This window comes from Cotesia glomerata, linkage group LG6 (genome assembly GCF_020080835.1).
Source record: "Cotesia glomerata isolate CgM1 linkage group LG6, MPM_Cglom_v2.3, whole genome shotgun sequence".
Classification (NCBI taxonomy): domain Eukaryota; kingdom Metazoa; phylum Arthropoda; class Insecta; order Hymenoptera; family Braconidae; genus Cotesia; species Cotesia glomerata.
Genome location: NC_058163.1, coordinates 25,915,075 through 25,987,163, shown reverse-complemented (window position 1 = coordinate 25,987,163; position 72,089 = coordinate 25,915,075). Strand labels below are relative to the sequence as shown.

Here is a 72,089-nt window from a genome sequence, read left to right as displayed (position 1 = left end):
ACAACCTCACTCGCTTCACGCTATGAGGCGTGCAATTATTAGTTTTGTATTGCAATCCATTATCAATATTTTCAAGGCAAAATTTATTCGGGCTTGTCGATCTGTTCACATGGATAAATTTATTTATAAAAATTATCATGAGCTAATTTCGCTGAAAATTAATAGGGAATGATTGTGATAAAAAAAAAATCTTCTACATAAAATTATTTCTTTACTGGCAATTAAGGATGTCATAGGTCTGCGCTAATGTTCTACCAGCCGTTGATTTTACAATCAATTATCACCTGTATACTTTTCAATAACAGTAATTATCCAGAAAATTTACTGATAATTAAGGTTGCCGAGTCATTGACCAAAGTAATATATTAAAAACATTAAATGTATCCAAGAAACTGAGTAACTCAGTTAAAAAACGATTCCCGTGTTATGTACTAATCGAAGTTTACAAGACTAGTGCTCGACTCCACTAGCACAAGCCATCAGCCAGGACTAAACAGTTAACCTAACCCGTGATATGTGCAGAAATGAACCCCATACCAAAGACTATGCTTATAATTATTATTCTCGTGAAAAAACTTTCTCAAGTAGTCATATCAGAAAATTTAAGGCGCTGATATATGGCCTAACATGTCTATATAATTTTTTGATCAAAGGTAATATTGAAAATATCCGACAGGTAGCGCATGATCGTTAAATTTTCTCCCCAGAGGAGAAATAAATCGATCATTGTTATTATTTTTATCAAAATAAAAATTTTTATGAGTACTATTATTTTTTATAGGTTTTGAAATGTAACGAGCAGAGATGCTGGCATGAGGTCGGCATCATACCTCGAAATTGCGTATTCTACACCATCGACAAGTCGTGAGTAGTGTGCTGAGATGGTAGAAAGCGTAGCGGGTGTGCGGCAGTAAGTTGTAGCTCTGAGGTCGGAGGTCATTCCTAGGTCGTTTGCACTCATGAGAACTTTACCTGTACGTTTACAGGTAACTATTTTTTAGCTCTGAGTCTGCTATTGTGTGCTGTGTGCTTAAATTCATGCCTTTTACTCCAACACACAACTAAATATGCTATTAAAAGTGTGGTGGGTGTTGGGAAAAAAATTATGTACTTGGTTTTTAATCACAGAGGATTCAATTATAATGCCGATTGGCGTTTAGGTACATAAATAAATAAATAAATAAATTACATGATCGTGATAATGAGAGGTAATTAGCAGAATCTATGTTATTATATAATTTCACCTGGAGTTGTGTCTTTTCGTGGTTTCATATCATTCTCATCAATAGTCAATTTCGGATGATAAGTATTTTGGCTGCATTCGAAAAACATCTATCTCTAGATACATAATTAAAAAACGACCTCGTAACTCGTGAACTGTTGACATTTTTGAAGATATAAGCTATCCCGATGTTACGCTCATCGAGACCTTTCATTTGAGTACCCACATCAATTTTTCATATATTTCATATATTTATATATATCATATATATGTATAAATGAAAAATATATCAAAAATGCATGTGGATATTCAAATGAACCCGCATGGAAAAATATATATGCGAAAAATATATGCAAATATATATTTTCACATATATTTTTTTTGCGCTAAATATATGTCCGCATATATGTTCACATATATGCGCGCAAATAAATGCACAGAAAAAAATTTAACTTGAATCAAGTAAATAATTTTGCAGAATTTAGCTTTCTTGACTTGAGTAAAAAAATTCTCAAACTGAGAAATTTTTTTTTCAGTGTATGCTTACATATATGTCTACATATATTTTAGCATACTAGAATTCAAATTTGCGCGCGCAAGCGCGCGCCTCATATTTATGGTCATGATATATTTATGTGTAGTTTATGTATATTATATTCACTTTCAACCAATCAGAATGAGAATAAATATTTTCAACCAATCACATCACGAATAAATTGGTTTCACATACATTTCATCTCAATTTTATTATGGGATATCTCTGCATATATGTCAGCATCTATGTGAAAAATATATGTTGACATATTTTTTTTTTTTGAGTAAATATATGCGGCATATATATTATATATGCGACATATATTTTTGACATATATATTTCTTCATGCGGGAAAGCTCTTAATGAATGTAATATCGGGATGAGCTTATATCTTTGAAATATATGTATATATATATGCTACATTCATATAGATGTTACACTCATCGAGACCTTTCATTTGAATACCCACATCAATTTTTCATATATTTCATATATTTATATATATTATATATATGTATATATGAAAAATATATCAAAAATGCATGTGGATACTCAAATGAAAGCTCTTAATGAGTGTAACATCGGGATAAGCTTATATCTTTAAAAACGTCAATATTTAAGAAAATACAGTGCAATTTAACAAAAGTCATTATTTAATAAAGCAAAATTTTATTTTTTTATAGTTCAAAAGTCTCAGCAGTCACACAGTGACTGCAAGTTTGCTAGTTTATATTCATTCTTAATATTTTTAAATATCCATTTGTAATTTTTAAACCTATCACAACTTTTTTTAAAATTTTATTCAAAATAAAAATTTTTTCATTTTAACAAAATTATTTTTCTGAGTATATTTTTTAAGACTTGTCAAACATTTATTTCTGTGTTAAATGCTTATAGAATCCATTCATGCGTTGCAATGGAATGCGGATAAATAACTCCATAAAATAATTGTTTTTTTTTTTTCTTATGTAGTTTCCGGTTTATTGAATTTACGTAGCGTTTAGCAATTTAAGATAATAAATAATATAATTTAATATCACGAGTGTGGCGCCAAGAAGTTAAGTGAGAGACCGCCACCTGGGGAATATTCTAATGATTTAGTTAACGTTTACCGGAGTCTGGTAATCCGCCGTCAACGGAGTACATATAGTAGTGCGAGAGGATCTAGAAGACGAGTAGATATATTTCAACAGTAAATAGCATTAGATACATATATATACATAGTATAATATAATATGATATATACACTACATAATGTGAAGAAATAAATATATTTATAAATATGTTGTGTGTATTTATGTGAAGCAGTAACGGGAAGATGCACGGTTCACGGTGATGGAGACGGCAGCCCCATTATTTAGGACACCACCCGTTGGATTTATCTGCAGACTCTGGACTCTAGTGCAGCCGTACGCACAACATTATTATAAATGTTTTCTGGTATTGGTATTGGGCTCGGGTTTTGCTTCATGTTATGTTTTCTAGACGCTTTTTAGGTCTTAATTCTCGAGCAGTGAGATATCGCGAGTGGAATATTGTGAATGAACTTCCGGGAGAGGACTTGCTGTACTAAGTTCCTGGAAAGTAAAGAGGGAAATTTAAATTGTCATGTTACACATATCTTAATTATCTACCAAAAACTCTTCAGTTGGAATCGTTCCAATTAACTGGCTCTGCTATTTATTTATTTTTTAAGCCTTTGTTTTATTATTTGTTCTGCAGAGCAAAAAAGACTTCGAAAAAAATTTTTTTCTTCTTTTTACTTAAAAATACGTATATTGTGTATGTATACGCAAGAGTCTGTAAAAAATATAAGAAAAAAAAATTTTTTTGCCTTTCTAGATTTCATATTATTCTCACAAATAGTCAATTTACTGTATCCTGACCCTGTATCTTGAGAACTGTTGATATTTTTAAAAATATAAGCTCACTCCGACATTACACTCATCGAGACCTTTCATTTGAGTACCCACATCAATTTTTCATATATTTTATATATTTATATATATTATATATATGTAAATATGAAAAATATATCAAAAATTTATGTGGGTACTCAAATAAAAGCTTTTGATGAGTGTAACATCATGATGAGCTTATATCTTTTTAATAAAAAATGTCAATAATTAAGAAATGACCTTATATCTCGTGAACTATTGACATTTTTAAAGGTATAAGCTCATCCCGATGTTACACTCATCGAGACCTTTCATTTGAGTACCCACATCAATTTTTCATATATTTCATATATTTATATATATTATATATATGTATATATGAAAAATGCATGTGGGTACTCAAATGAAAGCTCTTGATGAGTGTAATATCGAGATCAGCTTATATTTTTAAAAAAGTCAATATTTAAGAAAGTACAGTTCAATTTAACAAAAGTCATTATTTAATAAAGCAAATTTTTATTTCTTTAAAGTTCACAAGTTCACAATATTGTGATCAATTTTTTAATTTGATAAGCCGTAAGTTATATTATTTAAGTTAAAAATCTCGATAAAAGTAACTTCCTTGAAGACTCGTGAGTACCAACTAACTAATTGTGATTGTAATAGTAATTACCCAGAGATACGGATGGCATTTAATCTCAGTTATGGTGCGAGCTAAAGACAAAAGAGGTGTTGAAGAAACAAACTAAAATGGTGAAATAGTAAAGGGGAAACGATGGCAAAGATAATTATAAAAATCTCTAGATTAGCCACGGTCAAGGTGTATCGTATACGCGATAAATCTCGAGTCAGGTGCAGGACGATGATCATCAGCTCTAGCCGGCGTTGAGGTCTTAGGTCTTCTAGAGCCTTCAAGTCTGCAGCCTACATGTCTATCTATATACATGTATATAATAGCTTAGTATCATACTGATTTCAAATTATTTTAATTAAGAGATTTATAATTCATTTTTATAGCTTGTTATTTTTTATTGTCCTTCCGGTAATTATTTTTTATTTCTAATGAGTTTGTTTTATTAGTCATTTGAAAAGATTATCATTATTTATCATCTAGTATACTGAAAAAAAAATATTAATCAAATTTATTTTTAAATTTTTAATCTCCACTTCTTTCAAAAATTTAATTAAATTTTTTATAGTTATTAAAAATTATTTGATTAAAAAATTTTTATTTATTTCAACGATTTATTTTACAAAAATTAAGCTTAGAATTTTTTCAAAGAAAATTTTTTTTGAAATTATTATTTTTAAGTAGTTTAAATACTAAAATTTTAATACATTTTTTTTCATTAAATTTAAAACTTCAAAAAAAAGTTTCTTAAAGCGAGCAAAATTCAAAACCATGAGACACCTAGTGGTGATTTTGGAACTATTTTTTAGTTCTACTTTTTTTTCTCATTTTTTATAAACGCAAGTCTCCATAACAGTGACTGCAGGTTGCTAGCTAATGATAAACAAATAATTATCGGAGTGAAAGTAACAAGAAAGCCAGCATAACACATTCTAGGATTTGCTGTAATGTTTTCTGGATTAAAACAGAGTAATTGATCAATATTATTATTTACGCTTGGCAAGGACATAATTACACATAAATGTTGGGATAAATATAAACATAGATGTATTAATGCAAATCAGTATGATCTTACAAAAGTATCGTTGATTGTACGGAAATATCCCGGGAATATATTCCGAGGTTTATTACAGGATGCATCTATTTCACCTGTACCTGGATTGACTCCGCATGCAATTACGCGGTAATTCAAAAGAGCCTTAGGAGAGGGATATTGCCGATTAACTGACCGTGGGTTTCTCAATTCTTAGTTTATTCAACTATTAGGTAGATATTCATGTGCAATTGGTCTGGGGAATAAAGGATCGAGAATAAAGAAAATGCATTATGTATTTCTCATATATTTTCGATTTTTAAGTTATTTTATACTTAATGTGTCTTACTTTTCTTCATAAATTTTTTTCTTGCACGGAAAAAAGTAAACTGTAATAAAAAACAGTCAATTTATAATAAGTAATGATCAACTGCTAAAAATTACCATTTCAAACAGTAAAATCGTGATTTTACTATTCACTTTATAATATTTACCATTTAAACATTACAATTTATTGTTTACATGGAAGAAAATACTATTTTAAACAGTAATATACGCTATGTAGATGTCTAAAATGTTTAAGTATAATAATTAACAATTTAGACTTTGATATTTATCATTTGGTACCTAAAAAATGATCTTATGATATGTAAAAAGTATAAAATAAAGTTAGTAAATTTCTAATACAAACAACGTCAATATTTACAAAGTAAAATGGTAAATTTTAAACGCAACGCTAAAAATCAAACTGTAATTATTGATTTGCTTGGACTAGTAAAATGTAAATTTTAAAAGTATAATTTTCACTGTTTTAAATGTTAAATTCTCCTAGATTGAGACCCCCTTCTCTTTCATCTGAGTTCCCCTTCTCTGCATAATATCGACTATATATTGAAATGGCAATTTTTACTGTTTGAAACTGTAATTTTTTTAGATGAAAGAGTCGTTATTTACTATAGTAACAGCTACTAATCACTTATTTTGGATATTAAATTATAAATCTTGGCTTTTATACTTTCTACATTAAGTTGTGTAATATTTATATTTTTGCCACCCCGATGTCCGCTTTACTGTTTGGAACTATAAAAATTAACCGAAATCCGAGTGAATATTACAGTTTACTTTTTTCCGTGTGGTTTTAATATCAGTGGAAAATTTTTTATGACAATTTTCCGTTAATAATATTTAATATTGTACATTATTTATAAACTGTACAAATATAATTTTATTATTTTTTATATTTTGATTTTTTTTAACTTAATTAAATTAAAATTTTTAGAAAAAAAAATGATTAAATCTTTTTATGTGGAATAAGTTTATTTTATTTCATACTTTAATACCTCCAACTCAATTCTCCTTTGTGGAGAAAATTTAACGATCATACGCCCTCTGTCGGATACTTTCAACACTACCCTCGATCAAAAAATTATATCAGGATGTATCAAAAATTTTATATAGACATGTTAGGCCATATATCAGCGCCTTAAATTTTCTGATATGACTACTTGAGAAAGTTTTTTCACGAGAATAATAATTATAAGCATAGTCTTTGGTATGGGGTTCATTTCTGCACATATCACGGGTTAGGTTAACTGTTTAGTCCTGGCTGATGGATTGTGCTAGTGGAGTCGAGCACTAGTCTTGTAAACTTTGATTAGTACATAACGCGGGAATCGTTTTTTAACTGAGTTACTCAGTTTCTTGGATACATTTAATGTTTTTAATATATTACTTTGGTCAATGACTCGGCAGCCTTAATTATCAGTGAATTTTCTGGATAATTACTGTTATTGAAAAGTACCCTAGTAGAAATGAAATCAAGTTTTTAGCCAGTAACTGGCCAGTTTTACTAGACTTAAACCAGTAACTGGCCAGTGTAATATCCAGTTTCTGTCTAGTAACTGGCCAGTTTTACTAGAGATCTAACAAAACATTATGGCGGCTTTAGTGAAACTGTCAGTTTCGAATTCTGAGGTTATTAGGCGTTATTAAAATTGTCAAATAAATTCAAAATAATGTTTAATAAACGATATGATATAAAAAAGTTTCATTTATGTGTACATTATAAAATAGATAACATCATTAGTCTGATAGACTAATAATAAATCTAACAATAGAATAAGAAAATAATTATTTTGAATTGGAGATTTGTTTTTAATGCCCACAGTCGCAATTTATATATTGTGTCATTTTTTTTCACTGTATCCATTTTGAAATATATACTGGAAATTATTTACACGTTAATAAACACTAATTTTGATTGATTTATACTGTTTTTTAATAATAATAATTACAATAATGATGCGTACAGGTTAACAAAAAAAATAAACAAACATACACACACTAGTAAAGATACACTGTCGGTGTAACTAATGTTTATGACTTAGTTGTAGGTGGCGCGATTTCAAGTTTTTACTCGATATCACTGGCCAGTTACTGGTTTATATCCAGTGAAAACTCGATTATTTCTACTAGGGTATACAGGTGATAATTGATTGTAAAATCAACGGCTGGTAGAACATTAGCGCAGACCTATGACATCCTTAATTGCCAGTAAAGAAATAATTTTATGTAGAAGATTTTTTTTTTATCACAATCATTCCCGATTAATTTTCAGCGAAATTAGCTCATGATAATTTTTATAAATAAATTTATCCATGTGAACCGATCGACAAGCCTGAATAAATTTTGCCTTGAAAATATTGATAATGGATTGCAATAAAAAACTAATAATTTTTTTATTCTTTCCGTAATAAGACTTACTTGGGGAAAATTTTTTTGTTAAAAATTATCATTGTACCTGGAAAATATTGATAATACATTTGAAACAAATAAAAATTATTTTTTTTAATGTCTCTGCGATGACGTGTGGAGAAAAATTTATTACCAAGAATTAGTTATTGTAACTTTAAAAACAATTAGCTAATGTAATGATTAATAGCCATTATTAAAATTAATCATAATTATTTATCATAACTATTAAATTTGTTTATATCACGCTTTTATCAGCAAATTAATGTATTTTATGGTACTATAAATTTAATTAGCCTTTATGGAGCTGTAATGAGGATTTGAAAGTCTAAAATGATGAATTTAAAATTTATTGCTAAAACTTTTGATATTAATTATTAGTTTTTTTTCTCAGTAAAATTAATTCGAAACTCGTTTGAAATGTATATATTATAATCGGACATTAATCTTGTCAAAGTCAACGTTAATACACTCTTCCGTTGTCTGTTGAATAAATAAAAATGAAAAATTACTGACCAGTTTGTTTGCTGAAAATTTATTTTGTTGGTAAAGCGAGAGCTTTTCTCGATAAAAGTCGGGAGTAAAGGAGAAGAAAATAATAATAAGGAAGAAAGACACTAACTGGGAATAAACCTTAAGTATAAGTAAAGAGGAGGGAGGAAGGATGAGAGGAGGCTGAGGTGATGCAGAATGTAATGTAATGTAACCTGAGGAAAGGGAACGAAAGGAAAGCGGTAAGAGTGGTACTGGGTCGTGTGTTGTGTGCAAGGAAGAAGTATGCTTGCGGTCGTTTAGTTAACAGAGATCAAAGGCAAACACCGGCAATAATTATAGAAATATGCACGTTGATGGTGCACAGACTGCGTACGACGACAACCGGCAAGTGTTGGAAAGGGGGTGGGATTGTCGGCGAATGTTTCACACTCGAATTCCCTCATTTCACTTCAATATTTACCTGGAAATCTGATCGTCATACTGCTGATACAGTTAACCCATTCATTTTAATGCTTATCATATTACTAAAAATTGTTTTTATTATTTCAATTGACACTTGAGAAGTGTGCTTTGAAATATTATTTTTCTATTTAAGAATAAGGCTATTTAAAAATTGGCCGTTCTCGACATTAATAGGTAGATTTTTGGGATAAATATTTTAAAAAATTTCGGCTTTAAAAATAGCATTTGAAATATAGGAGTTATTTTATGATAAAAACGAGAAATTAATTATTTTTAATTTTCTGAATTATGAAATATATGATGAAAAAATAGACGAATAATATTTAACTGCTTATAAAGCTGTGCTTACAGCAGGGTACAATAATTATATAATAATGAACTAGTAAGGTATAACATAAATTGTCTAATTAATTATTCTTAAAATCTTACATATTGATTAAATAAATACTAGACTGTACATAAATTTATTAATTTATTAGAATACTCTGGTGCGATGGGTAAGTCAAATTGAAAATAGTTATGAGAACTTTAATATTGTTTTGATAAATTTAAGCTTTTTTTGTATAGCTAAAAAATTTCTTAAAGAAAAATGCCCGAAATACATTTATTAAAAATTTTCCAATTTTTAAAATCAAAGGATGAATAGAGCTTATCTTTATTAACTAATGACTTTTAAATTGCACTGTAATTTTTTAACAATTGACGTTTTTAAAGATATAAGCTCATCCTGATGTTACACTCATCGAGAGCTTTCATTTGAGTACCCACATGCATTTTAATATATTTTTCATATATACATATATACATATATCTAATATACATAAATATATAAAATATATGAAAAATTGATGTGGGTATTCAAATGAAAGGTCTCGAAGAGTGTAACATCGGGATGAGCTTATATCTTAAAAAATATCATTAGTTGACATGATAGCAATGTCAGTTCTTAATTACTGACATTTTTGAGTATATAAGCTCATCCTGATGTTACACTTATCAAGAGCTTTTATTTGAGTACTCACATGCTTTTTTGATATATTTTTCATATATACATATATATAATATATATAAATATATGAAATATATGAAAAATTGATGTGGGTACTCAAATGAAAGGTCTTGATGAGTGTAATGTCGAGGTGAGCTTATATCTTTAAAAATGTCAATAGTTCACAAGATACAAGGTCAGTTCTTAATTATTGACATTTTTAAAGATATAAGCTCATCCTGACGTTTCACTTATCAAAAGCTTTCATTTGAGTACCTACATGCATTTTTGATATATTTTTCATATATACATATATATATAAAATATATAAATATATGAAAAATTGATGTGGGTACTCAAATGAAAGGTCTTGATGAGTGTAACATTGGGATGAGCTTATATCTTTAAAAATGTCAATAGGTCACAAGATACAAGGTCATTTCTTAATTAGGTATCTATAGAGATAAAGCATTCTGCTCATTCTCATAATAATATAGATTATAAAGTATAAATTTAGCAGATAAAATTAAATAACGTGTCAGCTTTAATATTATAATTTCAAAAATAAATTATCTCTTTTATCAAAAATTATTCACGAAAATCGCGGATAAAAATGATGCCTTGATTCAAGAGATAAAATAATTTAACCAAAAAAAATTTTCCTTAATTTCTTTTAACTCAAGAATTTTTTATCCCGTCTAAAAAAAATCTTTTCTTCTAAATAGTCTTGTTGGTTCACGATTTTTTTCCCTTGAGTCAAGTAAACTTTTTTCTGAATGTAGTAAAAAGCTAATTAAAGTAAAGGTGTTCAGTGAGTTATCATCCGGCGAGCATCCGCCAATAAATAAAGAACAATGTCGCCAATTACCGGAAATTTGAATAAAAAAAGTGCAAGTAAAGTGACTTGACACAATCCTGATCATTAGTAACTTGATTAGCTTACACCTTCGCTAAAATATTCCCCGAGGACACAAAGGATACCGATTATTAGATACACTGTCGATTAACGAACAAGGATACATCGATTTAGTTACTAAAGTCGAACAAAGACGCGGGTTCGAACGGAGAAAAGAGGAATCGGAGCAGAATATCGAAAATGCACGGTAGCCATTTAAAAGGAAGGATTCACCTGGTGAGGCAGGTGAGCCAGGGCCTCACTTGTTACTTTTACCTCTACTCTGGTAATCCTCGATCGTCGATTCTCGATCGATAATGCAAATAAGTGTGTGTGTGTGTTTGTATGCGTGTGCTAGATAACACTTATGTAATTATATTTTTTACGGATGGGGAGCGGTTTCAAAGGGACCGAAATAAAACCGCTGGTGTGTTATTCCAAGCGAAAAGAGTTGTACTTTTGTTTGTATTTGTATGCATAAATGGTTAGAAGATTTCCAAGGTCACGTCGGTGGATGTCCTTGGACATTGTAATAAAGTATATAGAAATGTACAAAGCATTAAGGATCAAGCATAAGTATAAGTATACAGGAAATGTTTATTCAATATCGTGGCTTCTTGATCCGTGCTTCTGTCTGAAGAATGATGCTTTCTTTATAGTTACAAGTTACATACGTACAAGCAGTTGTACGTCTTCTACGAGAATTAATTTATATTTGTATTTATTTATTTATTTATTAATGGCCAGGCTGTAAGATGTATTTTATGATGATGATGATGATGATGATGATGATGAGTTTCATGTTTATTGCATAGACATTCTTGTGATTGTTGCTTACGCCAAACGGAAGGAAATTCATAGAAAATCCATTTATATATTTTACGTGCAGACGGCCGGTGATTAATCACTAGCTATTAGCTATACAACATTTAGAATTATGTGTTTCTATGTTTGTATGTCTATTGTACGAGTGTATTTAAAATTTGAAAAGGTTAGATTGAATTTCAAAGCTTTTTTTTTTGAGGTATTAAATAACTCGTATGATTTCATTAAAATTATAAAATCCAGAAGCATAAAAAAATATACTGTACACTGATAGAAGGATTTGTTTATATTAAAAAATATTTTTTAGTATTTAACAAATCATTTATTAGAGAGCACTTTTTAGTCCTTAACAAATATTTCTTAGTATTTAAAAAGATTTATTAATATTTAATAAATGAATATCAGATTTATTAAATACAAACAAATCATTTTAAATACTAAGAAATATTTGTTTAATACTAAAAAGTGGTCTAATAAATGATTTTTTAGTAGATTTTATAAAAATCTAACTATTGTAGCCGTCCTCATGGCGCAACTTTTTAAAAATTTAGCCATTTTCTGACTCAGTTTGTCGAGCTGAGTCAGAAAATGTAGTTCGTTCAAAAGTTTATATATGTATGTATTTATATATATATATGTCGGTAAGTCAGGAATAATTGTTGGTGTATCAGAATTATCGTGTACGTTCATTTTTGTTATTACAATCAAATTAATATGCGGAGTTACAATATGTCAATTAATAAAAATGAGTAAAATAGATTCGTATTGCAGGAATAAACACAATCATTAATTATCACTTATCACTAACACAACAATACACAAAATACGATACGATGTTAAATTGCTTTGCAATACACTCAGACTTAGGAGGATAACGAATTCGTGATCACCAGGACGTCTGTACGATCTCGATTCCAGAATAAGACTGTCTTCTCAAAGATTCTCAAAAAATATGACAACTGCATATTTCCTTTTCCCTTGGTAATTTATGATACCCCTATCGTCCTGTGACCACGACTACGTTGACAACCATGTGTCGACCTAGGTCTAAGCCTACCGCAATAAAACAATTTAGTTAAACTTATTTTTACAACCATACTCGAAGTAAGGGTACATTCTTTAATTATTGAGAATTACAAAAATATTACTATTCTAAAGAATATTCCCATCAGATTGCCAGAGAAATACTCCACTGTACTTTACTCTCCGACATATATATATATATATATATATATATATATATATATATATAGCATGTATATATATATATATATATATATATATATATATATATATATATATATATATATATATATATATTTATACGATATAACGCGGCTTGTCAGCACGATAGCGTTTTCAATTTATAACCGATTCTTCTCAAACTCAACATGCTTTTATCTATCGATCAAGACCAAGGTTAAGTTCGAAGATGAGCTTAATCGATTTTGAAATTTTGAAAATCGTAAAAATTGCTGTTTTTACTACTTCAACTTGGTATAATTACTGAACTATACAAGATATCAAAATTCGGTAAAATGCTTCGTAAAGCACTTTTAATAAGCTTTAATTTTCACTACTCACAAGTGGTGATAGCCTCAATATTACTCCTTTTAGAGTTCGTTTAATGAAACAGTTTTACTGTTGCAGCCGTTTTAGTATTATTGTCTGCATCATAGCTTAATCATGATGTAAATTCAATAATTACGATATTGATCAGACTTTCGTGTAATGTTTTCGGGTAGTTCGTCAGTAACTATGTCACAAATTAGTTCTAAATATTGTTTTCTTTAATTAGAATTTTATCCGGTTTCAAAATTTTGATTAACTTGGAAACTGTTGTTCCTCAGCAGTTACTAAAAATTTGGACATTTATAATTCAAATCTTATAATCTTTGCAATTGTTCGATAAATATTTGAAAAACTTTTTCTTTATAGGATAATTTTTTCCAAAATTTGTTCTAAATAGTTTTAAATTTATTATTGAATTTTGTTTTGAATTCATGAATTAAGTTATACATTATTAGTATTTATATTATTTTATTAAAAGTCAATTTTCTTTATTTGAAAAATCTACTTCCATTTCGGCTGCCGAATGGCCTTTTTAACTATTAAATGTGTTAGATTTATCTATAAAGTACCAAAATATGAACATGTTACTCCATATTTCAAAAATTTAGGTTGGCTAATGCGTGCAGCGACAAGAGACTATTTCATTGCTTGTCTATTGTATAAGGAAATTCGACTAAATTATCGGCAGCTATTCGGCTCAAAAACTAGACTTTTTGCCTGTAGCACTGCTTAGAGGTGATGTCCGACAAGACTATCTTCGTATACCGCAGGCTAATTGTGTCATGTATGATAATTCATTCTTTATTCATGGCATACGTATCTGGAATGCACTGCCAGCTGAGACTGTGGCTGTAGATAATTTGGTTGAATTTAAAAATGCTTGCTTCAATCACTTTTTAGAACATGACAATTAACAATTGCAATCTTTATTTTGGATCTTATTTAAATATTTTTCCTGTAGAATTATTATGACTTTAAATTAAGTTATTTGTTTGTATTAAATAATCTATTTGGATTTTATAACATTTGAAATTAAATCTAATTGTAAACCTTTAATTAGTTAAGTAATCTTGTAACCTATGTAAACCAATGTAATTTAAATATTGATGGCTTTGAGGGAGCTTAGGTTCCAGAGCCAAATAAATTTTTATCTATCTATCTATCTATTAACAAATATTTTTAATACAAATAAATCCTTCTATCAGTGTAGCAAGAAATGAGCTTATTTATACGGTGATAAATTACATAGTTTTTTAACAAAATGAGTAAAAGTTACAATAACAAATCAATTTGTAATACTGTTAAATCAATCTGTTGTCTCAACAACAATCATGAGGAGGATGGTTTTACTTGTATCACTGTAGAGTGTTTTTACAAGGGAGGGTTGGGAATTATTTTCTCTCCACTTTTTTTTCTCCGCAATATAATCTCTCAACCCCGTCATTATAACTCTCAACCACTTTTTCGTCCCCACCCCCCTGCATGTCGGGATTTTTTCTTTCATGCCCGACACACATGTGCTGCGACTGTGGCCGACTTACGCGTTATAATCAGTACCTGCATTTGCATTACGGTCTTAAATAGTATGGAGGTACTTCTATAATGACATTTTACCTCCATAACTATATGGGAAAACCACAGAAAACCCGACCGGTACAGAGGCTGGCAATGAAACGCACATATTCTTAGTTTATAATCATTGAAAAATATTGGTGCGCGCCGGAATCGAACCCTGGTCCCACTCTTTCGAAATGCAGGTACCGAGCCGATTAGGCTATTGCCAACCTTCTCAACAACAATCATTTTTTTTATAACAATATCTGTTTGACATTACCATTAAATTATTTCGTTGGCATTACTTAGCTGATTTTTTTGTTATAACAGAATTTATTTGTTGCTTTGACTGTCAGCTTTTTAAGGGGAAATACGTGTAGAAGGCCGTTTTCATGCTGATTTTCATTAATTTTTTTAAGGTATAAAAAATTAATATTATTTATTGAAATTATCAGGTTATTTAATACATATATTTATGAGTATTTTTTCGTATTAAACAACAATATAAGTTAACAAATAGCGGAGATATCAGCTGTTACACATCATAGGTTCTCATCCGACTTAGTAGTCTGTGTGCAGTATGGAAGCCACAATTTTTATTTGAAATCAATGGCACAGAAAAATTACTTCATTTATATGTGTATCTTCCATATGAACCTCAATTCCACAAAAAAAAGTAAAAACTTGCATTTTTCAGAGGGCTGTGAAATTAAGTCGTGATTTTTTACCACTTTTTCATACATTGTTCATTGAAAAAAAAATAGTGGAAATAAAAATATCCTTTTTGATTTAGGTTCATATTCAAGGTAATTGTATAAAGAAAATTATAAGCCATATCGCAAGATGATTGGTTTAAAACTCTTTGAGCTAGACTGCACACAGCTTTGAAAGAGCTCGTTTCGAGAAAAACGCGTTTGAAAAAAAAGTGACAGAAAAAGTTAATGTAAAATAGTATTAAAGTAATTACTAAATCGCTTATAACTTTTGAACGAATAGAAATTTTGACTTGAAATTTTCAATCTATATTTTTGAATAGTTTTACAAGTGATTTATAAAAAAAAAAAAAAATTGAATTTTTTTAAGCCTGTACACGTATTTCCCCTTAATAAAATTACTAACTACCTAGCTAATGTCACTGCAATATAATATTTTTTGTTAAATCAAGAAAAATTTCGAAGTTTTTAAATTATTCTACACTGAAAAAAAAAAATTAACTTGAGTCAAGAGAAAAATTCTTGAATCACGTAAAATTTCCTTAAATCAAGAATTTTTCTCTTCAAAGCAAGAATATTAAGTTCTTCAAAATTATAGTATACTTGATTCAAGAACATTTTTTTTTCTGTGTACTTAAATTACAATGAAGTTATTCAAATTAATTTTCTTGGGTCAAAAATTCTCCTGCAAAATTATATTAATTTTTTTTCACTGTAATTTATTACAATTTGCTATCAAAAATTGTCTAATATTGTCCTCACAAAAATTATTTTAAATTATGAAATTATTTTCCAACATGGTTAAAAAGAAATGAATTTTGTGTAAGACTTTTCGCAGTTAGGTCAACGATTGGTATTTGGTGAGCAAAGGTTATTTTAGCTTTGAGTTATAGAGGTTATTGAGATTCAAGTTGACAAGTTGAGCTCGTAAATTGTTAGAAAGAGAACGTCGTTAATTTATATGTTAACTTCCTGGTTGAGGTCGCATGTGAACCTCAATATCCACGCGATATGAAATTTAATTCCGCGGATTTCTTTCTTTGATTGAAATATCGGTTATTATAATATCGTGGGAGGAATTTTCAATTTATTACCAGAACTCCGTTAAAGGACTAATCAAATATATTAATATAGGTAAACGTATTCATTCCTTCTTTTAATATTCTGACAAAATAATTTTTATAAAAGCAGAACCGTCTTAATTTTCCAGACAAAATTAACGATGGCTACTGAATTAATAACTATAAAACCTCTCTAGAGCTAGACTCGCGTGGAATAAAAAATTAAAAACTTCAAACATATAATTTGATTTTAATTATTAACCAGAAAAAATTAGAATGATGTTTAATTCATAAAAATCAAAAGTTATTTTTTAAAAAATAATTATTCGATCTCTTGTTATGTTAGTGAATTTACGGCTATTTTTGGAATAATCCTCATTAAAAATCACCGACGGAATTACCGAGAAACAAATCTAAGATTATTATTGTTAATATTATTCAGGCAACAAAATTAAACAACAAAATTCGTGGGATTTAGTTATAAAACCCCGTTTATACAAGGATTCTGTCCTAGAGCGACGAAATCCACAAAAATTAGTCGGAGTTTGAGGCATTATAGCCGTAACGGTCGTAACCCTATTTCTGTAATGCGTAGGAGTGCACCCGCGGGCTAGCAATCTTCTTTTAACAACCAAAACCGAGTTTTGAGGCAAACGATTATCCGCTAATTTGCCCGGCCGAGACATTCGACGAATAGATTAAATGTTTGCGATACAGACTCATGAAAATTTAATCTTCAGACACAACTTTGTTCCCATACACACAAAAAATTAACCATTTTCTTCTTTTAAACAGTTACGTAAGGTTTGGAAAAGTGAATAATTTTCTTGAGATAAAATTCAGAGAAAGTAAATGGCGGCTTAAAATAAGAATTTTAAAGCTTGTAATTATTTTATTTGAAAAATTTCTCAATCGAACCGAACAATTTATTTATTTATTTAAACTCATTAAATTCGTAACTTATTTATCGCTATCTTACATGTCTCTCATTCGAGCGATACTATCTGCGTGATTGCATTCACGCACAAAGTGCCACGTCCTGTCGTGCATATGCCGGATGGTCTGTAGCTGGCAAGCCCTTGAAGAACCGGGACACACGATAAATAAATAAGAAGTAGGGAAAAACGAAGAAAAGGTAATACTTATATTCATTAACGAGTAATTACCACCACACCATATTTTTATTTCATTCCAATCGTTTTCTTTTTTTAACCTTTTTCCATCGCGAAATACCTAATTTCTCTTGATCTTCTAATCAGTATAATAATTCTTCACATAGTAAAATGTATATGGAAAAATCTAGGCAAGTATATAAAAAATTTATATTCATATAAGTGTTATATATATTTTGGCTAAAAAAATGTAAGAATAAATTTTAATATCAAATATATGCCCCTTTATAATAATATTTTGAGCGAAGGTAGCTTTTAAAAACCTTCGACGAAAAAATTTTGAAATAAATCTCCAAAAGATTAATTAATATATTAAATTTAATAATTAATGACTAGCAATCTTGCAGTCACTACGTGACTGCCATGACTTGTGAACTATAAATAAATAAAATTTTGCTTTCTTAAATAATAACTTTTGTTAAATTGCACTGTTTTTTCTTAAATATTGATGTTTTTAAAGACAAAAGCTCATCTCGATGTTACACTCATCAATAGCTTTCATTTGAGTACCCACATGCATTTTTGATATACTTTTCATATATATATATATATATATATATATGAAAAATCGATGTAGGTACTCAAATAAAAGGTCTCGATGAGTGTAACATCGGGATGAGCTTATATCTTTTAAATTATCATTAGCTGACAAGATAGCAATGTCAGTTCTTAATTAATGACATTTTTGAAGATATAAGCTCATCACGATGTTACACTCATCAAGACCTTTCATTTAAGTACCCACATCAATTTTTCATATATTTTATATATTAGATATATGTATATATGAAAAATATATCAAAAATTAATTTGGGTACTCAAATGAAAGGTCTTGATGAGGGTAACATCGAGATGAGCTTATATCTTTAAAAATATCATTAGTTGACAAGATAGCAATGTCAGTTCTTAATTATTGACATTTTTAAATATATAAGCTCATCCCGATGTTACACTTATCAAGAGCTTTCATTTGAGTACCCACATACATTTTGATATATTTTTCATATATACATATATATAATATATATAAATATATGAAAAATTGATGTGGGTACTTAAATGAAAGGTCTCGATGAGTGTAACATCGGGATGAGCTTATATCTTTAAAAATGTCAATATTTCACAAGATACAAGGTCATTTCTTAATCATGTATCTATGAATAGAGCATTTTTTAATAGAGCCTAAATACTTATAATAAATAAACTATTAGTGAGAATGATATGAAACCTTAAATTTAACCATAAAAATCCATTTTATCATATAAATAAACTGGCCACAAAATTTTCCTTATTCTCTTAATAATATAGATAATAACACATGGCCATATCAGAAAATTTGTTCACGGATTCTGAAATCTAAAGACTGTAACGATTTTAAAGTAAACTCTTGATGGTTTCCTCACAAAGAATTGGCTGTAAAATATTTTAAGAGCCGATACCTAAATAAAGAAACCGATAAAAAAAACTGTAAAAATTGTATAAATAATTTACATGTGTTTACGAGATAAGGCAACGACGCGTTATGTTAAGGACATCGTTGTCACATTTTTACAATCAGCCATCAGCTATAATCGGTACTGTAGCGAACAATGATACCGACAAAAAGGCTCCTTTTAAATATATCCAGGTTTCATTGGAACCGTGGGCGTAAAAAGAAGCGACCAGAGAATATTCATACTTTTTTTTTTTTAAATTAACTTGAGCCGAGTTTTTCGGGAGATGATCGTTCGCAGACAGAGATATGATCGATTAAATCCGTGAAATATGAGCAAATATATAGTAATATAAATATATTATCGTATACTAACAGGTATCGACTAACAGGCCGCCCTGTTTATGGGTTTATGGCGTCTCTCTCTGACCGGGAGTGCCCGTTGACGGTAATGGAGCATCGGCTGAACCGGGATCACTTGTGTTGTGTTATTCGAGAGCCAGTGCAGCCGTTTACGATCTTCCTGTTTGTACTATACGATCGAGAAGTAAGTACATACATTGAAAAAATTAAAAAACTTTTTATGCCAACTTCCAGAACTTCAGTCACAAATAAAAAAATCTATAAAAAAATTCAAGAGATCGAAGATCGAGGATTGACGGTCGCTACTGCGCTTGTCCTTATCCTGGCATTTAGAAAATTGTGAAAATCCTTTTTTGTCTTTGAGATTTATTCGTTACGCATCTTCATGATGCAGTCAGTACTCTTATGAGATGATATTTCGAGATATTTATTGGGAAATTATTTTTATGGGTTTTTTTTCAGCCGGCAATCTTGGCCGTTTTTATTTTATGGAATTAGTCGTTTCCATGCTGATGAATCATTGATGGTTGTAGAAATTTATTGGATATTTTTTTAAGGCGCTCAAGAAATTTAATGGATTAAAAAAATTTAATCATATTCACTACATTTATTTTAAGAAGAATGTTTTACTGTTTTTCGCGAAGTATTGACTTACATTTCATTTTTGCACTCAAAAATTGCATCCTGTAAAAAATTTTTTAGTATGGCCAAATATGACCATTCTTGAAAATTCAATAGGTTCATATATAGTACACAGAAAAAAAGGTTCACTTGCGTGAAGAAAATATTTTTCTTGCTAATTATTTTCTTGAGCGAAAAAAAAATTTTTTTTTTGACACAAGAAATTTCACTTATTCCAACAAAATTCTCTTGCTTTAAGAAATACGTATCTTGATCCAAGAAAATTTATTTAAGTCAAGAAAATCTTGTTATTTTGAGAAAATTCAGCCTCTTGCTCCAAAAAATTAAATATAAAGAGAAGTAAATTTTCATTAATATTTTTATTGATTAACATGTCAATTGGGAAGATCAAATAATATTTCATCATTTTTTTTCATTCAATATGTATAATTGCACGCTAAAATAATATAAAATGGGTATCAAATATTCAAGAAAAAAATTTTCTCAAGGTGAGAAAATTTTTTTATCAGCTGAAGTAGGTGGCGCTGCTTCCCTAAAGTATCTAAAAATCTTGATCAAATATAAAAATTTATATCAAGTATTTATGATAATTTGAATTAAGAAAAAATTACTTCCACCAAGAATAGAATTTCAAGAAAAATTTTAACTTTGGCCAACATAACTTTGATCTTCCTTCAGGCACCCGACAAATTTTCTTGAGCCAGAATTTTGTTCTCCAGTCAAGAAATTTTTCTTTCTGTGTACAATATGACCGTATATGGACTCATGTAATCATATATAATCAGATCAGGCTATATATGGCCATATCAGGTCATATATAGCTGTATATATGGTTATATAAGGTCATATTTAGTTATGTATACTCTCTAAAATAAAATTAGTGAAAATTCACTGAATGATTCAGTGAAAAAAGAAAACACTAATTGATCAGTGAAAATAAAATTCACTAATTAACAAATTAAAATATATTTCACTAATTTATAAATGAAAACAAAAGTCACTAATTCATTTGTAAAAGTAATATTCACTAATTTAATAGTGACAGTACTGGTCACTAATTAATTAGTTGTTTCAAACTATTGACAAAAATAGTGAAAATCATTATTTACATTCATAGAATTTACAGTTATATTCATTATTACGGCTTAGCAGAATTCACTAATTTACCAGTCATTTTTTTTTGTTTTTTTTTTTTTCAAAAAAAGAAAAAAATAAATTAATTTAATCAAATTTTATTAGCTTGACTCATCATTTATTACATAACTACAAGTTGCAGCATTATTTTCAGTTACTACGCACTCATAAAAACGATTTTGTTGAAATAACAAAAGACGGGATAACTGAAAAATATGTTCTGGTAACAAATAAGTGTAGTTATAGTAACAAATCCATTAGTAGCATTAACAAAATGTTTCAAGTTGTACTAACAAACCAGTTTGTTAAATCACCAAATCAATTTGTTGTCCTAACGAAATTATTTTATTGCAATAACAAAACTAATTTGTTGCTAAAATATTCTCCAAATCAGATATCGCTGATTATAACATACTTTTAAATTATAGATTCTTATAAAATGTACTGTAACAAATTTATTTGTTATTTTAATAGAATAATTTTGCTGTTTCAACAAAAAAATTTGCTATAAGGTAAAAAAAGCCCCAATTATTGACGCTATAAGAGACAAAGTTATGATTTGATTTTTTTTAAGCAATCAAATATAAATATCGTTGAATTTTGTTTGTGGTAATGTCTTAAGTAATGTTTTAACTAATCAATTTCTTTTTTTAAAATGATAATCAGTGATATTTACTAATTAATTTTGAATAATTAAATAGATAATCTGGATACACCAATTATTGACGGGTTAAAAAACTGATTGATCTAAATATTGACGTACCGTAACCCCAATTATTGACGCCCCTACTGCGCATGCGTCGAATCATTTGGTTATATTTTTATTTATCAAAACTTGATATAAAGTAATCAATATTATTAAAGTTAATTAATAATAATTTCTATGAATGATTAATTATTATTAAAAATATAACAATTTATTCAAAAACTTATTTAACACCAAAACACGCCGAGTTATTTGACAGTTAAAAGCCTTGTATATAATTGCGTAACGTATTTTATACTTAAAAAAAAAGGCGTCATAGCGCTGTTGACTGGCTGTCAATATGGGATTCACCGTAAAAATTATGAACTAGTTATTGACTCTCATTATTTAAATATTATAAAGCATACAATTAATTTCGATTATTCAATTTTATAAATATTTCATGTACTGTTAATTAAAAAAAAAAAATAGGTCATATAATTACATGAAAAAATTTATTTAAACTCGGCAGTTAAAAAAAATGCTTTTCTAACCAAAGTTGTTAAGAAAATAGACGCTCGTAAGCTGATTTGATGAACTGGTGGTAACTTTATTTTTTTTTAATAATTGATATTTAATATTTTGAACTGAAAGTGATTTTTTTTCAATTTTTTAATTAATTAGAATTTAATAAAAATTTATTTGATCGTTATTCTTATTACAGATAATTTAATATATTTAAAGATAATTTAGGGGGTCAATATTTAGACCCCCGTCAATAATTGGGGCTTTTACCTTACTAACTAAATTATTTTGTCGAATCTACTTAAAGATTTCACTATAGTAACCAAATTGTTTCGTTGTTATAACATATCAATAACTTGCTATAACCTAAATTTTGTTATTTTAACATATGGTTTGTTATCCCTATGTTAACAAATGCATTTGTTACTAGAACATATCTTGGGTTATTTTGACAAAATTTTTTTCTGCGTGCAGAATTACATATGTCTAAATAATCAAAATAAGATGATATGTTGTCATACATGGTCAAAAACATCAAGTTGTTACAAAGAACTCCAAATTTTGATACCCACCGGCAGTGTTCCCAGAAACTTTTGCTTGTCTAATCGACACAGTGCCATCAAATTATCGTACGCACAAGAAAAAAATTTTAAACTAAAGTTCTTGACTAAATTTAAATAGTTTAAATTTTTTTTATGCCAAAATATTTTCATTTAAAATTCGGACATAAATTTACTCTTGAAAAATATTTACAAAAAAAATGTTTCTTCATGAAATGAAATCAAATAAAAAAATAATCAATTATATATATTGATTCATATTAATTTATTAAACATTAGCATAACAAAATAAACTGTGTAGGGCGATAGGGCACCCGCGGGGTGCTGCATACTTCGAGCAGGTAATAAATGAAAGTTAACCCGCATGGATAAGAATGAAAATCAAACATATCGAAAATTATCGTACAATTACCGTACAAGACACATTTTATCGTAACTTTTCGTCACATAATCAAAGTCGGATGTACGATCGTATAATGCTTCAAATTATGTGACGGATGGGAACACTGCCCACCGGACGAGTGTCTACTTTTGAAAATATTTTTCTCACGCGCCACCTAGTGGCAACTCTTCGAACCACAAAAAATAACCAGAAGCCCATAATACCATAAAGTAGCTAGAACGATAGCAAGAGTCTATATAAAGCGATCCTATCATCCAATGGAATAACCTTAAAAAATCTAAATGATGCAATAAAATAGAAATGGATATAAATATATAAGATAAGAAATGAAATAGAGGATTTAAAAAAAATTGTTTGTAGTTATAGTAATATCATAAAGCCTTATTCACCGTCTACTTTATTCGACGGCTCAATTAAACCATCGAAATGATTCGATACCTGCTGTTTAATGGGACTGGGAGAATACATATGAGGTTATATACAAGTACTTAACTTTAGAGGATCGGGGGCGGTTGAATCACTCTCGTAAGATTGTTGCCTCGATAAATTAACAAAGGAGATTAAGATACACCGCGGGGCGTAATGAAAATTAAATCGCCGACAAAACCAATTGTAGATCGCCAATAATTTTTTTTTTATTTTTACATATTTATAAATTAATATTAAATGTAGAAAATAATGAATTCATTTATTATTGACCGATCAACATTTAATTATTCGAATGAATTCTAATTTTAAATATTATTAAATCGTAATATTTATAACCAGCGGCTAATTAATATGGATGATTATGATTGTAAATAAATGGGTTTATTTTAATAGGCTGCAATAACAACAAATTTGTCGCTTTTTCATTGAGGACTGGGGATTTGTTTTAGAGGAGACTTTGGTCCTTGTGCTCGTAAAAATCCCACCGGGGGTTAAACAAATAAAAGAGTAAATTGGTGGGTAACCAGAAGCATTTAACCACGTCGGCCATACGTCACTGTAATGAGCCGAGAGTCCGCTGTAAATTTACAGTTACGAACATTAACTTAATTCGCTGATGAGACTTTTTAAATAATAAATTTAACAAAACTGCTGACAGCTTTAATTTTTACAATCCATTTTTACTTTTATATTTTTTTAATTGTTGGTTAATTATATAATTCATTGCTCTTCACTTATGTTTATAATTACTTTTTTGTTCATAAATATATATTTAATATTCATTTTTTTTTTTGATCTTAAAGATAATTTTATTCTTAAGCATAATTTTATTGTTAATTTAAATATTTTTATATCTCTGCTGCTGATTTTATTTTTTTTTTATTTTTATAAAATTTTTTTTTAATAAATATATTTTTAATATTTAGTAAAAAAATTTTTTTAAATAATAATTAACATAAAAATTTATCGATAGTTTTATTTTAATTAAAAATATTTCTTTAAATTTTATTAAATAGAATTAAATTTTTCTACAATTAAGAAAAAGCCAGGAAGTACGTCTAGCAAGCCTTACACCTCGAAACACCTGTGTGGTTAATATATTCCGGCAATTTTCGCCGGGTCGGTGTTGCGTTGATCGCGGTCGTTTATCCCAGCGTTCGCCTCCTATTCCGTATCCTTGGCTCTTACTGATGATAGTACTCTTCATCACAAGCGAAGCAACAAGCGCAACATCATTAAGCCCTGCGTCAGTCCTCTATATCCTGGACACTCTCCAAACTTTCTTCGTCATAAGTACTCTCAAAGGAAGGCGCTTGTGCTGAGAGTGTGGACCAGCTTTGTGGGCCGTGTTCGCAGCGCTAATTTGCGCTCAGCAGGAGCGACGCGAACTAATGCGTCTGATGCACGCCGGGAGGGAATCCCAGCAAATCCGATACCACTTCAAATCTTTCAAATCTTAACTGTACTCAAAATCTTTTACATACTACATGATTATTTATTACGATTGGATGGAAAATATTTCTTTTAAATTGTTTGGAAAATCCTAAAGTACACGACTCACAATTCTTATAAAATTTTTAACAAAATTATATTATACTAACAACCTTGCAGTCACTATTTATAAATAAATAAATTTTTGCTTTATTAAATAATGACTTTTGTTCAATTTCACTGTACTTTCTTAAATATTAATATTTTTAAAGATATAAGCTCATCTCAATGTAACACTCATCAAGAGCTTTCATTTGAGTACCCACATGCATTTTTCATATATTTGTCATGTATACATATATATAATATATATTTTAAAAATATAAGCTCATCCCGATGTTACATTCATCAAGAGCTTTCATTTGAGTACCCACATGCATTTTTCATATATTTGTCATATTTACATATATATAATATATATTTTAAAGATATAAGCTCATTCCAATGTTACATTCATCAAGAGCTTTCATTTGAGTACCTACATGTATTTTTGATATATTTTTCATATATACACATATATAATAATATATAAATATATAAAATATATGAAAAATTGATGTGGGTACTCAAATGAAAGGTCTTGATGAGTGTAACCTCAGGATGAGCTTATATCTTTAAAAATGTTAACAGTTGACAAAATAGCAATGTCAGTTCTTAATAATTGATATTTTTAAAGATATAAGCTCATCCCGATGTTATACTTATCAAGAGCTTTCATTTAAGTACCCACAAGCATTTTTGATATATTTGTCATATTTACATATATATAATATATATTTTAAAGATATAAGCTCATCCCGATGTTACATTCATCAAGAGCTTTCATATGAGTACCTACATGCATTGTTGATATATTTTTCATATATACATATATATATATATATATATATATAATATTCATAAATATATGAAAAATTGATGTGGGTACTCAAATGAAAGGTCTTGATGAGTGTAACATCGGGATGAGCTTATATATTTAAAAATGTCAATAGTTCACAAAATACAATGTCATTTCTTAATTATTGACATTTTTTAATATATAAACTCATTTTGATGTTACGAGACCCATTATTTGCAGTAGTTTCAATCCCAGGATTTTTTTTTGAACTCATGCTTATTGAACTGCACTTAATATTTACAACGCAACGTTAAATTAAAAATTTTTCGATGAACGCGGTCCTAAAGCTCGATATTTTCAAGAAAATTAAAGACCTTTGATTGGTTTTAAATTCGATAATTCGGAAATTCTGTTTCTTTCACAAATTGCTGGCCACCTGACCAAAAAATAATCTAATATATAACGAGTGCGAGTAATCATACGCACGCGATTCATTCGTCTGTATGATTTCCGAATGAAATTTTCGACGTAACGCTAAGGGGAACGGATTGAAACCTGTCAATTTATACCTAAGCTAAAAAAATGTAAACAAACTCCAGATGCGTTTTTTTGTTCCAATAGATATTTTTTTTTTCAAACTTTTGATGAAAATTTAAAAATAATACAATTTATTGAGTACAGATTTTTGTCTTTTGATATATATCTATTGAACAATATTCACTAAAAGTTTCGAATAAAGAGAAAGTAAACTGATGAACTTTTAAAAAATGATGTCATTATCTAACTTAAAATGAGCTCTAATTTTGTTTTTTGCCATATCACAACAGCGAATCACCGCGGCGGTTTATTTTTGTTATAACAAGAACAAAGTATTAAAGTATTACCTTGAGGCCGGATTATTATGTATATGCGTATGCGTGACTTTTGCATTTAGCAGATACGAAAGTGATCGGTAGATGCAGCATGTGCATAACATGAACATATGGTCAAAAATTAGCAGAGATTTATATTTTTGTTGGGAAATAAAGTTAAAAACCCCTCTATTTTTTACCTCCTTGTGCATAATGCTAAGCGCTGTTGGATGTCCGACGTCAATTCACGGTAGATATTGTTGTTATCTTTTAATAAGCCACTTTTTCCATTGAATAACTTCGAGGATATATCTATAGACATGCCCCAGGTGTTAAGATACCACTATCTACGGCAATTACGAGTAATTGTAAATATGCGTATGTGGTAATGGATAATTTAACGCCCTGAGCACTAAAATTGCTTATGAATTTATCGATCACTAGAATCGTATGGATTTTTTTGAGGACGGTGTAGAGAATGGCTGCATGAGTCTGAATCTTGATTTTTCTTAAGGAGCAAAAATTTTCTCGGCTCAAAAATTTATGTAAAAAATTGTTAAAATTTTTTTTAATATCTAATTTTAATTTTATAATTTTTTTTTTCATTAAAAATTAGATTTTTCTTTTCACAAGTCAAATTTTTAAAGGAAAAATTTTTTTTCAATAATAATAATTTCGCTGAAAATAGAAGAAAAATTAACAATTTAGAATATGTCCAACTTTAGCTTTAAATAATTTTTTAGTTTATTTACTTTAAACAATATATTAGTTCAAAAGTATATAAATATATCAAATTTATAATTTGATAAAAATCAAAAAAAATATTTTTTGACCAAATTTTGAAGGGGGGCCGTTATACCCCAGGGAGCCATTATACCCCGACCTCCCCTTACATTTTTTAATACGTTACTTACACAAAGAGAAATAAAATTCCAAAGTTAGAAAAAATTTTTTCTCACATTGTTTAATTAAGGGAATTTTCTGGTTTGATGCCCTGATTTTGAGCATTTTTTTGGGTTTTTTTTTTAAAAAGACCAATGAAAAGATAGAGCTTTGAATTTTTTACTATTTATTGATACATATGTCAAGAGTATACAGTTAAATTTTTAGTTAAAAACATTCAGTAGAATTAAAGTTATAGTGGTCTGAAGACATTTCCTCATTTCTTCCATGATATCAGCTGATTGGCTTATCTGGAACAAAAAAACCTGGTGGGGTTTTAATCTGTATACTTAAATTCACCAAGTGAGCTACGATCGAAAAAAAATTTTGAAAATTTCTATTTTTTAATTAAATTTTTTAAAAAAATTTAATATTTATAATTAAATTTAATATTTAAAAAAAAAATGAAATTCAAATTTTTAGTTCCGAAGTCTGTCAAAAATCCAATTTTAAATAAAAAATTTAAATTTAAATTAAAAAAAATATTTTAATCAATTTTTGCATCCTAATTTATCCATCGACGTTCTAATTAGCAAATTGTCTAACTCCATTTTAGAAAAAATTCTCGTACTTCTATTTGTACGAAGAAACAATTAGTTTGAAATTTATTTTGACTTTAAAAATTAATTTAATATCTTATAATTATAAATTATCAAATAATTTATAATTAGACTACTGCTACACAAAAATTTTAAAAATTCGCCCTCTAAAAAATAAGGAGTTTGACCAATTGCTAATTAGATCGTCGACATAATATTTTATTTAATTTTTTTTTTAATAATAAATCTGATATTCATTTTTAAGACCTTATAAATGATTATTTTTTTTATTTTTTTCAGAAAAATCTCGATTTTTTGAAAATATTGATAGAATCTATCTTTAAATCTAAATCTTTCTTTATTTATCAATTACATTAAACACTTCTAAGCATATAATTAAAAAGCTTATCAGAGCTGGACTTAATTAATCGTAATATTGTTGGTACGAGAAGACACAACAAAGTAAAAGTCTTGTTAATATAAAAGAGGGTTAAAAGTAGGCGGAATATTTTTGCAAATGTTAAATGTCGTCGTGGAGTGAGCAGTGTGTAGTTTGTTGTGCGGCGATTCGAGATCCTATCGGGATGACGCACTGCATACGCACCTGATACCGGATTGTGCGTACGTCGACTCGTCTGTTAAGTTATTCGACTGTGGAGTTTATTTTAGTAACACTCTGCCGCCCCACACGTCTGAGCAGATCATACATATCAGAGGCAACTCTACTAAGAGAGAAGAGAGACTTGAGAAAATAATTCACCAACAGGGATACGACTCTCCATTTAACAAGACCATGACTCACTAAATTTATAAATTTATTTTTATTATTATTATTTAAGTTAATTATTTACTTGCGCTCAAGAAATTTCCTAATTAAAAATACCGTGCCTTGAATTAATATGCTAATGAAACTCTTTTTCATTAAAGAGTAAGAGTTGAATAAATAAATTGAGGAACAAAAAAGAGAGAGAGAGAAATAATAAGTCGGGTCGCAATACGTATGGATATGGATATAATATGGATAGTCCTCCAGATAAAACGAAAGTTGATGATAAGAGTTAATGAAAAATAAAAAAAATAGCTGATTATGATACCTAATTACCGGTAAGTTGAATTGAGTAAAGTAAAGTTGGATTTACGTGAGTCGCGACAACTTTTATATTTACTATGGATTTAATTTAACGAACGAGAACAAAATAAAAATAATAGTATTATTACAAGCATTGGTATTATGGTCACGGTACACTTTCGCGATCGCAAGAAGAATTGCTGTCCCCCACCTGCGGGAATTAATGCCACAACTTGTGCGTATAATGGTAATCGACTGATCATCCTCGTAAAAAATTCACCACCTGACTATTTAATCGGCATTTTCATCATTTTTTATGCTTCTACAGTCTACAGTCTACATTATGTACTAGACGTTATTAACATTTTAAATTAATTTACTTAAATTATAGTTTTTGTGAGCACATTCTTCCATCCTTTTAAATTATTTAAGATGAATAATGCACCTTGAGGAAATTATATTACAATATATTGATTATACTTTTTTGGAAAATGTACACGGAAAAAAGTAAACTGTAATAAATAACAGTCGATTTATAATAAGTAATGATCAACTGCTAAAAATTACCATTTCAAACAGTAAAATCGTGATTTTACTATTCACTTTGTAATATTTACTATTTAAACGTTACAATTTACTGTTTACATGGAAGAAAATACTATTTCAAACAGTAATATTCGCTATGTAAATGTCTAAAATGTTTAAGTATAATAATTAATAATTCAGACTTTGATATTTATCGTTTCGTATCTAAAAAATGATCTTATGATATGTAAAAAGTATAAAATAAAGTTAGTAAACTTCTAATACAAACAACGTCAATATTTACAAAGTAAAACGGTAAATTTTAAACGCAACGCTAAAAATCAAACTGTAATTATTGACTTGCTTGGACTGGTAAAATTTATATTTTAAAAGTATAATTTTTACTTTTTCAAATGTTAAATTCTCCCAGAGTGAGACCCCCTTTTCTTTTATCTGAGTTCCCCTTCTCCTCATAATATCGACTATATTGAAATGGCAATTTTTACTGTTTGAAACTGTAATTTTTTAAGACGAAAGAGTCGTTATTTATTATAATAACAGCTACTAATCACTTATTTTGGATATTAAATTATAAATTGTGGCTTTTTTACTTTCTACATTAAGTTCTGTAATATTTATATTTTTGCCACCCCAATGTCCGCTTTACTGTTTGAAACTATAAAAATTAACCGGAATCCGAGTGAATATTACAGTTTACTTTTTTCCGTGTAAGAATAAGAATTAAAAATTGATAAATTTTATTTTAGAATAAATAATACATTTAGGAATAATGTATCATTTCAAATAATAAAGATGCAAGAGATAAAAGTGACATTTAAAATGTGGTTTAGTTTGTTTCTCCGTCGCGAGCGTTATCGGGAAAAATGTAATTGATAATTATCAGGACCTCCTTGACGCCTTAAGAGCTCAGGAGTGTTAATACATAATAATCCCTATTAAATTACTAATTCATTTATTAAATCCACTCTTTTACTTTAAATGATAACCACTCAAGGGTTATTTAAATCCATAAAAATTACTCCAATTCATATTTTATGTTATATAATTTTATTATTTTAAATCGAAAAATATGAAATATTAATCCTCTTTTAGAATACTCTAACCATTGTCAGCTAAGACATGGATTTTAATCGCGCGAATACAATAATAAATTTCAATAATGTTTAAAACTTGTGTCGGGTATATTTAAATCACCACGTACTCTTTGGAGTAATTTAATAATTAAAACCAACAGTGACAGATTGTTTCAATAAAAAATAATCCAACGACGAATAAGACGGTACAATAAAATGACTGTTTGTCAGAGATTTTGGTGAAGCTCCACTCGATTAAACAGACTGCAAATACGCTTGAGACTTAATCCAAAAGTTTTAAAAAGTAATTCAATGAATATTCATTTTATTTATTTATTCGCGTTTAATTATTTTCTCCACACACTGTGACATTTAAAAATTTACTTAGCTGACAAATGGAGATCGATCAACACAAAATAATAAAAATTTATTCAGATTTAATGCAATTGCTTAAATAACTTTCTGTTAAAATTAGGTATGATTTTTTGTATCCCTAATCAATCACCGATTCATTTATTGTAAGTATAATCACAAAAATATTTATTTAATTATGTATTGTTGTGGAGACAATAAATGAAATTATATCAACAATTATTTTGTCTACTGTTACATTTTGTAGTACAAGAGCTGTGAATATCAATTTACAAGTATCGAAGAAAGCGAATATTTGTCAAAGAATCTGGAAGAAGTATTGTGAATTGTCAAAAGCAGACGAGGGAGAAAATTAATTATTTATAGGTGAAATACTTTTTATAAAAAATCTAAAGAGATAAAAAAGTACAATCGTGTCAAGTGAAGTTTCGAATGATAAAAGATTCACGAGTGATGAGAAAATTGATCAAGTGTAGAGTGTAGCTTACTGATCTGTTGGATGATCGTCTTGTTATTTTATTTAAAAAGATAAAATCGAAGCGTTGCCTTATAGAGATTGGTACAAAGATATACAAGTGCAGCCGTAGACTGAGAGCGTGGCTGGATCTCTGTGTAGAAGATACGGCGAATAATAAAAAAATATAAATCTGAAGGAAGATGTGATATCAATAAGAAATAGGAGGAAGTAACTCTTAGAACAAATAAAAACATAAATTTTTTCACTGGATAAAAACTTAAGAATATAATAAAAATGTTAATAAGAAAACATATTTATGTTTTCTATTATAAAAATAATCTACACAAGAAATGTGAAATCCGCGATAATCTTCGCGCGTGCATTTGCTTTTATTTGCCGGTGCCTTGAAAGGACATGTCATCTATCCCCTCTTTTTCCTCGATGATCAATCCGAGGATCGATTTATTTATCCGGTGTATGGACGAGATACTAGGGACGAGCATTAAAGCACTTTATTTACTTTAATTCATTACACCACAAATGAAAAATGTGGAAGGAAAATTATAGCAGCGATTAACGATAGTGATCATTGAATGCATAGTTTTTTGTGAAAAAAAATAACATTTTTACACGTTTCTTATTTTTTTTTGTTTTTAAATGAGTAATAATAATTAATTAATTTCACAATAAAATTAATTGGTATTTTAAATCTTTGTGGAAATTGAAATACTTTAGACTTAAAAATAACACATGTAATATTCCGGTTATAGGAAGCATTGTTTAATTAAATTCGGGCAATTTAATTTAATTTAATTTTCGGCTCACATAGTTAAAATTTTGTGTAATATTAAAAAATATTAATAATTAATAATTTATCTCTAATATAATAATAAAAATAATAATAATTTATCTCTAACGAGAAATTCAAAATAAGAATGAAAAATTGTTTAGGTCTGGAGGGAATACAGGCTAACAAAAAATTATAAATAATTAGAGAAAAATTGTGCAATAGACTAGATAGCCAATAAAAATCGTAAATATAGTCAATTTACAATTGTAAAAAAAATGTATATATATTTATAATATAATTTATATTTAAAATAAATAATAATAAAATAATATTAAATATAAAAAAAACTGTCTATAGATATAATATAAACGTAGTATGCATGAAAAATTTGACTAAATAAAATATTAAAGTAACTGGAAAAAAAGTTAAATTTAAACAATTATCCATGATTTTTTATTTTGTAGGAGTTTTTATACATTTAGTTGCTTGAGAAAGGTAATTAATTCGTTATTTCACCATTTTCTTGTTGATAACTAATTATTAATTAATTATATTACTAATAACATAGTAGGTTATCAGTACCAAAATTATTCATAAATTTAATGATCTATTTTATGTCAAGTGTAATGTGACTCACCGTATTTCTATAAATTTAATTTATAAATAGCTCTATTGTCAAACACGGCATTATTATCCTTGTATTAGTGTAATTTAGTGGCTTTAAGTAAAGAAGGTGACTCATGAATATGACTTCTATACATTTATGTGAGGTAAGTATATATACTATGATAGATACGTGTCACTTTAGTTTTATTTTCACGGTCGCATTGCCCGTGTAAAAATGATATGATATCATTATGACGCTCACAATGAATATCACAATGAATCTCATTTTTTGACATTAATATGAGATTCATACAAAAGCCATATCAATACATTTTAAACCTGTAATAAGTAAAATACTTATGGAAACGAATTTTTTTTTAACTAGAATATAAAATTTTTATTTTTCTTGTTGGAGAAAGAAAATTTCTAGTAATTTGATAATGTTTTATTATAAAATTTGATCGACACGGATCGCTCACATGGGGATTCGTGACCAATCCATATAGTGACAAACGCATAATTTCATACGGAAGTCATAATAGTATCTGCGTAAACTCATGATGGAATCAGGTTGAAATTTTTCTAATTCATTATGATATTGTTGCCTTTTATTCATAATTCAAGAAAAAATTTTTTATTACTGTTGGAAATTCGTTAGGATAGTTGAATAATTACAGAAAGAGCGGAAAAGCGGGGATCAGGTTTAGGGTTGGATATCTCAATTAAAACGCGTAAATTATTATCAAAAATAACACTAGTAATTTATTTACATTAATTACACTCAATATTTAATATTCTTAATAGCGGATTGTTAAGATAAAAGCGGATTTGTAAATTACAGCGTGGGTTGCAAAAGCGAAGCCGGTTGACACGTGGTTGAACACTTTGCCGGCACTGAAAAAGCGGTGAAATAAATGCACTGTTAACACAATTTACCTATAACAAATTAAAGCGAATTATTAGCGGTTAATTTAAGCAATTTAAATTATAAAATAAGCGAAATGCGGTTTATTAACAAAAAACGAAAGTAAAGAAATACTAATGGCGACTTGATGCAGCGAAAGCGTAGAAGCGAAAGATAATAACAATAGTCCGTCTTCTTCCTCGTTGAGTTGGGGAAGAAGGCTATTGCGCATGTCTAGCGAGAGCGATAGCCAATCAATAATTCGTTCTATTGATGTCGACATCGATAGCCAATAGTAAAATTCAATACATGTGGCGTGATCGAGCGGTCGATTGGCGCAAGCGTGTGAAAATTAGCGGGAACGAGCGCTTGTCAGGTGCGTATTGTAAATTTGGGGAGCCCACAGTGACGTAGTGCTCACTAAGTGGGCCTGTTCACTGAACATTCTCCCCGGCGTTGGCGGCTGCGTCGACAAGATCATCCTCTTCATGCGTCAGTGGCAAGACACAAAGCTTTGTAATTGGGCGTACCAGCTCTGTGTTAACTGTCTTCACAGTTACCACGCGGATTTGTCCATCTGCTCCTGGATGGACAGCAATCACTTTGGCTAATGGCCACTTGGTTGGCGGAAGATCCTCAGTGGTGATCAGTACAACTGAACCCACTTTGATCTGGTTGCGTTGATGATGCCACTTTGAAATGGCCTGGTAGCGGTGGATACAGTCCTGGTAGTAGCGTTTCCAGAAATGTTGCACCATTTGCTGGACTTGTTCCCCAGTGCGAGAGCCGAGCAGGTTGTAAATCTGTCAGCGATGGCTCTGGGACTGCGGTCAATGACTGTCCGATTAAGAAATGACCTGGAGTTAATACAGCCAGGTCAGCAGGATCTTCATTAAGCGGTGTAAGCGGTCTGGAATTCAATATGGCTTCAATTTGAGCCAGTAGCGTCGAATACTGCTCAAGCGTCAATAGCGAGTCTCCGATTGTTCTTCGGAGGTGAAATTTAATAGATTTCACAGCGGCTTCCCATTTTCCTCCAAAATGTGGAGCTCCAGGCGGATTGAATTTCCAGTTCGTGCCATCTTGCGCGATCAGACTTGATAATTCTCGTAATGTGCGGGATCCTGCTGCGAATAGTCGTTTCAGCTCTTTTTCTGCTCCTACGAAATTGGTTCCACAGTCAGAATATAGCGTGTGGCAGATACCTCGGCGACTGGTGAAGCGGCGATAAGCGGCGATGAAAGCGGCAGCGGTGTAGTCAGTTACTAGCTCTAAGTGTACAGCTGAACTGAACATGCATACAAAGACTGCAATCCAGCCTTTGTATGTTTTTGCTCCACGTCCTTGAAACGTTTTCAGCGTGATAGGTCCAGCGTAGTCGAGTCCTGTATGCAAGAAGGCTCGAGTTGGCTGTACTCGTGCGGCGGGTAGTTGACCCATCAACTGTTGAGCGCGTTCTCCACGGTGTCTCGTGCAGATAACGCAGCGTAAAATAAATGATCTGACTGGAACACGGCCTCCAATGATCCAGACAGCTTTGCGTAATTCAGCGAGCGTGAGCTGAGTACCTCCGTGAAGCGTTTTGCGGTGCGAATCATCAATCAATATTGATGTAAGCGGTGAATGTCTCGGCAGTATTGCTGGATGCTTCTCTTCTGGGTCCAATAATGCGTTTTTTAAGCGGCCACCGACTCTCAGGACCCCCTGATGGTCGATGAACGGAGTCAGCTTAGTGATGCTGTTATTTTTAGGCAGACCATCACCATCTTGTAGCGTGTGAATCTCTCTAGCGAAGTATTGTCCTTGAGTGAACTTAATCAAGGTCAATTTAGCGCGCTCCAGGTCTGATGGAGTAAGCGGGTAGGCCAGCGAAGATTGTGGAACTCTTTTGAAGCGGTCGATGACACGATGCCAGATGCTGAGCTTCCTAAGTAATGGAAACAGCTGCGAGTAATGCGATAGTAATTGTTGGAGAAGGCAATTTTCTGCTTTCCAAGTTACTAATGTCAGACCTTGGCGTTCTTCTCGATGCGTTGCGTTGTCGGTTGGAGGCTCAAGAGTGGGCCAAGAGGATTCTGGTTCATGAAGCCACGTAGGTCCATGCCACCAGAGAGCGTGTTGCTTTAGTTTTAGCGTAGGTATACCTCTTGAAGCGCAGTCAGCTGGGTTTTGTTTTCCTGGAATAAATTTCCAGGAGACATCTCGAAGCGTTTCTTGGATTTTTCCCACTCTATTGCGGACGAATGTCTTCCAGCGGGTTGCTGGACTTTTAATCCATGCGAGAGTCACGGCGGAGTCAGTCCAGAGATTTATCCTGACATTTTCAAGTGACTGAACTTCTTTAACATGAAGTATCAGTTGTGTTAACAACCATGCGGCTGATAATTCCAAGCGTGGAATTGTCATAGTCTTCAGCGGTGCTACTTGCGTTTTTGAACACAGAAGTGAGACTTTTGTGTTCCCATCAGCGTCAGTGACTCTCAAATACACAGCGGCAGCCATAGCGTTCTGCGAAGCGTCTGAGAACCCGTGCAATTCCATAGTTGCTCCGGGTGCTATATTATTCCAGCGTGGAATGCGGATTGACTCTATGTTGCGGAGATCATCGCGGTATCCAGTCCATTTGTGTATGAGTGATGGTGACAGTTGTTCGTCCCATGACACTCTATCTAACCACAGATCTTGCATGAAGATCTTGGCTTTGACTACTATTGGTGCGAGAAGTCCTAGCGGGTCATACAGCTTAGCGATTTCAGACAAAATAGCTCTTTTTGTCTTTGGCGTCTCTTGCGGTAGCGTGTACTTGAACTGGAGAGCGTCAGTGCGTGAATTCCAGTACATGCCCAGGACTTTTACTGGTGCATCACTGATTTCTTTAAGAGGTGTATCTAGCTGCTTTTCTTGAGCGACTTCAGCGAGTAATTTTAGACTATTGCTAGCCCATTTGGCAAGCGGGAAGCAGCCTGCTGCACACAGTGCTTTTGTTTGCACTGCAACCTCTATAGCGTCTTCTTCATTGTCTGCTCCACCGTAGATGTCATCTACGTAGCGTGTATCCAACATTGGAGCAACAGCTAGCGGAAAGCGGTGTCCTTCATCCTTCACAAGTTGAATGAGCACACGTACAGCGTCAAAAGGTGCACTAGCGGTTCCGTATGTGACTGTCTTGAGACAGTAAGCGTCTACCAGGTCATTCTCATCTGTCCAGAGAATGCACTGAAGCGGCCAATCAAGAGAGTCGACCTCAATCTGTCTGAACATCTTGGTGATGTCAGTAGCGAATAGAATTTTATTGCAGCGGATTCTCAACATCACGTCAAAAATGTCAATTTGCGTTTTGGGTCCTGCGTGAAGAATATCATTCAATGAAATTCCTGTAGATGTTGCACAGGAACCATTGAACACTGTGCGGAGCTTCGTAGTGGCACTATCAAGCTTCAATACCCCATGGTGAGGCAAGAAATAAGCGTTTGCGGGCAATTCGTTGACTGGTACTCGTACCATGTGTCCTAGTTGAATGTATTCTGCCATGAATGCACGATACATGTCAGAATATTCTTTTTCTCGCGACAAGCGAGTTATTAATCTGCGGAGTGACCCCATAGCTGCGTTGATAGAGTCGCCAAGTTGACTCTCAAGGGCCTTAAGCGGTAATCTCACTACGTAGCGTCCATCAGGCTGTCGATAATGCGTTTGACGAAAGTGAATTTCACATTCGTCTTCTTCAGCGGTGTTGAGCGGTGAACTTCCTGATGGAACTTCTTCCTGTTCCCAAAACTTAGCGATAGCGTCTTGTAATTCAGTATCTACTGACGCATGTAGTGCTGCGTGTGATGTTGAAGCGTGTTTAGCGGTGACAGCCCCATAGACGATCCAACCAAGCGTGGTGGATTGTGCAATAGGAGCATTGCGAGGTCCTCGTTGAATCTCTGCGTTCATGATCTGTGCGGCTGGTGATGCACCTAGAATAATATCTACAGGGCGTGGCTGTAGATACTGCGGGTCAGCGAGCTTGAGATTCTCAAGATGCGGCCATTTCGGATCAGCGATCACGAACGATGGAAGATCTACCGTCAGTGTTGGTAGAATATGCATGCTGACATGCATTGATGCGGTCGTACACAGCGAACGAAGCTCAATTGTGCTCACACCTAGTGAGCTTCCTGCGGAGACATTGCCGATGCCCTTGAGCATGACCATGTCACGCTGTAGCGGTTGTCCGAGCTTCTTGAAGAGCGTCTGTCTCATAAATGAGAGCTCTGAACCTTGATCAATCAAGACTCTGGCGGTGATTGGATTGCCATGATGCGGGCGGACCTGGACTAAGGCGGTAGCTAGTAATACTTGAGCGGAAAGCGAATCTGAAATAATCAACAGTTAATGTTGAGTTATAAGCGGTCTGATGGAACTTTTAGTTACCTTGTGCGGTGTCAACTTGTTGCGGTGAAGCTGATTTAGGCGGTACTTCTCGGTGAATAGAAGTGTGATGGCGTAGACTGCACTTCCTGCAGCCCTGAGCAGTCTTACAATCAGCTACACGATGTGGGCCCAAGCAATTGTAGCACAAGCGGTATTTCTCGACAATGTCGATTCGTTCCTCCACAGTAGCGGCCTTGAATGTCGGGCAAAACAGCATGTAGTGCTCCTCCGGGCACAGCGGGCAATTTCTCCTGGGCTTTCCCTTGTATTGAGCAGCGGTGTATGAAGATCTTGTCTTCGGTTGTTTGTCGTTGCGGGACCCACCTGATTTATGATTTTCAGGTTGCTTCTTGGGCTCAGAAGCTGGCTCCAAGTTCTCCCAAGCTCTGACTTTGGACTTGAGGAACTCGTGAAGTTGCGTATAGGTCGGCATGATATCAGTTAACCCAAGACTAGTCTCCCAGTCCTCTCTTACAGCGGGTGGCAAGCGGCGCAGCGTCAGGTGAATGATCATTAAGTCCCAGTTGTCAACTGGAACTCCTTGAGCCTTGATGGAGTCCAAAGCTTTTTGATTGGATAAAAGCAAGGCGTCTAATTTCGCGGCTGATCGTGCGGGAACTGACTCTCCTACCAATAGATCTTCAAGATGTGATGCCACTACGCGGCGAGGATTCGAATAGCGGCTCTTCAGGAGATTCCAAGCGGGCTCAAATGAATCATCAGTGGATGACATGTTTCCAATAAGCTGGTGGGCTTCCTTTTCTGTGAAGGTTTTCAAATAATGCATCTTCTGACTGTTCTTAAGAAGAGCATTGTCAATAACAATGTCAGAGAATAGCTGACTAAATGATCCCCAGCGCTTAAAGTCTCCAGAGAAGCTCTGGAGCTTAATTTTTGGGAGTCCAGTACCCGATGAGCCTCCCAAGAAGGCGGTGCTGTGCATAGCCAGGTTTTGTTGCGTTTGTGCGGCTTCTCTGGCATCAATCTCCTGCTGAATGACGTCTTTGCGGGTGGCTATGCGGGTCTCCAAAATTGCATAGGTGGCGTGAGCGTTAGTATAATGATTCCCGACGTGGTACTCGTGTTCAAGTACTTCCGGGTACGTCTCGAAGATCAGCGAGTTTAAGTTAGTGATGTCCAGCCAAATCTTGGAGCTTTGTGTTGCCACTGACTCAATAGCGGTGATCGTAAGCGAGTTAAGCTCCTCGTTAGTTAAGCGATCCACCATGGCATACAAAGCATCCAGGTACTGCTTTTGCATAGCAATAGCAGTTTCAAACTGCATTGCGGTGTTTAATGTAGGACCGAGATCGAGTTTTCAGTCAATTAAAGCGGAAAGTTCAGCGTACCGGTGTACGAATGACTACCAGGAGCAGCACCCGATGTGCTCTGCGATGCTCCTGACACTCGACCTTTCCTAGCGGGATTACACTTCACTTAACACAGCACAATTTTTAGCGGTATAATTAATTAATTTAATTGAGATAGAGCCAGCCTGATCCGGCTCGAGGGACCAATGAATAATTACAGAAAGAGCGGAAAAGCGGGGATCAGGTTTAGGGTTGGATATCTCAATTAAAACGCGTAAATTATTATCAAAAATAACACTAGTAATTTATTTACATTAATTACACTCAATATTTAATATTCTTAATAGCGGATTGTTAAGATAAAAGCGGATTTGTAAATTACAGCGTGGGTTGCAAAAGCGAAGCCGGTTGACACGTGGTTGAACACTTTGCCGGCACTGAAAAAGCGGTGAAATAAATGCACTGTTAACACAATTTACCTATAACAAATTAAAGCGAATTATTAGCGGTTAATTTAAGCAATTTAAATTATAAAATAAGCGAAATGCGGTTTATTAACAAAAAACGAAAGTAAAGAAATACTAATGGCGACTTGATGCAGCGAAAGCGTAGAAGCGAAAGATAATAACAATAGTCCGTCTTCTTCCTCGTTGAGTTGGGGAAGAAGGCTATTGCGCATGTCTAGCGAGAGCGATAGCCAATCAATAATTCGTTCTATTGATGTCGACATCGATAGCCAATAGTAAAATTCAATACATGTGGCGTGATCGAGCGGTCGATTGGCGCAAGCGTGTGAAAATTAGCGGGAACGAGCGCTTGTCAGGTGCGTATTGTAAATTTGGGGAGCCCACAGTGACGTAGTGCTCACTAAGTGGGCCTGTTCACTGAACAATAGTATCTCCATGATGATATTAACATAATTTCACTATGAAATCATAATGATATTGAATTGAATTCAAAATTTAATGATGGTCATATCTGCATAAAATCATAATGATATTGTTAGCCTTTTTAAATCGTGATGTAAAGTTTAGTTATTGAGTCATAATTATATACAGGAAATAATGCAAAGTAATTAAATTAAAGAAATTTTTAGGACAATATAAATTGTTTTCAAAATAAAAAATAATTATGTTAAAACGAAAAAATTTTTTCAGTTAAAAATTTTTTTTTCTCACCTCCGGGCGGAAAGCGTCAACTTTCGTCCCGCTGCGCTAAACGAAAATGCCGCTTTCCGCCTCCGTCGAGGAGAAAAATAGTATACACACCACGGGCAGTAAATAAGAAAGCCTCAGATCACATGTTTATTGACCTCGGCTTCGCCTTGGACAACAATTACATGTGATCTGAGACATTTCTTATTTTACTGCCCTAGATGTGTAATATACTATTCTGCCCTCCGGCCGGAAAGTGGCAACTTTCTGGCCGCTGCGCTAAACAAAGTTGCCACATTCCGGCTACGTCGAGCAGAAAAATAGTATACACACCTTGGCCAGTAAAAAGTAAAGCCTCAGACCACATGTTTGTCAACCTCGGCTTCGCCTCGGCCAACAATTACATGTGGTCTGAGACTTTTCTTATTTTACTGGCCTAGGTATGTAATCTACTATTTTCTTGCTGTCCTAGCCGGAAGTACGCTCTTCCGGGACGCACTGGACTCCAAGAAGAGCAACTTTTATGGCCTGCTCTCTACGCATGCACGCTACGCATATTTTCTGGCCGGCAGCACAGAACCTCGCTTTCTTTCGTACTTTCGTAGTGCGACCGGCCTGTACAGCGAGTTTCAACTGTATATAACAGTCACAACATCGTCTGTATGTAACATGTCAGCGCATAAACTAACCAAAAAATGTCAAATAAATAAAATTAATTTCTAACTAGATTATTGTTAATGAACTATTTAATAATAATACTGTACAAATAATTGATATAAAAATTTTAGAAAATAAAATATAAAAGTTTTGTAGATTTTATTTGCTTTCTTTTATATTTTGACAGCTAGTAAAACGATGTTTATAAAACAATCCATGTACTCTACACGCTTCTAATAATTTAATTTCAATTTTTCTTAGCCGTCTAATTAAAAACTAATTTTTAATCGACTTAAAAAAATTAATTATGTGATTAAGTCGAGTTTAAATATTTGTGACAAGTTCTGTGCATGTTATCTCTCTTAATCAGAGTGTTTGTTAGTAAACTTTAAAATAACTTATTTTTTTTTATTTTTTTATTATGCCTGCCCCGACCAGTAAAACCTCGGCTTTGCAAAAGTCGGGCGGCGCTCCACTCACCCCCGGCAAAATCTCGGCTTCGCCTCGGTTTTGCAAAACCTCTTCCACGGGGTTGCGTACTTTCGGCTGGAGAGCAAGAAAAATAGTATACAACCCACGACCAGAATGTTGGATGCCCTGACGTATGTGATATGATAGCCTCGGCCATCATATCCCATACGCCAGGAAATCCAACTTTCTGGCCTTGGGTGGTAATATACTATTAAACCAAGATAGTCAATGTTTTTCTAAGTATTCTTCCAAGTTAAGAAAGTCAAGGAGGAAAGTTAAGTAGTTCAACAGTATAGTGCATGATAAAAATACTGTTTTTCTCAATTGTTATACATTTCCTCTGATTAACAGAGGAAATGACCTGTGGGATAATTTAAAGGAGTTTCGGGTTTTTCTTCGGACTATAAAAAATTATAAAAGTGTCGCTAAAATTATAACTTAAGTTATTTTTATTTATACCAGAGATGAACCGGTAACTATCCTCAATTTTACTTAGAGTTATTTGTAGGAATTTCAGCGGCACTTCTATAATTTTTTATATTCTGAAAAAGAAGCTGAAACACCATTTGCAGGACTTGAATTAGCCCTTAGGCCATTTATAGGGATTTCAGTGGTGCTATTATTACTTTTGTATTCCGCAAAAGTACTTAAAACTATCCTAAACTTAGCCTCAGGTTATTTGCAGGAATTTCCGCGGCACTTTTATAATTTTTTATATTCCGAAAAAACACCTGAAACTACTCTGAATTTTCTCGTAGATCATTTTCAGGTTTTCAAGACTCGTTCGGCTACTTTCAATATTTTAATATGTCCCGTCAATCTTCCGTTCATAGTTCCTGTCCGTCTCACGAGCGGGACGTTCCTGATGCGGGATTCCTGAGGCATCCCTTAGGAACAAATTTTTTTTACACGGGGAGTTTTTATAATGTATTCATTGCGCATCTGGTTCTTATTGTTCGTAGCAGCCATTTATCCATGTAAGTAAATTGTTATTTTTTGTGTAAGAAATAGTAATAATAATTAATTTTTGTCGGATTAAACAGATTCACCACTGGCATTAGAAACAACAGAGTATATTCCTAAAGAATATGAATATGAGGACCTAAATTCACAAACATGCAATGAGAATCAAACAAAACATACCTGCAATTATCAAAGATGCGGTGTCGTCTATAATTTTTATACTAATGTAAGTTGTTGAGTTATGAGGATATTTTGTTTCACAATTATATGAGTAACTAGCTGTTACCCGCCCGCTCCGCTGGGCACTTCATAGAATTGTATTTTTAGAGATCTAGACTTGAAATTTAATGGGAGTATTGTTTAAATTTGTACAGATTTCAAATTTTATCAGATTGGCCCGTTCCTTTTATCCCTGTGATTATTCTAGCTAATATTCATTGTAAATTTTAATGTGCAATCACTATGACATTCCAGTGGTTTTTTTCCAAAAATGAATAATGACTGAAACGAAGAAAAAAATTTGAAATGATCATTGAAAGTGATGTGCGAAGTAGATTATGATGAGTGTAAGTGAAAAAATGACTACTGGCTGAATTCAACTTATTCTTGTGTCTTATACAAAGATTGTGATGTACATCCCCCTTGTCGTTTTGATTGGTGGTAATCAATCAACATTCAATACAAGTTTTATTTTTAACACAATTAAAAATTTGAAGAATAAAATAAGTATAAAATTTGGCTTAGCTGCTAATTTAATTTGTTTTTCTTCTAATTGAAAATTTATCATAAATTATGAATTTATGTATGATGTAATAAATAATTGTGTTAAAATAATAATAATAATTTTAATAAAATTGTGCTTTTAAATAGAAAATTATTGATTAAAAAAAAAAATAAAAAAGGATAGTATCCGCGATTAAAATAATCAATAAAAGAGTTGTTAATGTTACAATAATGCCAATCATTTCAATAATTACAACTTTTCATTTATAAAAATATCCACATATATATTTTATACGTGTTAAGTTAGCGTTAAAATTGAAAATAACGAACCGGTTGATTCTCGTGAGACGGAAAAAAAAATATAAGTATATATATAAAAAATCACACATAAATGAAGAGAATTATAAATATTTTATGTACTTTATAGAGCGTTGAGTGACAGCTCCCGCTGATTTCCTTGGGTTTTCTCTGTTTCTCTTAATATCGGTGTTTTTTGTCACTCCCAGCATGTTTCATTGACGTACCTTTATCCACTCAATTATTCTGCACTGCTACGGCAACTGAGACGTTGCAGTATTATCTGGAGAGCCCGAAAAGTTAACAAAACCCGCAATACACATGATGTATGTTCGCTCGGAATTTTATTTGTTGGTTTATCGAGTAAGAAATGTCCAGTCGATAGTACCTGAATAAAGGAAGAAAGACTTGATATCTTTAGCTCCAGATAGCAGACACCTACGTTTTACAATCTTCATGAGTATATAAATTTAATGGGTGATACTAATAAATTTTCTACCTGTCGTATTGTGTTATCTGGCTATTTTTTTTAATTTTTTTCTTCTGGTTACATAATCATTTTTTTAAAAGAGAATGTAGAGTCATGAAATAAACATGTGTATATATTTATTAACACTTGTATATATAAAAAAATTTAATATTAATATAAATGTAATTGAGAGACATCAACTTAATTTAAATAAAATTACTTTTAAGTTATCAAAATTTTTTGACTTATAGTTATTACTTTTTTTATTATCAAATTAATAAAAAATTAATTGTGGGTAATTAAATTTATATTTAACTAGCAACCTTGCCGTGACTTGTTAACTATAAATAAATAAAATTTTGTTAAATACTTTATAAAATATTGACGTTTTTATCACTCATCGAGAGCTTTTATTTGAGTACCCACATGCATTTTTGATATATTTTTCATATATATATATATATATATATATATATATATATATATATATATGAAAAATTGATGTGGGTACTCAAATAAAAGGTCTCGAAGAGCGTAACATCGGGATGAGTTTATATCTTTGAAAATGTCAATAGTTGACAAGATAGCAATGTCAGTTCTTAATTATTGACATTTTTAAAGATATAAGCTCATCCCGATGTTACACTCATCAAGTGCTTTCATTTGAGTACCCACATGCATTTTTGATATATTTTTCATATATATACATATATATAGTACATATAAATATATAAAATATATGAAAAATTGATGTGGGTACTCAAATGAAAGGTCTCGAAGAGTGTTATGTCGGGGTGAGCCTATATCTTTAAAAATGTCAATAGTTCACAAGATACAAGGTCATTTCTTAATTATGTATCTAGAGACCTTGAAAAGGCACAAATTCAAATCAAGACCTTTGCAATGACACTAAATTTCTCTAAAAAAAACCGATTTTATCATATGACTATCCTGGACACAAAATTTATCTTATTCTCGTAATAATATAGATAATAATAATAATAATAATAATAATAATAATAATAATAATAATACCCTTTGCTTGTGCTTGTTTCATTTCTTCGATAAACTTTTTTTTTTAAACTTCGATCAACATGTCTCGTAGTTCTTACACAGACATCACACAAGTGTAATGAAATATTTAAGATTACTTGAATGAACATGAGACATGAGCACATATGCAACCCCTTACTTGGATATGATCAACCTGGTTAGGTAGCTGGACCACACACTGGTAACGTTCAATTTATATTTTGGGCGGAGTTCAAGCGTTATTTTGATCTGGCTGCCCGCTAAAAAATATTTATCTCTCATCTTTTATGTGTTTATTATACATTACAATTATTATTACAATTAAAATGAAAATTAACAGTAAAATAAAATGTCAGGTTTGGATAAGAGTTAATTAATAAGGCGTAGAATAAAATAAAAGTTTAGTCGGGTAATTAAAATTATTTTTTTCCAATTAAAAAAATCTTTAGAACTCTCATTAGCCTGTTAATAAACTAAACTCCTATACAGTATTACACACGTAGTAAACTTTAATTAATACTAGTTTAAATGACAGAATCATAAGAAAAATTCTTACGTATCTTTTGCTCGTAATCTTCCAGACTGAGTATGAGGTTAAATAATTTTTATTGCTCGCTTGTATAAGACGTCCCGTTGAGTGCTCGGTGCACGTTCGTCTGGTACTATATACTATATAGTACGCGAGCAAAGAATTCACATGCCACGTGTTTACATTTTTAGTCTTCGCCTATTAAGGATATGCATTTTTTTTGCTTCTCTCCTCGATAAGTCCTGCATTTTTCTCATTAAAAATCACATTCATTGATTTTTATTAATCACATCTATCTAATGCTCAATTTTACTCCGTAAAATTGATGATAATATTTTTTTGGGGCGTGCAATTTGGAAACAACAGCAAAAAATTGTACTGTAATGAAAATAATAATTAAAAAAATGTGGTGACTAAAAAATATAGCAATCGATGGTTGATCTATGAAGTAGACATACATAGAATTAAATCGAGGTTGCGAATAAACGTTTTGCAATTCTCAATCCTCCAGATCGTGATGGATGAAAACGGGGACGGTAAATTTTTACCTACCTCAAGACGCGAAGACAACTGTCAGGTGGATAGTCATTGTTGAAGATCGATGGATTAGATATTTATAAAATCCCTTTTAAATTTATATACGATTGTTAACTCTTATAACTGACTACTTTATAATAGCTTATCTATAATCTATAACCATAAACCAGCGGGTTAACGACCCTATAAAATTCTATTTTACGTCAATAATTTTTTTAAGTTTTAAATCTTCTACTGAAAATTTTAATAAATACACAATTTAAAACACAATTTTTTATGGTAAATATTTAGGTTGTATCTTGTGAACTATTGATATTTTTTAAGATATAAGCTCATTCCCATGTTACACTCATCGAGACCTTTCATTTGAGTACCCACATCAATTTTTCATATATTTATATATATTATATATATGTATATATGAAAAATATATCAAATATGCATGTGGGTACTCAAATGAAAGGTCTTGATGAGTATAACATCGGGATGAGCTTATATCTTAAAAATATATATTATATATATATATGTATATATTAAAAATATATCAAAAATGCATGTGGGTACTTAAATGAAAGGTCTTGATGAGTATAACATCGGGATGAGCTTATATCTTAAAAAATGTCAATATTTAAGAAAGTACAGTGCAATTTAACAATAGTCATTATTTAATAAAGCAAAATTTTATTTAAAACAAAATCTAGGCGTGTAAGTATTTATTTCAAAAGAAATTTTAGGGTCTATAAAAAACTATCAATCAAATTTATTATTATTATTATTGTTATTATTATTCGCAGAAAAGCTTACCTGGCATTAAACGAGCAATCGAAAGTTTATCACCGACATCCGGATTTACGCGACTGTAAGAAGGTGCCCGAGGGTCGTTAACGATATTGGAAGTTTGAGTCATTGCAAGCGTGTGTGTAATAAGAGAATAACCATACGAGAATTAACTTACAGAAGCTAAGTTTGGTCGACGTGCTTGTACATTAATTACGGCCCTTATATCCACACTGATCATTTGCATATTTTATTATTATTTATCTGTTATTGGTTATATTGCTTCGTTTTAATTAATATTTTAACATTGTTATTTATTTATTCCACAACATAGATACAGCATCGATTGATAAATAAAATATCTTTTATTTTATTTTTTATTAACAAAGAATGACTTAGTTGTTTAACTATTCGTGAATTAGTTACAAAAATTTTTAGTGAATTATCTATGACAATTTTTTAAATAAATAACCGGTGACGTTAGCCGAGTCGTCTAAGGCGCATGGCCTATAGAGAACTCGGACTATTTACCGGCCAGGCGTGGGTTCGAATCCCAAGCTGGTCTTAGAAACCAACTTGGTTGATATTCGGCCCTTGCCGCGTAGGTTAAGATTTACACAACCCAAAAAGACCCAGCGTACCACTCCCAACAGTTAAAAGTCGGCGATATGACCACAGCAGTTAAAACTGACTCTAAATAATAATAAATAAAAAAAAAAAAAAAAAAAAAAATTTAAATATTTAATCTCTAATTAATGTATTGAAAAAAATATTAAATATATTGTTTTTTGAACCTCTGAAAGCCGTCTAACCCCTTAACAAAAAATTCTATACCAAAAAAAAAATATATAAGAACACATTGATTTATAATATCAAAGCATTAACTACGATAAATTTTTTTTCCAACATGTTCCTGCAGGAAGTTTGTATGATCAAGTTTTTTGTAGCCACCACGCCCTTTAGATTTAATGTGTTATATATACAAATCACTTATTGCAAATAACCAGTGTGTATGTATAACGAGTATTGTACACTAGAATTTAATAATAACCTTGAAGGAGTAATAGTAACAGTAATAGTAATAGTAATAGTAATTAAGGATTACGATGTACCTGGTTATTCATACCGGAGGAAGTGGATACAATTTTTTAATTTATTTTCTCTATTCAACAAATGAAAAACTAATGGAACCACCTTCTACGGAAAAAAACTATCGTGTAATTTTGTTGCGTATGCACTGTTTATGTTTAATAGCTGTCTTTTAAAGTTTATAGATATAAATGCGCAGATTAAAAAATTTTTTTTTTGCGAAATTAATTTATGCGCCAATCCATATTATCAAGTATTAGAAAAATAAATAAAATACGAAATGGTTGTCTAGGTACGTCCGTTAGTTAACACAGTGTTTAAATGTAATTTGCATATTTCCGCTTTATGAAATGATTACTGTGGTGAGTATAATAAACAAACCGTTTTAATGAATGAAAATTAAACTAATGTTATTAATTATTAATAGTAGTGCAGTAAGCAATAATTATGAATATGAGATATTATTATTATTATTGTTTGGTATTTGTACCCGTATTTTAAATGGGGTAGGTGTCGTTTACGCATATCCCGATGATACATATGTATCAGTTACCCAAGTCCCGATGATACATATCCCAATTTTTCATATTTCGATTACACATATACCCAAAGATACATATGTGCAATGATACATATCCCGATGATACATATTATAAAACAAAACAAAATCACTGATAAAAAAATAGCTGGCGTCTTATTTTTTACCGGGGATTATAATTGTGATATCCCCTGTAGATGGATAACTAGGGATAAGGTTCTTATTTCTAGAAGTGATGACTAGTCGAATCTAAAATGATTGTAAGTTTATTTAGAACAATGTCTTACAAGAAAAATGGCACGTCTTTGTCAAATGCTCGTATAGAACTAACTTTTACACACAGGTCAACTGACCCTCAGCACTCATCCCCTTTTCCCACTCTTCGTACTTACTCTGGCATCTCTCAAAAATCATACCTACGTACCTTAGTACATACTCTCGTTCTCATTCTTTCTCTCTTGCACTCATACACTCCAGATATCGTATCTTACAGCTAAACTTAAATACTACCTGATGGCCTACGCTTTTGGCGTATATTCTTTTTATTTTTGATATTACATAATTATAATTTTAATTACATGTATCATCGGGATATGTATCATTGCACATATGTATCATTGGGTATATGTGTAATCGAAATTTGAAAAATTGGGATATGTATCATCGGGACTTGGGTAACCGACACATATGTATCATCGGGATATGCGTAAACGACACCTACCCTTTTAAATGCGCTGACATATTTCATAACCTTCTAAAATGACAAACAGAATTATTTTGTTACTAATCCATATTATTAAAAATATATGAGGACAATTAAGTTCCCAATTTATTTATTTAAGGAAATAGGTTTTTTTTTTGTCAAATTGAATTTCGTTAGAACAGTTTTGTATTTATGGTTTTTCAAGGTTCATTTGCAGTGACTGTTAATTTAATTTATTAGTTGAATATATTGTGATAAGTAATTAGTTATCGGAATACATTAAAAAGACCCCATTTAACACAAAGTAAAATTTGTTTTCGTTTATTTATCTTTTCTTGTGCATATACGGTAGTGATTTTATGTCCAATATTTATTGATATAATTAAAAAAATATGATAATTTTGTGACGACCATATTTTTATTTTACAAATAATTTTTATTTGTAATATAAATTCTATCATTATTTTATTTCTATTATAATACTATTCTTATTTGTCATATACAATTATTGTTGGCAATATAAATTCATTCTGCCGCATGTATTTATTAAATTATCAATGCTAAATCGTAGAAAAAAATTATTAAGCAGACTTCCAAAAATTCGTTATAGTCTCAGAACGATCCTGTAGAGTTGTGAAAGGTAAATAACGTTTAGCTCTCAGAGCTCAACGATGTAGAGTTGCAGGAGCCAAACGGTATTGTTACTATAAGAATACGTTAACCTACTGGAACTTTTTACAACTACACTGATAGAAGGATTTGTTTATCGTTAAAAATATTTGTTAATATTTAACAAATCATTTATTAGAGAGCACTTTTTAGTCCTTAATAAATATTTCTTAGTATTTAAAAAGATTTATTAATATTTAATAAATGAATAGGAGATTTATTAAATACAAACAAATCATTTTAAATACTAAGAAATATTTGTTTAATACTAAAAAGTGCTCTCTAATAAATGATTTGTTAAATATTAACAAATATTTTTAACTATAAACAAATCCTTCTATCAGTGTAACTAACTACTATAGAGTTCCTATAGCAAAATTTTTTCTCCGTGTGGTTTTATGACTAAACATTTTTAATTAATTTATTTATTTACACTGACTGCAAAAACTTAAACATGGTTAAGGTTATATTGTGCAAATCAAAATGTAAACAAACGAAATATAGCTTTGCCAAATCACGGACAGGTTACTACACTGATAAAGGGATTTGTTTATAGTTAAAAATATTTGTTAATATTTAACAAATCATTTATTAGAGACCACTTTTAGTCCTTAACAAATATTTCTTAGTATTTAAAGAGATTTATTAATATTTAATAAATGAAAATCAGATTTATTAAATACAAACAAATCATTTTAAATACTAAGAAATATTTGTTTGATACTAAAAAATGGTCTCTAATAAATGATTTGTTAACTATTAACAAATATTTTTAACAGCCGAGACCAGTGATTGCAGTTTCAATCGGCTTAGCGAAACGAATGGAAATTTTGAAAAAACGTTTTTAGAGATAATAGATAATTTAATAAACTATTTTACCACAAAGCGTTTTTTTCAAAAATTTCATTCGTTTCGTGAAACCAATTGAAACTGTAATTGCTCTGCTGTTGGGAGTGCGACAGAGATAGTTCCGTTGAACTCCGTGAGAGCAAAGCGAGAAAAAGATGGTCTCGCCTGTTAATACAAATAAATCCTTCTATCAGTGTAATAGCTGATTTACAAGAGTCAAATTAATTTTTGTATTTAACTATTTTTTTTTTGAATTTTCAAAATTTCAACGATTAATGCCTCATATACTATTTATTTTTTAATTTTAGGAATTTTTATTTTAATTTATCGAATATTGACTATACTACAGTTGTTGTGACTCAACTGGAGCGAAAGGACTTCCTTAAGAAAATTTTATTAAATACTAATAAAATTTTATTCATATAAAATATAATTTTATTAATATTAAATAAGTTTTCTTTTCAAGTCCAAGTAAACTTTTTTATTACTATTAAATAAAATTGTCTCTCAATGTAGATTAATAAACGCATAGGTTCACTTGAATTATACAAAAAATAATTCGATTAATTCTTGAGACAAGAAAATATATTCTTGAAAATTATCAAGAATATATTCTTGTGACAAGAAAATTTTTTCAAGTACTTTATTTTCTCTGTTTTTTTTTTTTTTTTTAAGTCAATTAATATTTTTTTAGAGTAAAAACTAAATCATAAACTCGTTTAATATCATCATTAGTATGATCCGCTGAATTTATAAATGGAAAATATTCATAATCATTATTTACGTTACTAGTAATTAAACATAAATCTCCCGCTTAGTTTATTATTATTATTATTATTATTATTTACTATTAACATGAATTTTATTATCTCGGAACGCTTAAAACAATAATTATTTTTCTATTGCTCACCGAAATAAATCATCTAACAATTACAATTATAATTATGATGATGATGACGAAGGATAACCTTAATTGATTTTACCCCGGTGACTAGAGACTTAACGAGAGTGGATGTAAAACAAAATGACTTTTAAATTAAGCGTATGAAGTATCATAACTATAATAAAACATAACGACGAAGGAGATAAGCTAACGTCGAAGTTGAAGTGGAAGTTTAACTTTTTCGTTTAATTATATTACATTTTCATAAATATAGTAAGATAAGCTAATATAAAATTAGTGGATGAGGAAGAGCTTAGCATTAAAAGCAAGAAGGTGAGTAGGGTATTATGGAGAAATTTGTTGTAACAAATTAAAGAGCCAAAGATCGAGGATGACAGTCAAGATAAGGACCTACTGATTCAGAATTAATTTCAATACCAATACTAATATCAAGTTAGATCACCGATGCCGATGTTAATATTGATGATGATGATGATGATGATGATGATGATGATGATGATGAAGAAGAACCTGACGTGGTCATTTGACGGCAGGTGCAGCGTGTCATAATCCGAGATAATATTCCTCGCAGTAAAGAGGAAGGAGAAAGAAGAAAGGACAGAGAGGAAAGAGGAAACGCTGAAGGTAGAAGTGGAGGTGGACTAACCACCACGTTACAAGGATATAGAAAAGGACAACGGCGCCACCTGTAGCGACGCTTTGCCTTCGCGTGACCTTTGCGCCTCAGGAGTAAATTACAACGCATCTTCTTCCGTAATTTGACGTTTTTTTAAGTTTTTTTTTGTAAATATTGTTAATTAAAAATTTCAGATATTGAAATTTTTAATTTATTTTGTTAAAAGAATAAGAGAAATTTTGTGGCCGGTGTATTTATATAATAAAATGGATTTTTGTATTTAATTTGGTATCGTTGGAAAAGTATTGACTTGAATTTGTGCCTTTTCAAGGTTTCATATCATTCTCACCAATAGTCAATTTATGATGATAAGTATTTAGGCTGCATTCGAAAATGCTCTATCACTAGATACATAATTAAGAAATGACCTTGTATCTTGTGAACTATTGACATTTTTAACGATATTAGCTCATCCCGATGTTACACTCATCAATACCTTTCATTTGAGTACCCACATCAATTTTTCATATATTTATATATATATTACATACATGTATATATGAAAAATATATCAAAATGCATGTGAGTACTCGAATGAAAGCTTGTTAGAATTAATATTTAAATTTATTTTAGAGAAAAGTTGTACACGACAACGTCACTGTACTTAGTATACCTGAATATGTATACATGTTTGTATAATATACAGTTCACTGTAAAGTCCTGTATTCAGTATACCTGGTAATGTTTCCACTACCCCTTGACCCTTAATGAAGTAGTGGGAGTATACTGAGTACTGAGAGTACTAGATGTAACTAATAATTTTTCTGTTATAGTTAGTCGAGATGAACTCTTTCACCATCAAGTGTCAATTGTCCAGATTTAGAGTCATTTTATTGCAAATAATTTAACATTATTTTTCTGTCAGTTTAACCTCGTTTAATATTGTTTGTTTAGTTAAATCCAGTGAGTAGCTAATTTAATATTAATTAATATACTTATTTTTCTTTTGTATCAATAAACAATAATTAAACAATACCTGAGTAGTTATTTCTAACAAAGCTCTTGATGGGTTTGACATCAGAATGAGCTTATTATATCTTTAAAAATGTCAATAATTAAGAATTGACATTGCTATCTTGTCAACTGATGATATTTTTAAAGATATAAGCTCATTATGATGTTATACTCATCGAGACCTTTCATTTGAATACCCACATCAATTTTTCATATATTTATATATATATATTATATATAAGTATATATGAAAAATATATCAAAATGCATGTGGGTACTCAAATGAACGCTCTTGATAAGTGTAACATCGGACTGAGCTTATATCTTAAAAAATATCAATACTTAAGAAATGAGCTTATAAATTGTGAACTATTGACATTTTTACATATATAAGCTCATCCTGATGTTACACTCATCGAGACCTTTTATTTGAGTACCCACATTAATTTTTCATATATTTTATATATTATATATATGTATAAATGAAAAATATATCAAAAATGCATGTGGGTACTCAAATGAAAGGTCTTGATGAGTATAACATCGGGATGAGCTTATATCTTAAAAATATATATTATATATATGTATATATGAAAAATATATCAAAAATGCATGTGATTATTCAAATGAAAGCTCTTGATGAGTGTAACATTGGGATGAGCTTATATCTTTAAAAAGGTCAATAGTTAAAAAAGTACAGTACAATTTAACAAAAGTCATTATTTAATAAAGCAAAATTTTATTTATTTATAGTTCACAAGTCACGGCAGTCACATAGTGACTGAAGGGTTGCTAGTATTTATTGTTAGTTTATAAAAAAAAGTACAGAGTAAATTGCAGTCTAATTTCATTGAGTTTAAGTATTAATTGGGCTGTAAGAATGCAGTTAATAGAACAAACATAAAATAGGTCAAAGCGGCGGTATTAATATTATAATGTTTTTATATCCGTTGAACATATATTTATAGTGTACTGAATAACTAAAGAAAAATTTAATATTAAATTAATTATATTTTAAATTAGTTTCTGTGATTATGATATATTTTATCATCCTGGGTAGATTTCTCTTTCTTATCATTGACGTAATTTTCCCATGCATCAAATAGTGAAATATAGCTTATCAGATTCAAACTTACTCATAAATTTAATAACTTATTTTTTATCAAATTTAACGTGACTTTTGCAAGTCTTAAATCAATAATATTAACTATGGCGTAATACCCGTCAATATTATTCTTTTATTAGTGTAATATTTAGTAGCTTCAAGTAAAAAAGGTGGCTCAAGTATGACTTAAATATACATATGTGAAATAAGTATATATAAGCTGTGATAAAGAAGCGTTATTTTAGTTCTGTTTTACTGTCGCGTTGCTGTCATAGATGCAACAGAGTTTTGATAATGTATTTATTGCGCATCTGGTTCGTATTGTTCATAGCAGCGATTTATCCCTGTAAGTAAATTGTTATTTTTTGTGTAAGAAATAGTAATTAATAGTAATATTAATAATTAATTTTTGTCGGATTAAACAGGTTCATCATATATAATTCATACAACCGAGTATATGCCTGCGGTATATGATTATGTGGATCTATATCCAAAAATATGCAATGAGAATCAAACAAAATACAACTGCAATTATCAAAGATGTGCTGTTGGCAAAAAAAGTTGGAATTCTGTAAGGTATTGAGTTATAAAGATATTTTTTTTTACAATTGTAAGAATAATTATAATTTTTCCGTTTCTTACAACAGTTGTGCGAAGGAGATTGGGATTCGTGTAAGTGCAAAAGCGACTACTGGTTGAATTCGGTTGAATTCAATAATAATAATAATAATAATAATAATAATAATAATAATAATAATAATAATAATAATAATAATAATAATAATAATAATTATTATTATTATTATTATTATTATTATTATTATTATTATTATTATTATTATTATTATTATTATTATTCGTATCTTAACTGAGATACAAAATGTTGATTGAGCCAAGAAGTACAAACAGGATTGACAATTAACAAGTTATGAAACTCGATACCGGTGTGCCTTAAAATAAGAAATAAATAATATTAAATAAGAGAAGCGAATACATCTTTAATTTGAAATAACGTCTGGTTGTAATGCAATGTATATATATCGAGAGAGGAATCATAAAGAAACGGATAGGATGAGTAAAAGTTGAAGAAGACAGCGATCCAGTTGGTGTTAACGACTGAATAAAACGCGGGTTGGACATCCAAAGAAACGGTAATGGTAATTACGAGCAGCTCGCGGTCTTAGAACGATTCAATTGAATTCCACATGGCAATAAACTCGCGTTAATACGGGGCTAACCGTTCGCTATTTTAATTAGCCGGCTGCCTGGCTCAGGTTCTCCATGTCTTGAGCTAGAGCTAGAGCTCCAACTGGGGAACAAGGGCCTGGACCTGGACAATCAAGTGGTCAGCGCAAGTGAGTGCAAGAGAACAAACTTGTTGAGTCGCAACTGGTGAATAATTGCATCCGTACTCTGAAAATAAAATATTAAGTATAAATAGTTTCAAAATAACAATAAAATTTATTATTATTTATTGTTATTTATTTATTTATTTGTTATTTTACAAAGTAATCATACATCTTTATTTTTAATAAAATTTTAAGAGAGAAATTTTAGAAATTAATTTGAGAAATTAATTTACTTTTATAGTATACTAGAAAAATTTTAAGATACAAATAGCAAGGATAAAAAAAATTGTTCCAGAGATAAACGTTATATTTGTCCAGTTGTGTCGAGGTTAACTTGACAAAGAAAAGGAAGAGGAGACGTGGGGTTCCACCCTCGCAACAATATTTGGACACGGTGTGCTTTTGACGTGACAAATGTGCAATGTGGGAACACACAAGGCATCCCAGACGACGGAGGTGGCGATGCGGTGGCGGTGATGCTCAACCAAGACCTAGTATACACATACATTTATATATACAGAATATGTTCATACGCGAGCAGAGGACAAGGAGAGGACAATATAAATTAAAGGACAAATCCAGTGGTCAGCGGCGTGTCGTCGTTTGTCGTAAGTCTTTGTTGTTTAATGATAGCTCTTTGTACTGACAATAACCAAATACAAACTACTCGAGCCACTCCCTCATGTTGATCATTTATTTTATTTAAAGATAATATATCAACATTAACTGGGATTAAATACCTTTCAATATTTATTTTATCTGGTAATTGTTTCTTCTTGTCATTCGTAAGGAGAAAAAATAAATTTTATTTTATTCCCATCAGTCGAATAATTTTCTGATATGCAGAAAACTTATTGTGCTTATATCTTTAAAAATGTCAATAATTAATAAATGACCTTATATCTTGTGAACTATTGACATTTTTTAAGATATAAACTCATCTCGATGTTACACTCATCGAGACCTTTCATTTGAGTACCCACATCAATTTTTCATATATTTATATATATTATATATATGTATATATGAAAAATATATGAAAATGCATGTAGGTACTCGAATGAAAGGTCTTGATGAGTATAACATCGAGATTAGTTTATATCTTTAAAAATATTAATAATTAAGAAATGACCTTGTATCTTGTGAACTATTGACATTTTTTAAGATATAAGATCATCCCGACATTACACTCATCGAGACCTTTCATTTGAGTACCCACATCAATTTTTCATATATTTATGTATATTATATTTATGAATATATGAAAAATATATGAAAATGCATGTAGGTACTCGAATGAAAGGTCTTGATGAGTATAACATCTAGATTAGTTTATATCTTTAAAAATGTCAATAGTTAAAAACTGACATTGCTATCTTGTCAACTAATGATATTTTTAAAGATATAAGATCATCCCGACATTACACTCATCGAGACCTTTCTTTTGAGTACCCCCATCAATTTTTCATATATTTTGTATATTTATATATTTATATATATGAATATATGAAAAATATATCAAAAATGCATGTGGGTACTCAGATGAAAGCTCTCGATGAGTGTAACATCGGGATGAGTTTATATCTTTAAAATATATATTATATATATGAATATATGAAAAATATATCAAAAATGCATGTGGGTACTCAGATGAAAGCTCTCGATGAGTGTAACATCGGGATGAGTTTATATCTTTAAAAACGTCAATAGTTAAGAAAGTACAGTGCAATTTAACAAAAATCATTATTTAATAAAGCAAAATTTTATTTATTTATAGTTCACAACCATGGCAGTCACATAGTGACTGCAATGCTAGTTTATACAATTTTATTATCTAATTAATTAAATTTACAGTGTTTGAAATAATTTGTATAAATATCCTTGAAACTTCGCTTATAAAGGAGTAGAAAAAAAATTACACTTGTAAATTTATTTCTCAGGAAGCTCACCCTTTTCTCCTTTTTCCCTTCACCGATAAATATCAATAGAAAAAAAGGATCTTTGAGACCTTCGATTAGTTAATTCACCCACACTGCCAACCAAAATAAAATCTCTTCTACCTGTCCCTCTTTCTAACCTTGACCCTCTGATTCTATTACCATTTTATCATCATTATTGAAAAAGATTTTGTGTACGATGAATCGAGGAAGGGTCTTATGTTTTTTTATTACATCAAAAGTGGTGTCGAGCGCATGAAGGAGTAGAAAGCAGACAAGAGATACAAAATACGTTATATTAGTTATAGTATAGGAAGTATAGAACAGTCACCTTCTCCCTCTTCCTTTCGGGCCTTACATAAGGAGCACCAACGTACGCGTGGCCTGCTACCTGGGCCCCAACCTCGCCCAGGAATAAAAAAATAAAAAATAAAATAAACAAAAAAGGCCAACGAGGGATGGCACGCGCCAAGGAACGAAAGGGGCCAGTCTACAGTCCACGTCTACAGACAAGGAGAGAAGTTGAGCAAGACTGATCGGGCCAGCTGCCTTTTGGCTTACCATTCTTCCTCTTCGTCTTATTCTTATTATTGTTATTTATTATTATTATTTTAGTTCTCGGCGTCTTCGTCCTTTGATGAGTCTCGATTCCTTTTCCTTACACTAAATTTCGACCTGTTGCTTCCTCTCAAGCTACCAGCTTCCCCCGATTCCACAGAAAGATTCAACAATCACTGTCTTTTATTTTCTATCAGTCCATTATTTTTTTTATAAATGGAAATTAATTACAACTTATTTTTTAAAATGTCTAGTTAGGTTAAAAATTGATATTTTATTCTTCTACTGTTTGTGTGATTTATTTTGATGGACATTTTTATTTCTTATCAGTATTTGTACAATCTAAACAATTTTTTTTTTTTCTACTTGTAACCCATTAATTTTTTTTTGTAGGAAATTTTTTGAAATAAATCTTCTACACGATTGGGAGATGGAAAATTTTGTCAAAGCATTGAATTTAATAAAAAAATAAATTTTTTTCTAATAATACTAAAGTTAGCCGACGTTTTTAATTTTTTAATAATTAAATTAAAATAAAAAAATATTTTTTAAAAATTTCACTTACAGTTTTTCAAGTTTTTTACAAATAAAAATTTTTTTTGTAATTTTTTTCAACAAAAAAAAAATCCTAAAAATTTTTATATGTCGGCTAATTTAATTTTAATTTTTTTCCAAGATGAGTTTGGTATCAAAATAAAAAATGGATTTTTTTGGATTGAAATTTCTGAAAAATTTTTAAAAATTGACTTTTTATTTTTATTTGTAATTTTTTAATGAAAAAAATTCATGAATTATTCAAAGCTATTTCTAATTTTTTTTAACCAAATTTTCAAAAATAAATACAAGAAAAAATTTCTTGAGCTAATAAATAATTCTTAAGTTAATTAAATTATTTTTGGTTCAAAAATTTTGTTTCCAAACTCAAAATAATTATTTTTTTAAAACAATATTCTTTATTCCAAATTTTTTCTCTTGAATCAAGTTAAATTTTTAATTAGTGTAATTGAAAAAAAAAATTACAAGCTAAAATTTAAGAATTAAAATTTTTTTTTAAATTAAAAAAAAAATGACTTAAAAATCAGAACAAACTCAATAACTTTCAATTTTAAAAAATTATAAATTTAAAAAGCGGCAAGTTGAAACTAAGATTGCTCTTCCCAATAGAGTGAGTCTTTTACTTGAGTTAAATAAAATAAATGATAAAATACCATCGAAATAAGTATATAAAGTGTATAAATAAATAAAAAGCGTATGTAAGAAAAGAGCGATTCGAATTTATTGGAGCCGACGATCGCTAACGAGGAACTGTGAGATAAAATCGGAATTACGAATCGAGATTTATGGGTTATATATATACTTGTTTAAAGATTCTCCGAGCCGAGGTGTCGATTGTTAAAGTGTTATATACCCGGTGTAAAAAATATCTTAAATAAAAATAACTTGAATATTTTACCGAATAAATAACATATGCATGATTGGGTGTCTTACTTTCTGCTCACAAAATTAACGTGTGAAACCGATAACTTTTTTTGCTAGATGCAATTTTAATTATTTTTCAGCCAGTGTGTGCCTTTCTCAAGGGGTTACACTGATTTGTACCGAGGGATGAGGATTTAAACCGGTTTACTTGCCTTCGGTTTTTTTTTATACGCAACTCGCCCTTTAACGGCTACCTGCCACTACCGGTTTTTTTAAATTACTCATCTAAGAGTTCACGGACTCTAAAATAGTTGTGAGTTGTTGTTTAACTTCCCGCTTTTAAAGTCAAAAATTTAATGGTATTAATTTTAGAATTTTTTTATTTATTTATTTATTTAGTTTTAAATCCAAAGCATTAAGCCGGATGGTAAATTGTATATACATAGATAATGTTCAAGTAAGTACAGTAAATTTTGGAGTATTACTAATTACTAAAATATATAAAACAGATTGCATTTAACTTAAAAAAAAAATGTACATCGTATTATTATGTACATCACGTTATTATATTATTTTCCAGCATACCAATTTCTAACTATATTCATTACTTAATAGAAAATCAAATAATTTAATTTTTAAAGTTTCTAAACTGAGAACGTTTACAATTTCTTACGTTTATAATTACAGTGAAAACCGCTTATAACAACATTGAAGGGACCTCCTGTTAACCCTAGACTGGTCACCCTATGAGCGTGACGCCACGCTCAATTATATTTTGTTTATTACATCTTCAATATTTATTAAAATTATTCAAAAAAATTTGAATTTGTTCCTTGAACATTTTAGAATATATTAATAATTTTTTCAAACATCTTCGAAAACGTTAAATTGCTAAAAAAAAATTTGCGGGGCTTTCCTCATCGCTTGGTCTGAGTCGTAAGTAGTTTTTTGTCCGCGGCGTTGCCGAAAACACCTCCTTTCCCCTATCCGTTCTTTCCCAACTCCCTTAAAAATTTGCTTTGATATGGCTCTTTACCGTAAGATGGACGGTGGCGTTGTTTGCTCGGTGGGTCTTATATACGTGACTGAATAAAATAGTCAGTACTTGTCTCCGGATAGCTTAACTGGTAGAGCCCTTGGCGCGTAACCGAGAGATCTGGGTTCGATTCCCAGTCTGGGCTGTCTGATTATTTTTTCAATTACGGAAAAATTCCCACTGAGTAAGGTCCCCCTTTCCCCTATCCGTTCTTTCCCAACTCCCTTAAAAATTTGCTTTGATATGCCATAATTTATAGCTAAATTTGTCATTAAAGACAAATTTGGGAACTGGGGAAATAAAGGATAAAGGGGAGGAGGGACCTTACTCAGTAGGAATTTTTCGGTGGCCGAAAAAATAATTCAGACAGCCCAGACCGGGACTCGAACGGATCATTTTTGCGCCAAAGCTACCAGTTAAGCTATCCAGACATTGTCCGTAACTACCATTCCGTCACCTAATAAGACCGAAAAGGCCGAAAACACCTCTAGTCTCTGCCTGTCAAACGTCTATGAACTGGCAACACTGTACGCTCTAAAAGCATTGCGGCAAATCCCTCATCACTCGACCAAAGTCGTTAGGTCGCGTTTGTTGACCAGTCTAGGGTTAATGGTCGTTATTGCCGATAGTTGTTATAAGTAAAAACTAACAATGCATGGGTTATATTCGAAAACAAAAATGCACGGATTAAATTCAAAAACAATACTTCATGAAGATTATTATTAAACTACACATAAATTAATTTATTAAACATTTTAATAAAATAGTTTTTAATAAAACTTGCTCAACTTTAAACTTGCTAATAATGCTTGGTCTATATCTTCATGTCCAGTTGTCCTAGCGCGTTTAATTTTGACATTGTTTTTTTCAAACAGAGATTTGATTTTGTCTCTATTTTTCCAAATTGTAGAGATTGTTGAATGCGAAACATTGTATTCTTTTGCAATATTACTGTTTGTTTCACCGTTTTCTACACGGAAAAAAAAATTTCGTTCTGGTAACCTAACTGTAGAGTTACCACAACTATTGGGATCCTTAGGATAGGCGTGGCTTAGGTATTACACCTCTGGTATTTTTCAAAAATGAACTACTCAAAGTAGGCTACACATTTACACATGTATACAAAATTAGCCTACCTTGAGTAGTTACACTTTGAACCGCTAGTTAGCGTATCAAAGTTCTAAGTTTCCCAATACACAGTTTACAATTCGTTGTAGAGTTACAGTAACATAATGTTATTTAGTTCTGATAACTCAATGTTGTTGAGCTCTCAGAGCTCTACGGGTTTGTTCTCAGAGCCAAACGGTATAGTTGGGAGCGCCCTACGTTGCGCAGTAGTGGAGTGCGCTCACATATTTCATAACCTTCTAAAATGACAAACAGAATTATTTTGTTACTCATCCATATCCACAGATTCGGTAGAATCTGGCGCCAAGTTCCGTTCAAATCTGCTGTAAACGGAGCGCCAGACTACCGACTGTGTTTACTGTAACCAGAACGGTATTTTGAGGTTGCAAAATTTTATTTAATTCTACGGTATTAATTAATTAATTATATTCACTTATAACAATTAATCTACTTGAAATTATTAAATTTAATCAGCACAAACTATAGCAACGCAAAAATTTCGATCCTGACTTTTTTTTCGATGGGCAAAGTGATCTGCCACAGACTAAATAATTCGAGAATGCATAGTAATCCTTCATTAGATGGGAAACTACAGTTAAAAATAGATATTTCACAGCTTGCATCTACACCCGCCAGGGTGCGCTGGAATTATTGTTACATAAACTGTAGTTTCAAGGGGATAGTTTGCTATAAAAAATGCAACCAACGCGAGATTTGATTAAGTTGGTACCAATTGTAAATTTTATTATAATTACAAAAATACTAAAATAGATAAAAACAGTTTCACTGTAAAATATATGTTGAGATAGATTATTACTGTATACTTTCATTTATAAAATTTCAATTATATGGCAATATATATTATTTAATTATAAAATACCATACATAATACCAGATATTTATGATTTTCGGAAATTAAAAAAAATTTTGTTATAAATTTAAAAATTAAGAAAAAAATTTTGGAACGTACTTGGTGTGCGTCATTGTGTATTTCAAGGTTTTTAAATTAAATTTTGCAACCGCGCACACTAAATTTCAATTTCAAAAAAAAAAAAAAAAATTAATAGTTTGTCGTATATCTCAAGTTTCAAGAGCAACTTGATCAATCGAGTTTACGGTCGAAGCAAATCTGAATTTCAGTAAATTAGTAACACATCACGAAATATTTTCTTTTTTTTTATAACTTTTTTTTTGTATTCTATAAATTCGTATAAAATTTGTATAAATTCTATTGTAATTTTGGTACCAATGCCAATATTAAAATTATATTGAACATATAATTTAAAGTATATTTTAAATTATACTAAAAAATACATTGTTCTTATACTATTTAAAGTTTGGAAAATCCAAAAGTGCACGACTCATAATGCTCATTTAATTATGAAATATAAAAAAAAAAAAAAAAAAAAACTTAAGTCGTTCAAAATTAATTGCCGAAAAAACAGTTGTAGTAGGAAGGTACTACACAAGCGCCCCTGGTGGAACAAAATGTACATAATATCTATAGATATAGATATATCACCATCCATGTTAATTTTACATGGATATATATAGATATACAGTCTTGTAGTTTTCGTTTTTTATTAATTGCAATTAAACGACACTGAATTAATTAATCATTCGCATTCAGTGACCTACAATCGTCGATTAGAATTTTTTTAAAAAAAATTTAACTCAAATAATGGATTTTTTCACAAGTTACAGTATTTCCGGGTTTCACACATGACGGACAGGAAAATTTTTTGACATATTTTGGTGATTTTTTCCAATTCTATTGCAGTAAATCAATTTTTAAAAAGTATGAAATTAATCTCCATTAAATTATCTCGACAATAGTATGCACTGATAGAAGGATTTATTTGTATTAAATAATATTTGTTAATAGTTAACAAATCATTTATTAGATACCACTTTTTAGTATTAAACAAATATTTCTTAGTATTTAAAATGATTTGTTTGTATTTAATAAATCTGATATTCATTTATTAAATATTAATAAATTTTTTTAAATACTAAGAAATATTTGTTAAGGACTAACAAATGGCTTCTAATAAATGATTTGTTAAATATTAACAAATCTTTTTAACTATAAACAAATCCTTCTATCAGTGTGCAAAATATCTTGATTCCGTGAACTAACAAGGCTATAATAATAAAAATAGCCGCCAAAATGAGGCGAAAAAAATTTTTCGATCGTAAAGCACTCTCTGATGCTTCGCATCATGAGTCGTGCAATAATATAGTGTTGATTATAATATGTACGATATATTTAATCATATATAGCTGAAAATATAATTGAAATATATGTAATGAGTATAACATCAATACATAATACTACATATATCATTATTGTATATATGAAACGGCAAAATTTTGCATATGGGTCCTTATATAATCACATATATTTTTATGTATGTAAAATATAATTTTTTGTATATGATGAAGGATATATAGCTTTTTCATGTGGGCTATTAAAACTTAAATCTAACAAAATTTTCAAGTCAATTAATAAAAATAATTTTCACGATGATGTATGACTCATTTATTCCCGAGTAAAAATGTAAAAATATTAGGATGAGAACGGAAGGAAGAGGCAGGACCCACACGAGGATGAAAAATGATTTGAAAGACGTATGAAGCCCATAAAGAAACAGCTGAGTCGCGTCGAATTCACAAGGTGTTCGGATAGGAACGTAACGGTCTAAATAAAAGTAAAGGGAATGTTTTAAATCCTCGTACTCGGCATAAAAGGATCTTGTCCCGTGCCTTCCTTCCATTCATTCGAGTCAAGACCCCATCTCGTTACTTGTCCCGCTCCCCTCGTATCACTCAGCTCAGCTCTGTACATTACGTTAATACATGAACCCATACACTGGATGACATACCAAATAGCAAGCAGGAGTACTTGTGTGGGCACAAACGTAAGCCCGAATTTCAGTTAGACCTTTTATTTTTTACTTCATTGAGAGTCTACTTGTCATGTGCTAATATATACCTATATAAATTTAATGCCGAGGGGAGTCCTTAGTAATAGGATGAGATGAGAAGTTCAGCTCGTGCCATCGAGGGTCTGACGTAACGAATTTTTATTCTGGTTTACGATTTTATGAATCTTGGAAAATTTCATTTATTGCATAACATTTTTTATTCTTTGCTTCGCTGGTTTTCTTTATAGTTTTCTTTAGAGTTTGCTTACTTGTGGAGTCTAATGCACTTTTTCAATCGAAACTATACGTAATATTTTTTAGAAAAAATTTAAGAATGGAATAAGTTATTGAAATTATTTGTTGTATAATTTTGTAATTAGAATTAATAATGATTTAATATAACTTTCTATATATTTAATGTATGGAGATCGGTGTTTTAAATTTAATAAATCAAAGATAGTTAATATTATAAGCCAGCTACCCGATCTAAATTGTTGGAGAATGACTAATTTTTCATTATTAATTGTTCACCATAATATTTTATCGGTATGAAGTCTCAATACCATCAGAGAAAATTTAGGTGACGATAATAATTAAAATTTGTTTGGACAATTATTATTAGAGAAAGATGTAATTTTTTACTCAGTGTAACTTTTTTCAGTGACTGAAAAAATAGTTCGGACAGCCCAGACCAGGACTCGAACCTGGATCTTTTAGTTACGCGCCAAATGCTCTACCAGTTAAACTATCCGAGACCTATCCGTAATTACTATTCAGTTACCTATTAAGTTAGACTGAGTAATTCTCATTTGGCCAGGAATTTTTAATGTATATTTAATATGTTGTAAAGTATCCTATTTCTATATATTGTAAAGTATCCTAATATTTTTAATTTTAATTGTAGTAGTTATTATTGAGGATGGTAACAAAATTACTAAATAATTTATTAAAGCCCATTTAGTTCCACCAAATAAATATTTAGTAGTATTTAACAAATGATTTGTTGCTACTCAATAAATCATTTATTGGTATCAAAGAAATAAATTTTTTAACTAATTTTAGCATGTAACCTAACTTTTGAACTTAAAATAAATAAAAATAATTAAAATAAATAATTTTAAGTAAAAATATAAGGTATTATAAAGAAAAGAATCTCATTAAATTATATTTTTTCGTTTGAGACATTTATAAAATTTAAAATTAAACAAGTTTTTAACATATCAATAATAGACGAATTGAAAAATGTGAACTAAACTCCACTGAGAAAAGACATAAATAGAAGCCATTTATTGGGAGTATGTGTGTTTTCAAAGGGAAGATAAATCTCCCAAAATCGAGCTGAATAAAATAATCTCAGTCAGTGAATAGGTTATGTATCACATAAACATTGGAATTAAAGCATAGCCATCTACCAACAATACTTGCCAAAGAAATATTTAGTACCTGTTACTAAATATTATTTGGTGGAACTAAATATTTATTTCTATGTAATAAGGCTTTGTTCATATAAAGAAATCATTTATTAAATTGTAACAAATAATATTGATGGGTACAAAATATTTGTTTCTCCTAAATAAATGAATAAAAATTTTTTTACTAAATCAGTTTAGTACTCCGTACTAAATCCTTCTATCAGTGTTGTTATTATTAAAAATAGTAACAATTACTATCAAGGATAATGATTTTTTAATGAAATTTAAATTAGCTTAGATGATAACTATTACAATTTGGGATGGTAACTGTTATTATCTCGCGTTACAGATGCCATAAGGGCGTATAAAATTTGTTTTTTGCTTTTCTGCACTTTTCGAACGATAATAAGTTGATTTCTGGAAAAAAAAGTTTTTAAAAAAATTCACCTGGCATTTCCTAGCGTACAATGGCTTTAAACGCAAAGATGTAACTTTAAAAATTTTAAATTACTAAAAAAATAATAAACTAATCAACTGTTTGGCGTAAAAACCTTATAAAGGATGCAAAAACAATTCGATTGGGCTGAGCCATAATTTATAGCTAAATTTGTCATTAAAGACAAATTTGGGAACTGGGGAAATAAAGGATAAAGGGGGGAGGAGGGACCTTACTCAGTAGGAATTTTTCGGTAACCGAAAAAATAATTCAGACAGCCCAGACCGGGACTCGAACCCGGATCATTTGGTTACGCGCCAAAGGCTCTACCAGTTAAGCTATCCGAGACATTGTCCGTAACTACTATTCCGTCACCTAATAAGACCTACCGAGTAATAAACACCACCGTCCATCTTACGGTAAAGAGCCATAATTTATAGCTAAATTTGTCATTAAAGACAAATTTGGGAACTGGGGAAATAAAGGATAAAGGGGGGAGGAGGGACCTTACTTAGTAGGAATTTTTTTCGGTAACCGAAAAAATAATTCAGACAGCCCAGAATATTATAAAGGATGCAAAAACAAATAAATTTATCGAAAGTTTTAAAGCCTAATCTGACTTACTAAATAAAAAAAAAACTCTAATTAACTAGATGATCATTTTTACTATTTAATTTTGTCCTTGGAAAAAAAAAAATACAATAAATTATTTCTTTATTCTCATCCAAAATGATTTTATCATTTTAATAAAATCTGGATTAATTTTCCAAATAAATTTTTTTCCTTCTTTTTACTAAAAAAAATTTGTTTTTTTTTAATAATTATCAATAAAAAAATCCTTTTATTTTTTTTGAATAAAAATAAATATAATTTAAAACTACAAAGTTGTATTTACAGTACACAAAAATTGTCGTATCGTAAATAAGTCCGAAGAAGCTTTAATAAATAATAATAATAACTACGTTAATTGATAAAGATGATTACTACGGTCCTTATTGAATGTACTATCGTCAATAAACCAGCGAGAGACACGGTATCTTCGTGTAGATATTACTTTCCAATGAGATCGGTTTCAATATACATATCTAATATCAATAAGTCTACCGAGGCAGTTAACTTAAACTTGTTAGTTGTTGGCAATTGCCACCGATCAAATTCCTATTTATAACTATTTACACACACACTTACCATGCATATTAACCAGCGAATGAATTAACCGCAAGTGTCTATAAAAGTACTTGCTATAAATACATTAAAATTTTATTTTAACGATAGAAACCTACACCCACTGTCGATCGTAACAGTTCAGCTTTATCTTTAGCTTTTTTACCCCGTAAAAACGTGTTAAGTCGGTCATTATCGTATACACCGGCCCTCGAGAGCTACAGTTACCTCGTCTCATCTTTCGATAGCCATTTTTTGTCGTAAAGTTACTGGCAAGAAATAATTTTATAAAAAAAAGTAATGACTAAAAATGAATGTCGATTGTTTTACTTTTTGGAAGATGTTATACTTATAAAAAAAGTTTAATAAATGGTCATTCTTAAAATGGAACGTTGTCAGTTGAGTATTTTCTCGATGACAGAGGGAATCGTCAGTTGCAGGACGAGGCCATTGTAGCTTGTAACTCGGGACATTGAGCGATGCACCGAGACGCTTGATTGTGTTCCCGGATTTTGCGGAGTTGAATCGCTTCTAAAATTAGGACGAGATACGAATATAATACCTTTTATTCTCATTTTATTTTCAATCTCGATCTCTTAATACTTTACTGAATTTTTATCAAAAATTTTTATCAAGCTTTAAAACCAAAAAAAAATATTTTTAATCTGAAAATAAAATTATTTTAATGAGAACTGGAGGTTTTAATTCAATAACTTCATTTTTGTAGCTTCAGAAATTCTACATATAAAAATCAAAAACAAATTATTTTTATGAGATGTACAATTAAATTATAAATCCAAAAGTAACATTACCTTAATTTTTCTATAAGAATCTTATATTTTTAGTTCAACAAGTTTCTTTCTTCAAAATGATAAGAAAATTTCAAAAAGCAGCTCCGGAACTTTCTTTTATTTACAATTAATTAATTAAGCTCTTTCTACTCCAGTAAAATTTTTTTTTGATCATTTTTTGTGTTTATTATTAAAGGAAGAAAATTTTTTTTAAAATCAACCTTTAAAAAAATTTTCGAATCAGTCCATATGTGGCCATATATAATTTTTCGACCAAATGTAGTGTTAAGAACCTCCAATAGAGGGCACATGATCGCTGAATCGTTTCTTTATAAGAGAGTTAAGGTTAGGGTAATAAATTCTAAAATAAAAAATAACAAAGATTAAAAACTAGTAAATAAGGCAATAAACGAAGATTAATTTGAGTTTTGATAAAAAATTTTTCCGAAAAACAAAATAAATTTAAATATATGTAATGTAAAAAGATCTATCAATGTCTTTTGAAGACTAATTTAGAAATTTGTACGGAAATTATGATTATGTCTGTATTTTTTAATTAATTAGTTAATTACAATTGAATATCTCAAAAAAAGACAAAAATTTTCAATAAAATATTTTTCTTGAATAAAAAGCATTTTTTTTTTCAGCTAGACTGAACTCTTCATGTATGTTCACATCCTCTTCTACTATACTGGAATAAGCTGTCGTGGCTAGCTCTGCAAATACTGACTGCAAACTCCATACTTCATACAAGATACGTGGATATGTACTCTCCTTCCATTCCCGGTATGGCAATTTCGAAGAGGCGCAGCACCTTCGGGCCAGCGAATTAATGCTCCCGGTGTTCATGGATCGCGCTCGCCATTCATAACGTGAATGTTATTAGTGCAGATCTTAGTCAGATACCCGAGGCTCTCTACCGCTTCGTGTGGTTTAAATAAAGATGATAAATGCCCGTCCCTCCTTCTTAAAATCCTTCTCTTTCTTTACCGACTCTGGATGTAGATTGATATCGGCTACTTGCTCTCTACTCTTTACTCTCCTTCTACTCACTTCGCCTTGTTCTCATACTGATCCCGCTAACCCCTAAAATAATATTAACAAATATTATTGACATTTTTTAATTATTTTTAAAAATTAACATGCGTCTAAGAATTTTCTCAAATCAATTTCCAATATCAGATATGGTCATACAATTGTTAAATTGCATTGTACGTTCTTAATTATTAAAATTTTTAAAGATATAAGCTCATCCCGATGTTAGACTCTTCAAGGGCTTTCCTTTGAGTACCCACATGCATTTTTGATATATTTTTCATATATATATATATATATATATATATATATATATATAAATATATGAAAAATTGATGTGGGTACTCAAATAAAAGGTCTCGATGAGTGTAAAGTCAGGATGAGCTTATATCTTTAAAAATATCATTAGTTGACAAGATAGCAATGTCAGTTCTTAATTATTGACATTTTTAAAGATATAAGCTTATCCCGATGTTACACTTATCAAGAGCTTTCATTTGAGTACCCACATGCGTTTTTGATATATTTTTCATATATACATACATATATATATATATATATATATATATATATATATATAATATGTTAACATACAAAATATATGAAAAATTGATGTAGGTACTCAAATGAAAGGTCTCGATGAGTGTAATGTTGGGATGAGCTTATATCTTTAAAAATGTCATTAGTTAATAAGATAGCAATGTCAGTTCTTAATTATTGACATTTTTAAAGATATAAGTTCATCCCGACGTTATACTCGTCAAGAGCTTTCATTTGAGTACCCACATACATTTTTATATATATGTCATATATACATATATATAAATATATCAAATATATGAAAAATTGATGTGGGTACTCAAATGAAAGGTCTCGATGAGTGTAACATCAGGATGAGCTTATATCTTTAAAAATTTCAATATTTCACAAGATACAAGACCATTTCTTAATTATGTATCTTGAGATAGAGAATTTTCGAATGCAGCCTAAATACTTATCATAATAAATTAATTATCAGTACGAATGAAACTTTGAAAAGGCATCAATATAAGTAGACCTTTGCAATGACACTAGATTTCACTAAAATACCCGATTTTATCATATGACTATCTTGGAAACAAAATTTTTCTTATTCTCTTAATAATATAGATAAATAATCTATATTATTTAATTTAATGTAATTTAATGAAAACAGAGAAATAAAACATACATTAATAAATTGATATGTGAGTTTAAATTTAGTGCATTAAAGGGAGGAGAATGCAGGAATATAAAAAGGTTAATGTAAATATAAAAGGATGAAATAAAAATAAAAATGAAGTAAATAAATGAGGCAAAGATAAAAGGGAAATTTGAATAGATTTAAATATTAAGTTAAAAGATGATTTATTTAGTAATATTGTTAATGTATGTATGTGGAGTGAATACAATTCGATAGGAATATTATCTTACTGGTATAATAACCGTGGATCGAGTAGTTGAAGCCGGGCCCACGCACGTTCAAGCTAATATGCATATCCGTACGATTAATAGTTAATGACCTGCCGGATTGTACGTTGTAAAATCTATCCTCCCTCTCGCTCTCTCTTGTTTATCTCTGTCTCAATTATTACG

At 30.5% G+C, this 72,089-nt stretch overlaps 1 protein-coding gene and 2 long non-coding RNA genes across 4 annotated transcripts; 1 reads left to right on the top strand and 2 right to left on the bottom strand.

Annotated features, from left to right (window-relative positions):
- Nucleotides 1–35,094: 35,094 nt before the first annotated feature.
- LOC123268090 lies at nt 35,095–40,162 on the bottom strand. Its single transcript, XM_044732973.1, has 2 exons — nt 38,878–40,162; nt 35,095–38,819 (listed from the first exon to the last, which is right to left on the bottom strand). The coding sequence occupies exons 1-2, from the start codon at nt 40,160–40,162 to the stop codon at nt 35,095–35,097; spliced, it is 5,010 nt and encodes a 1,669-aa protein (XP_044588908.1).
- Nucleotides 40,163–43,382: 3,220 nt separating this feature from the next.
- LOC123267029 lies at nt 43,383–55,986 on the top strand. 2 transcript variants are annotated; one of them, XR_006509944.1, is made up of 3 exons: nt 43,383–43,446; nt 55,709–55,854; nt 55,931–55,986. It is a non-coding gene; the product is annotated as an uncharacterized LOC123267029 (long non-coding RNA). The 2 variants fall into 2 exon arrangements; XR_006509943.1 differs by lacking the exon at nt 43,383–43,446 and adding an exon at nt 55,509–55,629.
- On the bottom strand, nt 44,627–48,103 carry LOC123267030. The gene is made up of 2 exons (XR_006509945.1): nt 47,824–48,103; nt 44,627–44,840 (listed from the first exon to the last, which is right to left on the bottom strand). It is a non-coding gene; the product is annotated as an uncharacterized LOC123267030 (long non-coding RNA).
- Nucleotides 55,987–72,089: the final 16,103 nt, after the last annotated feature.

Excerpts from the sequence above, each read along its gene's own strand:
- LOC123268090 (XM_044732973.1), bottom strand. The coding sequence starts at position 40,162 with ATGCAGTTTGAAACTGCTATTGCTATGCAAAAGCAGTACCTGGATGCT. Across the intron at positions 38,820-38,877 it reads ACAAGTTGACACCGCACAAG|ATTCGCTTTCCGCTCAAGTA; the intron begins GTAACTAAAAGT and ends TGATTATTTCAG.